The sequence below is a fragment of the Microchirus variegatus genome, assembly GCF_963457635.1.
Source record: "Microchirus variegatus genome assembly, chromosome: 15".
Lineage (NCBI taxonomy): Eukaryota > Metazoa > Chordata > Actinopteri > Pleuronectiformes > Soleidae > Microchirus > Microchirus variegatus.
This window is the reverse complement of record NC_139816.1, coordinates 21,954,493-22,015,440: the sequence shown is the minus strand read 5'-3', so window position 1 is coordinate 22,015,440 and position 60,948 is coordinate 21,954,493. Positions and strand designations below refer to the sequence as shown.

Sequence of the window (60,948 nt, the reverse complement as noted above, 5' to 3'; positions counted from 1 at the left end):
GAATATAGTCATCAATGGAAAAAAATATATATGTATTTCTTTTATTTTCACTTCTGCCTCAACTAAATTGAGGAGTTATTACAGAAAACCAATCACTGCAATAATATACAACCTAATAACTGAGAGTACACTAGTTACTGTTAGAGTGATGATTCAGGTGTTTTTGAAGTGTGTTATATGAGGCACTAACACACATTGAAGTCAGCCCATAAAAACTGACATCCCTTTAAATGATGTGGCAGTTCAGTGAATTCTTTAGTGAAAAACCATACATTCATTTGGGAACATGGTGAAGAATGTCCTTCCTGTGTTCACGTGCATCCAGGCTGATTCAGCATTGCACTCGTCTGCATCACCTGGTTTCTGCGACTGTTCAGGATGGACTGAATCCTGAGAGTCAGCTGAGGAGAAACACGAGAGACAAACATGTCAGGAGGGAGGCTATGTGTGCACATATTAGAGGTGTCAAAAAAATGGATTATTGTAAAAAAATTGTGATTCTTATCCTCAAAGATTCTGCGCCCTTACATTATAGTGGAAAACGAAGTCTTCAATTTTATGATTAGAAATGAGCCAAGGTATGCCGGTCATACCCTCACATAACTTTTTCACAGTTAGATGCTGAGATTCTGACTGGAAACAGTGTATTTAGTCGGCTGGTCTGTTGCCACATGTTTGTGTCACTTTAATTTAAGTGAACTTCCAAAATAACTATTTTGAACTTAATAATGGAGGCAGTAGTGGATCAACAACTCCTACTACTACTACTCCTACTTTGGTGTGAGAGAGTGAGTGGTTTACAAACTTCCGTCAGAATAGTCTGACAGTGAGATAAAGCAGTGAATATGTTTCTAATTCATTCAAGACTTAAGCAGGTATAGATTTTATTAGACAAGTCTTTTATTCAGTGGCTGAAATCAGTGGCTTTAACTTTCTCATCCTCGTGTCCCTGCCGGCAGCCAAAAAAAGTGATGTTTGTGTCAGTACCTCAATACAACTACACAGAATCTGTACTATCCATTTAAGGGTCTGACCTTGTTTTTGTTTTATATTTATGCTCCACATATAAGGTGGTTTTAAATTCCTAACTATCAGAATACTCATATACTCAAGCTTCAGTCATTTTCTGGTAAGAAACCCATATGGGAACAATTTGTTTTGTCTGCTAGATGGCGACATTGACCATAAAATACTGTGTTTTGTCAAGTTACTCAGGGATGATGTGTTTTGAGCAATTGAAATGCTGTTAAAGCAAGTTAAACTGGTCATCAACCCAGGATGTTTAAGTCCAACTTAATTTGTGTATTTTTGGTGATCATTTCAGATTAATAATCATATCCTGTTAATGTTATTCTAATTACTAGTATAACATAATAATGACTAGCTTTTACTTTTGAACGAACTAGTCCTAGCACATTTGAGCTAGCCCCGCCAAACTCAGTTCATATGTTCTAGACAAGTTAATGATTAAAAGCTAATGTACATCCATTAGCTCCGCCCACCCAGAAGTCGGCCATTTTTGAAAATTGATTCAGCTGCTGTGCTGCCTAAGTTGCCCGGAGCGAGGGCCCCTTTCATTACTGCGAGTCCAGGAGCGGTCCTAGTTAGTATTATTTTTCCTCGGCGTTGAGCTCATTTTTAGGGGGTTAACAGGGCATAGGGCCCTAACCCGTGCCTAGCCCCAGGGCTCCCAGAAGTCGGGTTAGGACCAGACAAAACATAAAATTTTTCATTTTTTCTTTTTTGTATAAGTCACACATAGCTGTTCTAATTTGATCCAAACTTGGTACAGTTGTTGCCCTCTTGATTCCAGACAAATTTCCAATGTATGTCCATTAGCTCCACCCACCCAGAAGTCGATCATTTTGGAAAAGCAAAATGACTAGTCTATTCATTTGAAATAACTCGTCCTAGCACGTTTGAGCTAGCCCCGCCAAACTTAGTATGCGTGTTCTAGACCTTTACATTGAAATTCTTTTACATGTTTAACGTGAACAGAACTACGTGATATTTCTCATCATCAAATATGATGAGTCAATTGATAATTGTTTATTTTAAATTATTTGGGTTTTTTATACTTTTTTTTGGTTTGATGTGGAACGGAGTCATTGAAGTTCTGCTGGAACTGCTGCGCTCTCTGAGCGGTCAGAGTTAGGCTTAAAATTAAAGAAGTATTAAATGACTTTTTTTATATATATACTTTTGTTAATTCAATATATTTTTAATCAATATAGATACATAATATTTAACTTATACTATTGATATGACGATCATCAATGCAAGAGTCAATGCAAGTTATCACGATATGACCATATCTTGTCTCATGTCACTATATAGACATCATATCCATATCCAGCCCGAGTCAAGTGTGGTTTTTTATATTGCTCATAGATCCCTGCTCAATAAAAACAAGTGACTTACCGATTGTTGGTTTGAGAGAACATCACGATAAAAGGCCTGTCTACGCTCCTGCTCCTTGATGTCCCACTGTCTCCAAATCTCAGCCCTGATCTTGATGTCGGCCTCCAACAGCTTTGGATACTGAAGCCGCTGCAATATAGTTAAACACACACTTTAACACACTTTTAAGGTTGGTTTTGTGACGCTTCTGCATCTCCAATTACTGTCAGATTACAGATGAACGTATTAAAGCACTTATATAGAATGAGATAGTAGGCAGCCATCATGAACAAACCTCTTTATATTGGTTGCACTGGGGAACCTTTTCAACTTTTCATTTATGTGCACCCATATTTTTCAGCATGTTTTGTTTGCCATTTCCTATTATACATTCATACCAATGTAAATGTTTGCAAACAAGAATAAGGTGAAATGTTTGAAGCGCAAACGTAGTGTGCACACACATGCACACCCAAACACACACACGCACACATTTTAAATGGTGACTTACTTTGCTGGTTAGATCAACACTGAACATCCTGACTGTTTTTGAAGTGGTTATATGGTGAATACAGGGTGACATACAAACATACAATAAACAAAATAATGGCAGACTTCATTAAATTATTACTAACTAACTTAGTATTAAACTACTACACTATATAATGAATAGGGTTCCATGGAATATAATAATAATGGGAATAAACTGGAGATTTTTAAAGTTGAAGGTTGGGAACATAAATATAGTTGGTAAAAAAAATATTGTAGCATAATATTGGCTAAAAAATCAGATTGGATGTAAATACAGCTGAGTATAATATGCTATTCCTCAGGGACTTAGCACACTTACTTACTGCAGGCTATTGAGGCCACACCACCTACATGTATTGTGTATTCCTCCATCACATGCACAATCATTTCTAGAATTCTGAACTACTAAAGCTACATTTCTGAGCAAACAATACAGATGCAGACAATTGAAGTCACACATTTGAGCCAAAGGGTAACAAAGTCCCTTGCACCTGTAGCATAAATCCCACCAACATCAGCTGCCTCTGACCATAACTGGTCAGTATTCTGGAACACACACTCAAAGGTTCGCAACAGGTTCACAAATGAGCAAGTGGAGAATTTAGTGGCCATCTGGGTGAAATTTTGAATTTTTGAAAGCTATTATTTGACATGTTTAATAGGACTTTTTTGGGAGGGGAAACTGCTTTAACTTCAGAAAGAATTGATTGTTTGATGAAAGAATTACGCGTTCATAAAGTTCTACTCACAAATAAATCGCTGTCATGTATTTAATTGTATCCTTTTACAACAATGTCTGTTTATGGCAAAACAAAGTGTTTATATTTATGTTGATGTGACTCAGATTCTTTGAATTATCCAAAATGTCCAGTTAATTCTCATTAATTCCCATAATTTCCATGGAAAGATCCTGATTATTAATGAATGCTACTATACTATAGTGTAGTGTGTGGGCTACTGTAGTAGCTATGTTGTTAGTCACCACCACCCTGCCCAAGCATGTGCACACGCACACAGAGCTTTTGTACATGTTTTACACACAGTCTTACAATCAGCTTAAATGTCACTCACCGTCTGCGCCATGTAGTCATCAATAGTGTGAGACCTCATCTTCTGCAGAGCCAAAAAAGCCTCAGATACATTTGCTCTGCACTTGTTCAGCAACTCCTGCAAAGATATTTTTATGTCATAAGTTGTATAAGCTGGGTTCGAGTTACATGGGAACCAATGGGAGCTGAGGGGGTGGGGGTCATTAAAATATAACTCAAAACGTATTATTTTAATCTCAAATAATGCAGTTTTCAGTGTAATGTACGGTGGCTCTGAGGTGCAAAACACAAACGCAAATCACAAAACACAAACCAAAGAACACAAACGCAAATCAAAAAACTACTGCAAAACAAAAAACATAAATGCAAAACAACAAACAAACACAAAAGCAGAAAACACAAAAAACATGAACTCAAAACGGAACAGGTACACACGTGGACACAAAGGTTGGTACCCTTCGGTTAATGAAAGAAAAACTCACAATGGTCACAGAAACTTCAATCTGACAAAAGTTATAATAAATAAAAAATCTATGAAATTTAACCAATGAAAGTCAGATATTGCTTTTCAACCATGCTTCAAAATAATTATTTAAAAAAAATCAACTCATGAAGCAGGCCTGGACAATGATGGCACCCTTAACTTAATATTTTGTTGCACAATCTTTTGAGGCAACCACAGCAATCAAAAGATTCCTGTAACTGTCAATGAGACTTCTGCACCTCTCAGCAGGTATTTTGACCCACTCCTCATGAGCAAACTGCTCAGGTTGTCTCAGGTTTGAATGGTGCCTTTTCCAGACATCATGTTTCAGCCCCTTCCAAAGATGCTCAATCGGATTTAGGTCAGGGCTCATTGAAGGCCACTTTAGAATAGTCCAATGTTTTCCTCTTAGCCATTCTTGGGTGATTGTATTTTGGGTCATTGTTCTGTTGCAAGACCCATGACCTGCGACTGAGACCAAGCCTTCTGACACTGGCCAGCACATTTCTCTCTAGGATCTCTTGATAGTCTTTCATTGTACCCTGCACAGATTCAAGATACCCTGTGCCAGATGCAGCAAAGCAGCCCCAGAACATAACAGAGCCTCCTCCATGTTTCACAGTTGGGACAGTGTTCTTTTCTTGATATGCTTCATTTTTCCATCTGTAAACAAAGAGCTGATGTGCCTTGTTAAAAAGTTAAATTTTTGTCTCATCTGTCCATAGGACATTCCCACAGAAGCTTTGTGGCTTGTCAATTTTTTATGATTTTTTTGTCCTCCTTGGTCTTCTCCCATTAAGTCCACTTCCAGGCCAAATCCAGGGAGGTTGACTACAGACCCATGGATCTTACATTTCTGAATAATATGTGCAACTGTAGTCACAGAAACATCAAGCTGCTTGGAGATGGTCTTATAGCCTTTACCTTTAAAATGCTTGTCTATAATTTTCTTTCTGATCTACTGAGACAACTCTTTCCTTCGCTTCCTCTGGTCCATGTTGAGTGTGGTACAGACCATGTCACCAAACAGCACAGTGACTACCTGTAGCCCTGTATATAGGCCCACTGACTGATTACAGACTGATTATAGACACCCCTTGAATTAACATCCCTTTGATCACATTATTATCAGTCTTTTCTAGGGGTACCATCATTTTTGTCCAGGCCTGTTTCATGAGGTTTTTTTTTTTAATAATTCTGTTGAAGCATGTTTGAAATGCTCTTTATTTGTTAAATACATTCTGAGAAGAAATGTATGTATGTAGAAATGTGAGAAGAAGTGGTTGTTCTTCATTGTACATTTATATCCAGTTAAGATGATTCTTAACCAAAATATTTACGAATTCTATTAGACATTGTAATAAAATAACTGTAATGGTCAATTATTTTATGAGTAGTGTGTAATATTCGAAAATTCGATGAAATAATTGTCTACATATTAAATTAAACTGTACACTAAAAATACATTTAAGCTAAACAGCATTTTATGGCATTGATTTATCATATTGGAAGGACATGTTACACAAGTTTATTTTATGTGATATTGCACTATTCATATATGATAGTACATATAAGCCAATAGCGTACAGCACTCATGACGGTTGGGCTGCAACCTTTAAATTTGTATATAATAACTACAATTTATAATATTTTATAACAATTTTAAGCTATACAGAACCATCAACATCTTAAAAAATGGTGACTGGCATGCCATAATACAATTAAGGTTTCAATTTTGTGTTGTTTGAATGGTATTTACTGTTGTACGTTTATTTGTATAACTAACTAAACTAAATACATTTTTAAAAAATTGTCTTGTCGTAATTTTACAATAATGGCTTCTATTTTTTATTGTTTGAATGGTAATTATCGTTGTGAGTTTATTTGTAAAACTAACTAAACAAATTAAAATAAAAAAAATACAAATCTGTCACGCCAGGGTGTTGGTCTCCGGGGCCAGCTGGGTACTATTGGCTCACCCAGCACATATGCCAAAAAAGTTTTTGACTTCCACGTTTATTTCCGGGTTATGTGACCCATAGAGCATGGGCAATAGTGTCACTACCATAATGCATCTTGGCTATGTGAACAAGCTGTCCGCGTTATCTACTTGCTGGGCGCGTACATGAACAGCGAAAGGCATGATGGGAGTACGCTAATGACGTGCGCTAGCGGATTTCATGAATACCGACGTCACGTCAACTTTCGGGTTAAAACCATGGATTTGTAAATAAATGCAAAACCAACGATAGTGAAGTGAATACAGTAAAGTATAATGACATAATTAAAGATTAAAATGAGCAATAAAAATGGTTTATTTAATTGACCATGGCGATTAGTTTATATGTGTTACAGGAATCATGTTGTTTTTGCCTGATTTCCTTTATATAATTGCATAATTATTATTAAGAACAATCACATGTTAAAAGTAGGTTTATAACTCCAGATTCTTTCACTCAACATGTTTATCTTCAACTATAATTCACGTATTCATCACATTTAACAGTAACTTTATAAACCGATAGTGACAATCTAATCAGTTTCAGGTTGGATATTCCACAGACATTAACTCCAGACCCAGTGGCACCCTCCTCCGCCTCTCCCCAGAGATATGTGCATGATCATGGCTTGTTCAAAGTCCAACCCATCGCAGTAAATACAAGTATGGTGGTTAGGGTGCATCAAAAAACACAACCCTTGAATTTCAAAAAAGTGTTCCAATATATGTAGAAACATCACATGCAAAATATTTTTCCAATACATGATGATTTAGGGGTGCCACCGTGCAGCTGTTTTTTTTTAAAAATAAAGTGGTAAACAGTGTTCAATGGTTGCCATGGAGATCTGAGGTAAACAAGACTGCAGCTCAAGAAAACTGATCTTTCTGTTTTTGTGTTGGGTATGTATTATTACATATTACTATCTTGTCTGTAGTTGTGTCTTTGTATACTTAAGTCATATTTATAGGTATTTGGTCCTCATTATATCTAGGTAACGTTAGCTTGCAACAGTATCTATGTCAGCTATGGTATTAAGCTTAACATCAGCAGTATTCTAGAGTGGACAATGTCAAATTCAGAGTATTGATGTCTCATGTTTATTAAGAGTAGCATTGTAGTTGTAACAGTAAATTAACATTTTAAATATACAATTTGAGGCTTATGCAAGCATGGTTCATAATAATTGAGTGATATTAAATCTATCTTGGCTTGTGATGTTTTTGCCAACTCAAGTGAAGTAAAAAGGTGATGTCCCTGCACTTTGCTGTGTAAGTCTCCACCAATACCAACACCACACTCTCTCCGAGCCTCTGACGTCCACGTCTCGTCTCTTCCCGGGTATTTGAACCATAACCAGAAAATATCCTGTGTTTATATTTGAGCAGGATTCAACGATCTCCCCCTCACAGAACAAAAAAGATTTAAAAATTACTAATTATCAAAAATGTTAATTACTAAATATTACTGAATGCTATTCTTCTAAAGTGTTAATGTAAACTGACTGTCATAATCTCCCGCTACTTCTTTCTTTTTTCCTTTTCACCTCTCATGTCTTTTTGTTTAGCTTTGATTTTAAATGTCTTGTTCCATTTTTGTGTTTTGTTTAATAAATACAAGTATGCACCAGCATATCTGTATTTATTGTATCTATATGCATCTGTATGTGCTGGCAAGTCTTTTGTGATTTGCTTTTGTGTTTTTGTGATTTGCCTTGGTGTTTTTGTGATTTGCGTTTGTGTTATTTGATTTGCGTTTGTGTTATTTGATTTGCGTTTGTGTTATTTGATTTGCGTTTGTGTTATTTGATTTGCGTTTGTGTTATTTGATTTGTGTTTGTGTTATTTGATTTGCGTTTGTGTTATTTGATTTGCGTTTGTGTTTTGCACCTCAGGGCCACCGTAGCGAAGAGCATCATGAACAAGCTGACAGAAACATGTTTTACAACAGAACACACAATGCTGCTCGTGAATGACAGTGATGGTGACTGTGAACCACTGCTGTGCACTCTAGAATTATACAGTGGTATGCAAAAGTTTTTGGCACCCCTGTAAATTTCATGATTTTCCTTTATAAATCATTGGTTACCAAACCAATTTAGAGTTTCAATAATTTGTGTCCAAAGGTATTGAAATCAATAAAATGATGGGGTGCCTACATTTATGCACATGCCTAATGTTGTTGAAATAATTTGTGTGCACTATCTGTAAATCATATAAACTTTATTTCACTTCTCAAATATCACTGTGTTTGTCTCCTATATGATATATTTAACTGGAATTTCTTATCCAAACAACCACTGATTTATGGGTTAGGGTTAAGGAAAATCATGAACATTTACAGGGGTGCCCAAACTTTTGCATACCACTGTACACACTGTGGTACTATTTTGTCTGTGTAAAGGTAAGAAGGTGGCTTTTACATTTAATTAGGCTATTGTTTCATATGATGTGTGCCGTCATAGCTTTTCATATTTATTTAAAAAGAAGAAATTATTTGTTGTTGCAATGTATCTGATATAATTGTGGGGTAGATCGATATAAAAATGTTGGAATGCATAATTTACAGATCTCTCTCTCTCTCTAATCTATATGTTTATGGGTGTGCGCTATCATACCGTCTCAATTCATATTTCAATTAAATAATTCTTGTTGCAGTCTTCATGATACAATTTAGCAAGTAGTTGGCTGTGTGTATGTGTTATTATATCACAGCCTTAATTTGACGTTAGTTATTAGAGACCCCCACAAAGTTCAGATTATAAATCAAACCCTGTGTATAAAATAGTAAAAACATCAGCAGAAGCAATCTGGTAAAAAAAAAAAAACCTTTAGAAAAATCTTTCATTTTTTACCATTAGTTGTTCATTGGTCTTCATATCCAATGAGTCCTGGCTGGAGTTGACCAGAAGGCTGGGTGCGTTTGACTGAGAAAAAAAAATATCTGCTGTAAAAAACATCTATTACGCCAGGATTATTCAAGACATGCTTGAGCATTACATAAATATGTTGCATGAGTGACAGTATGCTAATATATAAGACCAGCTTTAAGTCGCATCACTGAAAAAACAACAGAGCTGGTGGTGCCTGAACATTTTACACAATACTGTACATCTGGATAAAGGATGGAAAAGCCCTTCATGCTGCTGCTGCTGGTCATGATGACTCATGCTCTGAAGTGTGCTGCTTCTTTACCTCTGCTTCATATTCAGCCCAGGCTGCTTTGCGCTCTGCTTCACTGAGTTCCTCCTCTTGTTTATGGTCCAGCAGAGATTCATGCTCGTGGAATGACACAATCTGGTCATTACAGGTTTGTAAGAGCTGTGCTAAGACCTCGTCCTGACAACCAGACATAAAGACCTTTAGTCCAAACCTTTACACTTTGGTATAAGATTGAGAATGATAAGGATGGTTATGTCACCTTTGGCAAAACAGACGGGGCTCTCTTGATTTTTTTGGAGTTGGGGTCATTCAGCAGGTCCGGTTCAAATGTGTAAAGTTCGCTGAGTTCAAAGAGAGTGAAGTGCCTCTCAATCTGCTGCTGATCCACCACTCGGAAGGACAAGGACTGCTTGGTCACCTGACGATCATAGATCTTCTCTTCCATGGTGCCCTGGATATGAAAATGTATTATCAATAAGAACATTTATGAATAGGACTGAATGTATTATGGTTTCAGTAAAAAGTGAGTTTCCATAGCTATCAGGAAATATTAAGATACACAGGAATGTTTGGAAATGCTGTTTATCATCTAGATCAGGGGTCTCAAACTCAAATGACCTGGACATGAGCAGTCTGGTGAGGAGTGAGCACAAACATCTCAAAATAAAGAATAAAAAATCCACATATCACATATTTCAGGATATGGCCTGAAAATATCCAGATATTATTTATAAGCCATAAAAGCCAAACCTTCCAGAAATATTGATTTGATGTATATTGTGAGTTATTTATATAAAGATATCAAATAATATAAAAAATATTGTCCCACAATGTTCCATTGTGATATAACATCCGTGACAATATTTCCCATCATTTCTTTTAATACAGAGTGATATAGTTCACAAGAAAAACCTATTTATCGTATAAAATGAATGAATGAATATAAAAACAGACTTTTAAGAGGTGGGCAGCATTAAATTGATTGGGGGACACAAGTTTGAGACCTCTCGATCTTGTATGTATCTCTAATGCTCAACGATACATCTTTTCCGGTACAGACAAGTTAATTTCAATACCTTTTTAAGACTAAGACCTCAATATTTTAAGACTTTATCGTCACTTCAAGCTGTAATCAGCAACACATATTTAACTTCAAAACAGTTTTAGTTTGCAATTAAATATAAAGAGCACAACCATACAAAGGAACTCGGAATAATAAATTAAACCAAAGTATTTACGATTTTGGAGTTTATTTCATGTGATATCGGATATTATTTCATGCCAGGTGGAGAGCATTCACTGTCACAAGGTGCTACTAGTACACATGTTGTCCCTTACTAGTGCTACTAGTAGACATTTTGACTGTTAATAATAAACATGTTGCCCTCTACTATTAGTACTAGTAAGATCATAAATGTCTCACTAGTGCCACTACTAGACATTCTGGCCCACACTCGTAGTACTATTAAGGTCACAAATGCCGTACTAGTACTACTAGTGGCTTAACACTTTGACTCAAGTGTTTACGATTTTGGAGTTTATTTCATGCGATTTTGGATATTATTTGTGCCAGGAGGAGCGCTTTCACTGACGCAAGATGTGTGACGTCGTATGCACGTGCACGGCCCAAGCCGATCTTGCAGGGCGAGCATGCCTGCACATTGTTGTTTTTAACAAATGCTCATGAAATCTTGATGTTGAGTCTTTCTAACAGTGATATGAGACAACAAAACGCATTCTTAAGATGTCATAGACTTGTGCAGGTGTGGATTTTATTAGATGACTAGTAGTGGGTTCTTCCTCAAGTCCCCACCGACAGCCATATTTTCAGTGAGAGCAAGTCTCCATGTCTCAACCTAGGTTTGGCATGGGGAAAAGGTGCGAGCAGACTTGAGTCACAATGTGCCAGTATCTCATACAACCACAATCTCATCTCTTATTTTAATGAAGACCAGCAAACTTACCTGAGCCAAGAAGCGGTAGACAAACACTTGCTTCAGCTGACCAAAGCGGTACACCCTGTATATGCTCTGTATGTCATAGGATGGGTTCCACGAAGCGTCAAAGATGATGACCCTATTCGCAGCCACCAGGTTGATGCCAAGACAGCCAGCGCGTGTTGAGATGAGGAACAATCGTCCGCTGACATGAAAATAAACAAAATTAACATTACTATGAAGGTAAATTTGATGCAAAAGTCACAAGCACATTTAACTGCAGATTTTGCATGCGCACACTAAAGTCACAAATGTGTAACCGTAAATTTGAAGTGGCAAATTTTTTTTATACCTTGTTAACACAAAATAGGGGCTACGGGTTCACAAATCCTTGTTACGGGTACACAAATCCTATCCTGTGTATCACAACTTCCAACAGTCATGCACTCAACACTTTTGCTCTAATCGTTGCAGTGCAGTTGGTGCAAAACACATTTGCACATCCGTGTTTCATAATCTGAGAACATGCACAACATTTGTGCATTCGTTCACATTTGGGTTTACAAATGTATGAATGTTGTAAATGTTCTCAGATTATGAAACACAGATGTGCAAATGTGTTTTGCACCAACTGCACCGCAACGATTGGAGCAAAAGGGTTGAGCGCATGACTGTTGGAAGTTGTGATGCACAAGATAGGATTTGTAAACCTGTAACAAGGATTTGTGAACCACTAGCCCCTATTTTGTGTTATATTGTGTATAAAAAAAAAAATTTACAACTCCAGTTACACATTTGTGACTTTAGTGTGCGCGTGACTTTTGCACCAAATACCTTCATACATTACACAGTGACACTTTATTTTGATACTCCCTTGTAGTCGATATATCACAATATAAATCAAATCAATATATCTATCCATTTATCTTTCAATTTGCCTATGGTCAAATTCTGCTATAAAACTATTTGGGCTTAAAAATCGATCAATTTAATCAATATGTAATATTATATTTCAAGTGTTTCTAACCCAAACTGTACAAAAGTGTCTGTTGACTATAAATAGTATTTTTGCAGTGTTAATAAACATTATTTAACTAGTTCTCTGCATATTGTGTCAGCATTGTATTATATCCTTATCCTGCTCGAGGATGTTACCAACCCTGTGAAGTCCCGTGAGACAAACTATGTTTTGTAAACTGTGGGCTATACAAATAAAGATTGATTGATTGATTGATTGATTGTATTAGTTGACTATCTACCGATTGGTCTGTCACTTGAAAGTTAACAATATCATGTTAATATATGATCACAAGTATGTAAACATCAAATCATTAATTCGTTTACAATTTGTTGCTTATCTGTTTACAGTCACCTGACAATCAGCAGACTATTAGAAGGAAAAAGCATCTCAATTAATTGAAAAACTGTTGCGAACAGAAGATATAAAAAAGTGTCAACTGATTGATTATCTGTTGATTACTAGTAGAGAGTCAACAATGAACTATCTAAATAAATTGATGCCCATTACACTCAAAATCACTGTAAAAAAATGTAACAATCAAATCATCTGTACCGGACATTGGAAGCATTGTTGAACATATCTGCCCATTTCATACGACGTACAGCACCGACGGCGCCATCAAGACGATAGTAATCAACGTTTTTAATCCAGCTGCCTGTTAAAACAATTAGGCACAATACACAAAAGTAAATCAAAACCTAACAACATTTCCTTCACATAGTAAAACTGTATTTTGTCATAAACAACTAATACCTTTAAATGAAGCTGGGTCTCTGGCCTGCTGAGAAGCTTTAAGGAAATCCTCAATCAGGTCTAAGGAGATTAAGGACTGACTAAACACAAGCCTTGAAATATGAAAAAGAGTGGTTAATCATAATAATCAGTAAACATATCAGGTGTATGAAGTTGCTTCAGGTCAGAAAACAAAATATTACACTTTATCCCCCAGCGCTTCAGCCAATCTGAGAATCTCAAAGAGGAGCACCATCTTCCCTGAGTGCTGCAGGATTGTGGCGTCTTTCTCAGACAATATAGTCTTGTACCAGCGTATACCTGGACTTTGAGACCTTGAGCTGGTAGTTGCTATCGCTCCTACACCAAAAAACACAGAAAAGTTGCATATTAAAGAGAGAATTCATGTAACTTTGGAGTGTACACTGACTCCTGACCTATTTGGTGTGTCGAGAACCAGCGTGAGACATTTTTAGCCACTTAACAAAGGGCTCACCTAATAAAATCTATGCTCACTGAAACATATGATATCTTCAGAATATCTTTGCTGCTTCATCAGAATCAGGTGCCGAGTACTGCTTTGAGATGAAGAGATGAAGATGAATCTGCTACCAAGGTTGTTGTATTCAGTCAGGATACTAGATTCTCAGTTCACATCATGGGATAAGCTGAATTATCGGAATAGTACAAAAATTTACTCAAAAAATTTCATTTGAGTAAAAAATACATTGAGATCAGGGTGGAGATAAGCCAACTCCACCTACAACAGTGAGCTGATTGGGTCACAGAAAAACCTGCTACTTTAACGTCTGCAGTATTCTCATACAAAGCTTGACATGTAGTTGAAACAAACAGCCACAAACCAAGCAGGAAATAAAGAGCTGCTGGATGTCCATTGCTTTCTGTTGTCTCATGTTCGATGTAGTCATTCGTTGTCGTTTAATGACATCATGCTTATAGCTGCAACTATCGATTAATCTGTTGATTATTTTCTCGATAAATCTAATAATTGTTTGGTCCATAAAATGTTGATCAGTTTTTGTCAAACCTGGAAATGATGTTCTCAAATGTCTTGTTTTGTCCACAAACCAAAATGATTCAGTTTAAATGATTTCACCGATATATGGAGCAAAGAAATTAAGGAAATATTCACATTTTCAGACGCTGAAACAATCAGAAATCTTCTTTTAATTATGAAAAAAGCTTCAAACCGATTCATCGATTATCAAAATAGTTGACGATTAATTTAGTAATTAATTGATTATTATTATTAATCAAGTAAAGGTAGGTACTGTCCAGGGCTTTACCATTCTAAACCCTACTGTACCAAATCAATTTGTACCATGATGGAAACACAGTATTGGTGACACATGGAGCTAGGGTTTTACCATCTTCTGCAGGAGCATCTTTAGATGAATCATCAATAATCACTGTTCTGCTTGGACTGTTTCCTGCTGTTGCACTAAATCAGGGGAAAAAATGCAAATTAGAATATTTATGTTAAGTTGATGCATTTCTGACACCGGAACATAGTAGGCAGCCTTACCTCACAGCTACAGTGGCTTCTTCATTTGCCAGAGCTATTGCTTTTTGCTGGTTTTTCTCAAAATATCCCTGTTGTAAAAGTCCAAAGTGTTAACACTCAACATTTAACATAGGGGGTGAAAGTGGATGAGTTTAAATAACTGGGGTGAACCATCCAAAGCGATGGACAGTGCACAAGAGAAATAAAGAAGAAAGTGCACGCAGTGTGTGGAGTAGGTCAAGAGTGTCAAACTCTGGCCCGCGGGCCAAATACAATTACACTGCGGGACAAATTTGCAATACCAAATGATTAATAGGGCTGGCCCGCTGGTATGCAGGCCGCGAGTGCACGGACTATGACTGCGCACTCGCGGACACTGTATACATCCGTGTGCGTTCCATAACGTAACATAACAATCACGAAAATATCCCCACGTCTAGTGATGGCATTCTCCTTCCTTTCCTGCAGTTGTTTATATTTAACTCCAAGAGTTCTGACGCGCACAGGCGGACACAGACCACCTTAATACTTAAAATCCCAGAATACTCTGCTGGTGTTTTGGTGCATTCCACAAACAGTCTCTCCTCTGTTGACAGCAGTCATAGCGTCCCTATGCTACTACTGGCACATGCCAATCCTCCCAAAAATGATGAAAAGAAAGGCATAAAACAGGAACTTTCTGGACAGGTTGGAGGCTGAATATCCCCTAAGACAGACCCGTTTGTCTTGTATGTGGAGCCAATGTGGTTATAACCAAGGAGTACAACATCAGACTATACAAAACATCACAACAAGTACAAGGACCTGGACATTACTCAAAGACGCCAGAAAGTAGAAAAAATTTAAAGAAGTTTGGTTTCACAACAGACTATGTTCAAAAAAGCCACATCACAAAGTGAAGGTGCTATAAAGGCTAGTTTTATTGTGGCAGCAGAGATCGCAATATCAGCCCAACCCTTCAATGAGGAAGAGTTCTGGAATAAATATCAGTGTTGGCCCACAACTTTGTCCAAGTTTTACATTTTGCCCACTGTGAATTTGAGTTTGACACTCCTTGAATAGGTGGAGATTAGTGTCAGGGGTGAGGTGCAACAGAAGGAGAGCAGCAAAAGTGAAAGTGAGGGTCTACAAGACGGTAGCGAGACCTACTATGGTGTATAGCTGGGAGACAGTGGCACCATCTAAAAGACAGGAGGTAGCAGAGCTGAAGATGCTGAGATTTTTGTTGGGAGTGACCAGCATGGACAGGATTAAAAATGAGCAGATTCGAGGGAAAGCTAAGTAAGAGAGTCAAGGTTGAGATGGTTTGGTCATGTTCAGAGGAGGGATAGTGATTATATCGGACAAAGAATGTTGACAATGGAGCTGCCGGGCAGGGGGGGGAAAGAGGAAGACCACAGAGAAGGTTCATGAATGTTGTGGAGGACAGTTGGTGTAACAGAACACAAGGGAGAGATGATGGCAGATGATCTGTTGTGGCAACCCCTCAAGGAAGAAGCCAAAAGAAGAAAGAGAAGAAAAGGGAGAAGAAGGAGTCCAGACATGTTTGAGGTACCTTTTTTACTTTGCTTATGTAGTTAAGCTGAAGGCACCAGGGATGAGTCCAGATTCGACTGAGCGCCTGAAAGTCTTTGAACAGATTTGCTCCAACCTTCATCTTTGCTGTGTTAGTCATGGGACCCACACCTGGAATCACACACATATACACATGTATCAAATATATGGGGATACTATGAAATACAGATATACAGTAACTGTGCAGTCACACAACAACATATATATATATATATATATAGTTTCCTTTTGTTTACTCCCTTCTGTTATTATTATGATTCTCATTTACCTGTTTGACAATTATAGTATTTATTATCATTATTATTAATATTATTATACAAATATACATATATATATACATACATACATATATACATATACATATACATACACATACTTATATATACATATATATATTGATATTGATATATATATCTATATATATATATATATTATATAAATATTTTAAATAATTACGATTTTTGAGTTTATTTCATGCGATTTTGGATATTATTTCGCGCCAGGAGGAGTGCGTTTGCTGTCGCAAGATGCGTAATGTCACATGTGGGTGCACGGCCCGAGCCAAACTTTTTGCAGTCAAACTGTATGGACAAAATGTAATACCTAAACTTGATTAAGACCTTTTAATACTTTTTAAGACCCCGCTGACAAGCCGACACAGTTATGCACATTCACACACAAACGCAAATTGATACAGTTGTTGTAGGCTCGGTTACCCGTTCTTAATGTTGTTGGTAAAGATTACAGTAGTTGTTGTACTTGTTGTTGATTCAAATGAATGTACCGTCCGTCTCTCTCTCTCTCTCTCTCTCTCAATAAAAAAATAATAGAATTTAAAATTCAGATTCTTACCAGTGACATGGTCCAGGTAGTTGCGGTACAATTTATACTGAAGTGGAGAAACCCTCACTGCCAGCACATACTCATGTTTAGGAGGTAGAAACTGGGACAACTCCGAGTAATCTCTTCTCTGAGAAAAAGGATGAACACGTGAGTATGAAACCAGCCGGGTGCGTGTATGAATGTGTGTGACAGGGGTTTTGTCTTTTTTTTTTTTTTTTTTTTACCTGTACACATCCAGCCAACATGGCGTGAAGTACGTGTGCTCTCTTCTTCATGATCCGCACATCTTTTGGTGTGGAGTCGGCACACTGGCCGTTCTGAATGGGGTTGATGAAGCGGTTTCGGAATTCACCCAATGAGCCCAGGAGGTTCTTCTTGATGAAACTGACCATGCAGTGGTCTGTGAGGAGAGAAATACGAAGAGCTTGAAAGAAATGCGAAACACCATGATTTAATGATATTTGGTAAATATTGATTTTAGGTATGTGTGACTGCTGTTGCACCGTTTGATGTATGTCACTGGTTTTCTTGCATCGTTTTAGTTTCAGCATTGTTTTCATTTTGTTGTACTGTTTATACAAAGCATTCAGTCCAGTTCAGTTCAGTTCAGCAATGAGCAGAATTCTGCTGCTGTGTTTTTCACATCCACACAAATTCATCTACATTAGCTTGCAGTCCAATGTTGTATTAACAAACAAAATATAAATACAAATAGAAAATAATATTATTACTAAACTGTATATTTTTAAGCAAGGGCCAGATTTGATAATGTGAAGACTTCCGGGGCAATGGACATTCTTCAGACATTCTAACAGTAAAAGTTACATACAAATGCACAATTTTATAATGATTTTATTTTCATTGTCACAATTATCATGTATAATGATAATTATACATGATAATTGTATAATAATCCCGACTCCACCTAGACTAGTGGAGTCGACCCACAACCTTCAAGTTACCTACTATCACGCCGAGTGACGAGTGATTGACACACGCACAGAGATCATCCACATTTTCCGATACACATTTGGTTTATTACTCCAGTGAACTTTCAACATAAGGGAACAACAGGACATCATGAATGTTTCCCTCCATCATCAAAAAAACCCACTTGAGTCACTGTCTAATATAGCCTGACAGAGCACAGCTGATCCATGTCACACAATCAACAAACATATTAATTTAACACGTTAATACTCAGCCCTCAGCCCTAAGTATCATGAATTCTCTTAATTTATCATTTATCAATCTTAACTCAGATGCACCAAAGTCAAACTCATAATACATAATATTGATCTTTGTCCAATTTAATTATTACTATGGCTCCAACAATAGTGAAACAATCAATTATGAATAAGATGAAATTTAAAAGCCATATTAATTCAACCTTCCCATTATTTAGTTACTTGTTCTCATCATAAACACAATTTCTCAGTGTTTGAACAAGGGCACACAGTACAGACAGCACCATGTAATGGATGACCTAATTGTCTAATTCACTCACCATATTACAAATACTGTGGATGACTGGATAAATGTACAAAGTGACCGAGAGAAACTGTAAATACATAGAGCATACTTACACTCAACCAGGTTGTTTTGCATTGGTGTTCCAGTCAGCACCACTCTTCGGCGAGTGTTGATGGCATTCAAAGCTTTGGAGATTCTGGATGCATCATTGCGTAGGATGTGGCCCTCATCACAAATAACAATATCTGGGCCTGAAAAAAAAGACACAGGAGACTTTGTTTGCAAATGTGTCAATAAGCAAAGCAAAGCAATGCCATGGAACAGGAAATGTTTTGATAATAAGACATTATGAAGTTACTGTACCTGGGTCCACCAGTATCCTCTTTAACTCTGTCTTCCACTGCTCTCTCTCGATTTTATTTGCCAACGACATGATGCGGTATATCTCATACCCCATGACCATGACACCTCCATCTCTCTGCCATGTCTGCAGAGCATGAAGCCGTTCTGGAAAATACTTCTTTGTTGCCAGTTGAGTAACCTGTAATGTAAGCATTTTCAAATAAATAACCACATACAATACAGCTGACGCCCATGATTTAATCCTGCTGATTAATGACATTGTGTTTGTCAAAACCTTGACTTTGTCTTGTCCCATGTTTTCTTGCCATTTCTTGAACTCGTTGACCCAGTTGAGAATTGTGTTGAGAGGACACACCACCAGGGCTGTTCTGAATTTCAGGTTCTTTGACAGCAGCACCGTGTGGAGAAATGTTACCACCTATAAAAAATAAAAGCATATACAACTGAGAAAAATATATTAACAGTGACAGAACTGAGGTCCTTCTCATTGCTACAAAATCCACCCTCTGTAAGATAAATAACTTCTGAAGCCCAATTTATACTCCTGCGTAAAGTGCTCTACGTAGGTTACGGAGACCCCTCTACGTTGCCGGGTTACCTGACAAGTTCATCTATAAACTCCAACTGGTCCAAAATTCTGCTGCCCGAAGTATTTCTAGAACCCCCTCCTCTAGTCATATTACATGTCCTGCAACAACTCCATTGGCTTCCTATCAAATTCCGCATCAATTATAAAATCTTACTTCTCACCTTCAAGGCGATCCACACCCTCACCCCTCCATATCTTACTGAGGTCCTTCACACTAACATACCCAGCCGTACTCTTAGGTCCTTATCCTCCATCCAACTCATCCACCCCTGCTTGCTTGACATAAAACATTCCATTTCTTTCACCTCCTTCAAATCCCACCTCAATACTCACCTTTTCAGACAGGCATATACCCTTTAATCCTGGGACTGGAATGACCTTACTGTTGCATGTTACTGCTGTTTTAATATGATTCCTTATGTTTCACAGTTTTGACTTTACTGATTTTTATCTGGTCTTTTTGTATAATAACATAAAGTGCCCTGAGAGGAGCCTGTAAAAAATTTATAATTATTATTATTAAAGCACAATTAAAGATCAAGAAAGATTAGATACTACAGGCTTTTTGAAGTGTGGTTGTGTGTGGCATCGAAACAAAGTCGTGCTTATTGTGCTTTGCACTAACAATCATCCTGAGCCACAGTCACTTGCCTTCCCTAAAAACATTGCAGCCATTGGGAACACAAGGAAAAACAGATGTTAGCTCCTTACCTAAAATCTCAACTAATAAACTGGCGTAAGTCGTTGACATCTTAAAAATACACTTGCTGAGATTTGTGCCACTGTTGGGTTAACAATGTGTTAAAATGTGTTTGAAATCCTTCATTAAGATGAATCTCAATGACAGAAACTTAGCGGAGTATGTTGCAGTAGACAGCAAGTCTGAGTCCATGAGATCTAAAAACACAGATTTTTTTCTATGGACTTTGGTGGTAGAGAGTGAGCAGGTTACAAACTTCAGTCCTCTGTTTGAAATGGCTGTCTAACTGCAAAATAAAGCAGTAAGCATCCTTAGCATATAGTAAACTTAAGCGGGCACCACTCATGCCCTGACTTATGCCCAGGCTGACAGCCATGTTTTAATTGAGTGAGCATCACTGTCCCAAGCTGGTTCCCTGGTGCAGAGGGTCCAGTTAGTGCCGACTGTGTGACCATGTGTCAGTACTTCAGTAAAACTACACCCCTGAACTGGACAAGAAGAGGCAGTGTTATTTGTATAGCACATTTCATACCCAAAGACAACTAAATGTGCGTTATATAAATACAAAATAATTAACAATTTCAACAAGAGCCCAAGTACGGAAAAATAGATGTAGAGAAAGAAAACAAAAAGTCAAGACTAAAATGGAGCATAAAATATGACTTTATGTGGACACTGGTCTGATTATCTGGTAGGTGAAGTTTATACAGTGAGCAGAAGAGTATTAACACTTATAGGTGCACAAAAGCATTCAGTGGGTGGATATGTGCTTGCATTCACCTGCAGAGTTTTTCCCAGGCCCATGCAGTGAGCCAGTATACAGCCTGATCCTGGAGAAGAGTTGGCCTTCTTTACTGACTCACAACAACTGTCCCAGATAAACTGCACACCTGTCAATGAAAAACAGGAAGAGCACTGTGTGTATGTTTAGTCTGAATACAAGAAAAAGAAACTTAAAATCTAATGTACCTTATTAAAGTGATTAAGTGGACTGATCGGTGAACAACTCAGTTCATTATCTCAAAGAGCTCAAAATGCAGAACTGTGGCTGTTTAATGTACTATAGACAGTATGTAATAATACAAACATGCCTGTTTTGTGCATAATAGCAAAGTAACGCCCTACTCAGTGTAAGTGAAGTGAGAGCATAAACTAACCATCCACCTGATGAGGCTTCAGTCTTGTCAGGAGGTTTGTGTGCACCTGAACGAGAGGCTCCTTGGTCTCGTCATCCTGATCCAACACCAGCTTTGTGGTGACAGGACACGACACTTGTGACAGTTCTTCCCCTACATTGATGATCTAGAAAACAAAGCCAGCATGTTGTGTTCGCGTCTCCTTTTAATAAACTCATAAAAGGACACAACCTAATATGGTTACATTATAACCATATTAGCATATATATGGTTATATTATAATCATATTAGCAGTAAAGCACATGTTCAGAATTAGTGAGGTCCAGTGGATCTGCTGCACCAGCCATACCTCTCTCCTGATCTCTTGATCCTTGTTTCTGAGCCGTTCACATCTCTCCTCTTCTTCTCTCAGTGCTTCTTGGGTCTCAGGGAGGAGGTTATCATCTTCGATAATTTTGCGGATCTTTTTGCGTCCTTTTGGGGTGCCTTGGCTGTTAGTCTTATCACTTTCATCCTCCCGATCACTCTGCTCAGGATCAGAAAGATCACATAAGCAGCATTATCCTCAGCATAAAGAGCCAACTTTCCTTTCCTCACCCAAGGGGTTAAATTTGAAATATTATATGAGCACATAAATTAATTGAGTAAATAACGATTAGCGACTGTGACCTTTTCAGCGTCAGAATCAGACAACCAAATGCAGGGAACTTTTTCATTCTGTTCTGAACCAAGACATGACTCCTTCACTTTAGATGATAATCTGGAGAAAAAAAAAGAGAGAGAGTGAGAGAATTACATTTAGTAAAGTGTGACCATCTAAAAATAGTACAATATTTATTGATTTGTTTTTTAAGAATTCATTACAAGATGTACTTTTTTGTATTATGTATCACAGAATAACTCGTGTCCAGATTTGCTACAATTATCTTTGACCCATGCTCAGATTTTATGTTTCCATTCAGGATTTTTTTGTGGTCGTTTCAGGTACTGAGACATGGTCTGCACTGACGACACTGCGAACTGGCTTGAGACAGAACAGTGCTCATACTGAAAACATGGCTGTCACTGAAGAAGCCTCTTGGATCTAGTGAAACATCTTCCAACTAAACTTCAAGTCTAGTTGCTACTGACTAAATGTGTTTTAGTTATGTCCTGGGTGAAAGAAAAAAACGGACACAAGGAGAAACTGATTTGAGCCACAAGTAATAAAATCGACAATGGGAATACTCTACCAGTCCAGCTCGTAGGGACACAGGATCTACTGGTCTACTGCCTCTTGTGGTCACTTTGTGTCACTGAGGTAATTCTGAGTGAAGGATTTCAAAAACTAAAAAATATACAATATAACACATTTGAACTAAGATATGGAGGTAGCAGTAGATCAACAACTCCCGTGTGCTGCATTTTAAGATTGCTGATTTTCTCTAAGCTCTGGTGTGGGGAAGTGAGTCATGTTTCCAGCCTAATAATATCTTAAAACCACACTTTCAAATGTTAGGCTGGATTAGGCAAGTCAGTGTACAGCATGTGTTGGCACAATATAACAATATTTATATTATGTACCTGTTGGGCGTCTCTTCATTAGTCTCATCCTCTGACGGACTCAGCTCTTCACTCAGTCCAAGGTCTTCCGGACTCAATGCTATGATCTCACTTCCACTCTCACTGTTCGCTTGACATGAATCAAAATTCAGACATTAGAGCATGATAAAATTACCAATTTAGCTAGATCGGGTTAAAAAATTTGAGACATTCTTACAGCTCTTTTCTCTTTTCTTGCACTCCTGCTTTCCTACAGCGCTTTCTGTTATCCTCTCGTCACCTGATGTTGCCTGATCTAAGGTAAGTTTATGTTGGAGTAGATGGTGTCTGAAGTAAGGCTCAGTGGACGTGGTCGCAGACGATTCTGAGATCAAATCTTCCCCTGTGACATACACATATTCTATTACAATGTCTCCTTCATTAGAATCATCTGTCACAGCTATTTCAGTGATTGACTCATTGGAATACAATGGGAAAAAAAAAAAAAAAAAGGGATACAACACTTAAATTAGCTACTTTAAAGAAATACTTACCACTTTCATTGGCTCCATTTTCCTCAATGCTTTGTTTGATCTCTTTATCAACCTCTGACTCAGACTCTTCCTCCAGCGTTTCTTCATCTGAAGAGATATCATCACCCGAGGAGTAGTTGGCTTTGATTTGGGCCAAAAGCATTTTCTTAGCGATTCTTTTAAAGGCAGAAAAGAAGGAGAAGGTACCTGAAGTTCATTAAATGAAAAGCAACTTATCGATTTAAAAAAAAAAAAAACAAACACAATATTTAGACATCAGTTCTTACAAAAGTACTAGTTTGGAGCTAAGAGTACATGAAATGTTGGTCTTACAAAGAGATGTAGTCTAAATCTCATTAGATGTCTTCAGTATACATGTCATCTGATACACTAAATTGCTGGAAGACAGATTTCAAAATAACAGCACATAAAATATGAAACAAATGAGGCAGAGACCTTCTTTACGGGAAGAATTTATTACATGTATTCTTTGAAGGAAAGAAATATACAATGATATGCAAATAGTTTATTCTCCTTTGGGGGAATAGGGAGGGTTCTTTTTTTCTTCAAAGTTCTTCAACACAAGTCAATCGTGAAATTATTAATTCACGTCTAACGTAACATAGTTGCGGTGCTAAAGGCTGACTAAGCAGAAACACATTCCTCTACCAATTTATATTGGTATGGCACAATATGACTTTTTCGTGTCACACCCCAAGTATATACTGATACCGATATCAGTCAAATACAGTCATTTTATACCTTTTAAAATATGAAGCCGTTAACAACACATTTTTGCAGCCATTTCAACCTATTTCTAAGACATAATCTGTCTTGTAACAAACAAATATTCTTCTGCCACAAATGAAAAAATAAACAGCCAACAACACGACTCAGCTAAAATGCTGTTGCGGATTTTCTTTGAGATTTTTATTGTGTGCATAGTGAAGCATGCACATTGTAGGATTTCTGGATTGCATCTGATTTTATTTCTATCCAATCCAGTGATTTTGACCAGAATCTGACCACTTAACCTTAATCCCTTAAACACAACAAGTAACTGACACAAACTGTACATACATATTTGTTCAGACTGGGTGAAACCATTTTCCAAATAGTTTTTAAACACTGACAGCTCTATCTTACACTAAGCGCACAGCGCAGGTTCAACCAACACAGTCGTCATTTTCATACCCGTGGTGGGTAGTAAATGCACATGGTCTTGAAAAATAAGGTGTGGTCAGGCACATTTTGTGTGCATTATTATTGCGCTAGTGACTAGCAAAAACCTTGTCACGGGCCATTATACTCCACTGGAATAATGATGTACATAATCTGATTTAGTTCATGGTAAACATTTCATAACAACAACAACAACAAAAAACACTGTTTAACCCCTTCTCATCTGTAACACTGTAGTAATCAAATAACTGGTTCCAGTAGCGTATGCGGGTGCTGAGTCTGGCTCCAGGAGCATCACTCCTTTCTCAACATGCATTGAGAGCACAGGCTGGGCATTAAATCCAACATCCAATGATAGTTCACTGTAAAAGACATTACTGTAGTACAGTAAGGAGTAACGAAACACCAGAGAAGAGACGCAAAAATGTTTGCGGTGGGCAGTGAGCAGAGAAACACTAGAGAGAATTAAACTACCACACCTTTTTTTGATGAGTCGGTTAAAAACATGCTGTGTCCATTTCAAAGTAATTTCAGAATTTTTGAATTTGAACTTTTTCAACACTGTCAACTTTACATTTCTGCTGACCATTTTCTAATGCTATCACGGCAGCTATGGAAAAAACAAACAAACAACAACAACAAAAAACGCGTCAAGTCTGATAGAAGTTTACAATAATTCCAGCTTTAAGTGTTTGTTGTCTAACAGCACTGCAATCACTGCGGTACTATCAGAAAATCCGACCTGGAAGAAACATGAGAAACATTCATGTCATTAAAGGCACAGTGAGAATATGCTCGCTACGTGTATTACAATGGTTGTTTGTTTCACAGCCCACTCTCAATTCTCAGATATAGACTACACTCCAATAGCCTACACACAGGCACTGACCTGTAACATCTTTTAGTGCTCCAATTAATTATCTATGACTAACTTAAATCATTAATCGGTTCTTATATCTTTTACTATCGATATAAATCACAATATAAATCAAATTGATATTTCTATAAAGCTGCACACACATTTCTCAAGATCATCACCGATTACCTTTCATTTCAGATAGTAACTGGTTTATTTCTTTGGCTTTTAAATGTTAAATGAAGGATATTTATGCATTAGATACAATGAAATTGTAGACAAATATGGTCCAATTCTCCTATAACACAAATAATTAGGCTTAAGATTTAAGTGTTATTAAGTGACTAAAAAATATATAATTGGGTCGAATCCATGTATTTTTGAATCAATTTATATATCATTTAATATATAATGTTTAGTGTATTTCAGAAATGTATTGATGCATATGAATATGACGATTATCAATGCAACAGCCTTTAAAACCAGGAAAATATATTTTATCACAATATCCAAAACCCAAGACCATATTCTTGTCTCATGTCATGATATAAATATAATACCCATACATTGCCCAGCCCTAACTTTGGGTATCCTTTATTTAGAAATACACATGTGGTGAAAGATTCTGCTTGCACTATGGGTAGTGACGTACTATGACGTGTTGATATGTTTTTAATATTAACCAATGGACAATCATTTTTGCATTGTGACAGCCTTTGTTATCTATTGTTATTTTTGTTTTGCCATCTCTGTGAGCCTTATGATGTAATTTATTCAATTAGACACAGCACATTTTGTGGAGAAGGTTTCAGTATCAAGATAGATTAAGATACTGCCCAACACCAATGTGCAGTAAACCAAGTCCTGCTTGTCCTGTGTGACTTGTTGAAATGTGGCTGTAAGTTGGCCGTCTAGAGTCTGCTTTAGAAAATGGTCAGCACTTAATGTATACTCTGTGTATAGAAAGTGGGGTAAAATGTACAAAAAGACTAGCAGTTCTGATTAACACCAATCTAATCTGATTTTACAGTGGGTCATTTATGCATGCTAATGACAGTTGTTTTTTTTGTTTTGTTTTTTTTGTTTAACAGCTACATGTCACATGAACTCAATTTTATTTCAACCAAATGGTGCACTGTTCATCAAGGAATGCTTACTGATATTGCAAAATTTCAGCTGATAAAACAAAGTGTGTTCACACGACTAGCAGTTAAAACTCCAGAGATCACCCAGAGGAGCTTGATGTATGAATGCAAATGTGCAGAGTTTCTCCAGTGATTCCCCTACCAGCTCCCAAGAAATAACCTCCAGATAAAAAAATATAAATGCAACCATCACTGAATTATAGTAACCCCACCTTCCACAAATGGAACAAATATGTGTGTGCTATCTGCTAGGTTTTGATAAGGCCATCAGCCCCATGACTTTGATAGTCTTAATTGGTTCATGAAAATGGCATTAACGAATCATTCTGAAAATATCTTGCAAGGCATCAATTAACATATAATTTATCAATCAACAATAAGCAGGCATGTACATGTCTTGCACAAGATGTGCGCCAACAGCACTATTTTGCAGCCATAAAGACCATTTCTGCTAGTAGATAGTAAACAACACTGTAAATTAGGCAAAGTAATTCATGTATTTGTTAATAATGCCTAAACTCTCCCTTTTCCCCAGAGGAGAACACATTTAACAAAATTGTGACCTTTTTGCATGACACCCAATATTATTGGGTCCCCATTTGTAGGTTGCACAACTAGATTTTAATGAAGAGAAACTAGATCAAAGACCAGGCTAGAGAATGATGTCGTCATAATAATATGCATTACCATCATGGTGGCCACCACAACAAAGCACCATTTAAAAATAGTTTTGTCCATAATTTGCATGAAAAATTACACTCTGTGAAAATAAATAAATAAATAATAATATTAACACATGTTTATGGTGTTTTAGGGTGAGATCCAATTAGTTTTTAGGGTGTTTGTTCCGAAGTTGTAAAAGTTTCATATTCTTTTTGGACCGTGACTAGAATAGAATAGCTCAATGACAAATCCTAAGATTGGCAGCTGATCAGTTAGATTTTATAGTATTAAATCCCAAACAAAGCTCTTAACAATTCTTGTGTGAAGGAGGTATTACTGAATATACATGTGGCAAAAATAACAGAGGTTGTAATATGAAGCAAAGTTTAACTTTTGCAAGTAAACTGCATTTATAGGTATCAGATATCTCTTCATTGTTTGGACACACATTTCCATTTACTTGAATGAGGTGTGTCCAAACTTTTGACTGGTAGTCTATACTTAGAATATTGCTAGATTTACTTTTATCAATGAACCCAACTAATTGCAATTAGTTATCAAGCTTAAGAAGATTGGAGAAAAACATACTTCAGTTTTACGTTTGGTTTTGAAATTACATTGTGTTCAAATATTAAGGCATGTGTCAAGCTTCAAAATCAGAAACTGTGATGCTCAGAGGCAGAAAAAAGGTCTGTGTATTGTTACAGATACACTGATGTTCGACACTATAGGGGGCATATAATACATGTATATATACTCCTTAAAAAAACGTTATATCGGTCACTTATTTCTCCCCTTCAACAATACCAGTTGGTTTTGTATCTTTGGAAAGGGTTAATCACCTTTACAACGAGGTACAACTTCTATCGTGCATTCATTGAATAAGCAACACATCTAAATGTGTGGATAGAGCCCCCCAAAAATGTGCCAAAACCCCCTGCTATATTCTCCTGTTGGTATTCACTCTTGTTTTGTTTTGATTACTGTGGGAGAGTGCAATTATCCAATCCACCAAGTAACTCAAAACAACAATGAATACCAAGGGAATATTTAGAATTTCGGCACTGCCCACACCTTTAGCTGTGTTGCTTATTCCTCAGTAAACAAAGTTGTCAACAATTGTAGTACAGGTGTTACCTTGTTACCATTTGGATTACCTTGTGTTTCATTCTAAAATTTTATATACAAAAAAAAAATCAATGGTCGTTTCTGTCTATTCCCATTCAAGCACAATAAAATAACCTCTACAATGGTAGGCATGTTTGTTGATGCATGTGAGTTGGTGCTCGGCACTGCCCTCTAGAGTAAGTATTGCATCACATCCATACCAATGCAAAAGACGCATGGCGTATGTAAGGTAGTGATCGATATAACGTTTGACAGGTATGGAAGTATAAATGGGCCTTTAGACCTTTTTGTTTTCTGCTAAGATGGTGGAGTAAAACATTGCGATTACTACCACAGTTATGGTGCTTTTCCACTACACGGTATCAGCACGACTCGACTCAGCACAGCTCGACTCTACTGTATTTTTTAGCTTTTCTATTAGGTATAGTACCTGGTAATACGTGCTCTGGAAAGGTTCCAAGCGAGCTGAGCTGATACAAAAAAATGTGATGCCGACAGACTGCATTACTGACTGAGAGAAGACTTAAAAATCCTGAGACATAATCTCAAACATTTAGCAAGGACATTTCTAAAATATGAATAATTAACAGAGGGGTGTGGTGAATTTAGTGACAGCACTGCCGTCATGACATCTTCCGCCATATTTCAGTTCAGTGACTGTGTCAGACAGAGTTTGTGCTCCGGTCATGCAGGAAGTACTGAACTAATCGTTTTAATTAACTGATTCTAATGATTCAGTACACAGAAAGTAACTGCTTAACTAGTCAGTGTGTGTCGCATATAAAATGTCACCGCAGTTAGAAGGAGCTGTGTTATACAAATCCACCCACGTTGAGGAGGTACTATAGTAATGGAAAACAATACCAAATTGAGTAAAGTTGAGCCGTGCCAAGCCCAGTCGTGCTGGAGCTGTACAGTGAAAAAGCACCATTACTACTTCAGATAAGCCCTTAGCATGGGCGGTGCAACAGTGAAACTTTTACTGCACCACGTCCCATTTGTCATATACCAGTCTTGCAGTTTATGAAAAATTCATAAAATTAAAAATTAAATAAATACCAGTTTTCATTATGAAATGGTATACCGCCCAGCACTATTTTGGAATCAATAAAAAGTCGGTCAGCCTGTGTGTCATGGTTGCATCATGACATCACAACCTCCTCCCTAAACTGCTTAAAACACTTAATTAGCGATTTGCATTTCTAGCAAAAAAAGTTATTTCAATATTCAATGATATTATTGATCAAGTATTCCAAACAAAAATGAGCACTAGTCAAAGTAATGCAGGATTCCCAGCATGTTGAGCACATGAGATTATTTCAAAGTCTGTTCTAAATGTCTTCATGTCTGCACGAGCTAGTGTGTTGAATTCGAGTGACCTTGAGTGTCATGAAAGGCGCCTCCAAATAAAATGCAATATTATTATTATTATTATTATTATAATTATAAATAAGTGTCAGCTTCAAGATGCATTCATGAAATTGCTTAAATTGTGTCACTTTTGAAAACACACATGAACTCCAATGCCAAAATGCTTTCTGCTGCTGCCACCTTGTGATAATAGATGCACCACAATTAGTGTAGACATTGGAGAAGATATGTTAGTTTTGTGTCTTTTTAATATATTATGTCACAGTGACTGACCAACGTTTTGTAATGAGGTGAGTATTGAATAATCAAATACTCGTGCCCATCCCTACACTAAACATCATCATAATGGTGGGCAGACAGGTAAGACAGGTATTTCCTAGTACCATACTACTACTTAAATATTCTTGGTCATGTTTATTGTGTAATGTTGCAAGGGCAACGGACACTAGATTTTTTTTAAATTACCATGTTATTATTTATTTAACTCCACTGATGGCTTATTGAGGACATGCCGAGGCTTTTAATAAATAAGATTAAATATGGTTTTAAAAACAAAGCAAAGAGCTTCAATATGCCAGCAAGACAATGACAAAATATATATTAAATATTAAAATAAGTTACATTTTCATATTTACCAATAGCACATAGATATCTTGACAATGTGCAACCAAAATGAATCATAATATGGGCTTTGTGCTTCACAGTGTAGGTCTAGAATGCATACTTGTTGTGTCTAGGTTTTGCATAACTGTCAATGTTTGAAGTCGCGCAATTCTTCTACTGCTATGCTAGGTGACAAATTCTAAACCCAAGCTTTTTTAACCATACCTATTTTCGGGATCATCATCATCTTCGGCTGCCCACGAAGGCCCAGACTGCTCCTCATCTCCTGTGAAGACAAAAGGTGGCACAGAGAAACTGATTAACTAAACTTAATGTGTTTGAACACAAAAATATCATCCATTATGTAAAACCAACACAAAACGAAAATCTACATTGCATAGAGCTCAGGATGTCACATGAATCAGTTTCTATGAACCGTCATCATGGCAGCTTAAGATGCGGCAAAAATTAACAGGACAGAATAGACCTGTCAAAATTTTACTACGAACCAATATTTTTTCACAAATCAAAATGTTTATTGCACTAATGAACAAAAGATTAGAAACATTAAATTAAAGTGCCTTGACCTGCATAAAGGGCTTATTGTTATTATTATTGTAGTGGCTCAAGTGACATATGGCGTGTTTCCACTAGCTCGACTTATTTTCTTTCCCCATCAATGATAGTACCTGGTACTTTTTTTTTTAAAGTGCCTGCTACCTGTCATCAGACTGCTGTGCACTGATTGGTCAGAGTGCCGTCACAGGAAAAATCTAACCAAACAATGACGAAATGTAGATCAGTTACAAAGACTAAACAATACTGTAAATGTGGGTTCATTTTTTTTTTAGCAAGGAAATGTCTAAAACCTCATTATTTAACAGCGGAGTCTGGTGTTTTCAGCCCAATACCTGGACCTGACTGCAATAGAAAACTTGTCGGGTGACATCAAAAATGTTGTTTCTGAGGCAAGAAATGCAAAATGCACACTGTTGTGGTTGTAGGCATTGTAGCACAACAACATCTCCTCCTGCTAACCCGAAGCTGTTGCCGATTAATAGTAACCATCATAACTGCTGATTTGGGCGACACATCGACCGAACTCGAACCACCTCCGGCTTCTCCAAAAATGAGTGGAATTATTTAGCATTCCCCGTGAGTTATGTCAAAAATGTTTGCGTTGTCTGCAAGAAAACGGATCTGTGCTAAATGAGAGAGAAAAAAAAGATGGATAATTGAATCGAAGCGTGGCTTTAAGATCAAAAATCAAATCGAAGCAATGTCAGCTTGCTGTTTTAGTTTGATTTAGTTGTGCAACATCCACGTCTTCACTTTTCTGTTGGTATTTATCTTGATACAAAAATAAATAAGATTCACCTGAAGATTGGTGGAATGCTGCTGCTCCCAGTAAAGCCACATCATCAGTGATTGGCTTCATCTTCTGGTCACTTCCGTCGCTTCCAGAGTCATCGTCCTGTTCGTCTTCACTCAATGAGGATGATGATTCCATTACTTCCTGGCGATAATTAGGCTTTGCCTTCACGGCCCTTAGTCTTCCCTGCTTTCTGGCCAATCCTTCCTCTTCTCTTTTAATGAGGCGACACTTGCCTCTTGAACTCAGCTTGTTTATACTTTGCATATCCTTCTGCGAGTCTTGCTCATCATCATCATCTGTCCCACTTCCTCTTCTAGCTTTGACTCTTCTGTCACTAGAGTTGGCCTCATGGGAGCAGTCCAGCATCTTGCGTTTGCGACACATCTTCTTGGGTGAGATTGGAGTGTTCTTATTGAACCAGAAGAGACATTTCTTGGCAACCTTCCTCGATGCTTTTGCATCATCTTCATCACTCTGGGCTTCATCAGAGCTCTCAGTCATAGCTGCTCGCTCAAGCAGAGCTGGGGGAACTTCATCCGAGTCCGAGTCATCTCGTGCTGTGCTTAGACCTTGCTCTTCAGTGTTTTTTGCTTGTGCTGTGATGATGGTTACCTCTGGGTCAGAATCACTTTCACTGTCTGCTGGTGACAGAGATGGCTGGGCCTTGACATCACTTGGTCGACGCAAAGGTGTCGTTTTGACACGAGGAGACCTTCTATTGCCTTGTTCCTCTTCTAGGAGTCGAGATGCACTGGTGCTGTCATTGCTTATTTTCCGGTCAATTTTAGCACATGCAGCACCTGTCTCATTATGTTCTGGTTCATCTTTTCCTTTGCACTTTTCATCCATTGAGTTAATGGTGTCGCCCATCTCTGGGGCATTAGAGGAGGCTTCTGTCTCCACAGGTACAGGTGTAAGTTTGACTACTAGTTTTTTAGTCATGTTGACCTCAGTTTCAGAGGGCTTCTGGTCAGTCTTTTGTGTCGTCTGTGTGGAATCATGTGAAGTTGAATCTACATCCTCCCCAGGGCAGTCCTGCACACCATCTATGAAACACTTTGGGTCAGATTCATCATCTTCCACAAGTTCAGCTGCCAATTTCTGCAAGTCACTCAAACGTGTCTCATTAGAGATGTCTAACTCTGTGTCTGCTGCAGGTTGAGAGTCAAAGTCATCACTAAGATACTTTTCCCAACAGCTTAAAACATCCAAGTCCATGAATTCTTCCTTAAGGCCATCTTCAAACACAGCAAGTGATTTTCGCAAGCCTTTTACTACCGACAAGAAAGACTTTAGGTACAAATGGCGAACGTTAGGGGTTTGTTTGTTTGCTGTTGCTGTATGAATGAAACTGACAAACATGCGGTTTAACATGTTTGTTGAGTCCACTAAATGTTTGGCCTTTTTGGTCAATTCCTTCGGAACCTGCAGGGCACTGTAGTTGAACACCACATTACCATCAATTCCCATGTGATCCCATTTATCCAAAGCAATGTTTTGTGGTAAGTGAGGTAACATGTGATGGAGTTCCATTTTCTCTGGCTCTGCTTGGTTTCTTCTGCGCTGCTGCTGACACAGATGCTCCATATTCTCAAGGACATTGTCACAAGCCATCACTAGATTAAAAAGTGGCTCTGGGCTACACACATAGCAGTACCACTGGCTCTCCAAGATGCCCGACAGCTCCTTCCTTCCCAAATTTCTCAGAATACACTTCTTGCAGAAGGCATTACTGCAGAAGTCACAGCAGATCAAGTTGCCTCCTTCGGCACACCATCTGAATGAAGAAACAGACAACAGAACGGTTTGTCTCAGTCAAAATTAGAGGGGTCAATTTTCTTTTAATGTTGTTTCAGTTTAGATCAGAATAGCCCGTTTCATTTTAAGACCTGCACTCTCCAGTGCAGTAGAAAACATAGACTTCAGTTCCATCATTACAACTGAGCCAAGGTATGTCATACCTAAGCTATCCCTTTATCAGATCAAATATAACTGTCTCCATTCTGCTTTTTCTGTCTTTCTGTATAAATTTAAATACATGAAATGCGAGGCAAAACACATTTTTTAGTGCTTTTAACAGCATTTATCAAGTTTCTGATGACAAAAAAATATATTATTAAATGATTATGAAACAATTCTTAAAAAAAACAATACTTAATAATTAATTAATGGCATTAAAATACCTTTACAGGGATCAGATAAATACCGGATAGTGTTTCACCACATGTATTTACACCTGGTATTAACATGCACGCACATCAAGATCTGATTGCACCAAGTACCTCTGTTCCACTCAGTTCTCCTTCAGTTCAATCTGGTCACAGTGGTTTGGCAACTCGAATAACAATCCGTCCTCTGTGTCATTTACTTACAAGTGGTCAGGGACTATCTGATTGCAATCCAATCACAGAAAATGCATTTTAATGCCAGGTGTAAAGGGGGCCCCGTTTCATTTCTTTGATGGCTTGACTTTAAATATGTATGGGTATTGAATTGAAGGGATGATGTGGAATGGAGAATTTCGAAGTTATAGTGTCTTTTAAGTCAGGCTCTGTCCCATTGAAAAAAAAATGCAATGAGCATATCATAGAAAAGCAACAAACCCAGAGCAACTTACAGGATATTAACTAAATGAGTAAAGAAGAGTTGGGGACAGTCGTGTTCAATTAAAAACTACACAAACATTATTTTATAGCAGTATAGATACAGTCATCAGCCTATTTATATTTTACTGATGTTATCGCAGTGATATCAATGCATTTACACATTTGTGTGATGAAAAACAAATAAATAAGAGCAATCAACATCATGACAGTCCTGGTTGAAATGTTAAAAATCCTACCTGCACTGCTCATCCATTCCATCTCCATCCTTGCTGATGTCGTCACTCAGGTAATACTTGTAGCAAGACTAAAAAAAAAGCATTTAATGACAAGGTTTCAGAAACACTGACAATATGGCAAGTTAAAAAAAAATGAAACCACGAAAGACTTACACCGAACACCGAAACAACACGACTGAAACAGGATATTGTGAAGGCGCATGCAAAAACGGCAGCCAGCAAGCACCTGTCTATTCCCGCTTAAGCTAGGTTTATGGTCGCCGTAGTACGGTGGCCCTGAGGTGCAAAACAAAAATGCAAATCACAAAACACAAATGCAAATCAAAGAACACAAAACAAAAAACACAAACGCAAATCACCAAACACAAACTCAAATCACAAAGCAGAAAACACAAAAACCTTAACTCAAAACAAAAAAGGTAGGTATCCACGATCGACCGGGATCGTCGCTCATTGGACGGACGCACAGTCTGTGTTTTTAACAGGAAGGAAAGGCACCAGACACCTATTCACCCTGCTATCATGTATGTCTGCTATCCACCAAAAGGGGTTATTTTAAACATCCACAGGTGTATGCTTGGTGCATGTTATTTTGCGTAACATGTAGTACTTCCAGTTCAGGGTGACTGTTGAATATGGGGCTGTTTTCGGTCAAGGAGCTAATGAAAATGACGTTAACGGATGTCCGTCGCCACCAAAATGGATAAGAGGTTTAAGCTATATGCTTCCTCATCCATATGTGACAACAAGTCGCAAAAAGCCATGTACTGATGGAGGGGTTATCAAAGAGTGCATGATACGCAGTAGCTGAAACCTTACTTGAGGGGAAACAGAAAGAAGAGCTTTGTGAGAAAATAAAGCAAATACCTACGTCAGCATCATCAGCCACAAAGAAAAGTGAAATGTTAACTTATGATGTGCTAGCCAAGCTGGATGAAGCCCAGCCAATGTGTTGGCTTAGCTGTAGATGAGTCCACTGATGTGTGTGACAATGCTCAGCTGTTAATTTACGTAAGGTTCTTCAACAAAGACAAGAAAGTGTTCTGTGAAGATCTGTTAGGTGTAACTCGCCTTCAGACCAGTACAAGAAGAGAGGACGTCTACCTGGCCATTAAGGAGATGTTAAAGCGAGGAATAGAATCAAAACAAGTGGTTTCAATAACCACAGATGGACCCCCTGCCATGATAGGGAGAGAGAAAGGAGCATTGGCAAGAATGAGGACAACAAAAGCTCTGGAATGTGATAGGACAATCCTGAGCGCATCTCTTACCACTGTATAATTCATCAATCTGTCCTATGCTGCACCCTGTCACATGAGCATGCTGAAATGATGAACACAATGATGAAGATGGTACATTTTCTCAGAGCATCCTCTTCCCATCAGCATTGCATGTTCAGGGAATTCCTCTGAGAAGTTGATGCAAAAGCTGATGATCTTTTGCTGCACAAAAATGTGAGATGGCTTAGAAAAGGCAGGGTGTTGGAGCCCTTCTGGTCCATCAGAGGGGAAATGGCAGCTTTCTTAGGAGAGCTGAGAAGTCCGAAGGCAACAGAGTTTTCTCTCTTTTTAAAAGATAAATAAAAAGGACGGATAATGTGGCCTTATATTACTTCACACCTTAATTAACTTAATTTGAAGCTACAGAGCAAGGACAATTCAATTTGTGAATTGATGACAGCTGTTGAGGTGTTCAAGGAAGACCTGCAGGGAGACTGTGCACACTTCCCAGCAGTGCAGGAACAGATTCAGGGACAGAGAGATGCGTCTTCTTTAGTCGACTTTAACTTCCGCAAATATTTTGACAGCTTCGGACATCAACTGACCTTATTCATTCAGAACCAGGGATGCACCGATCCACTTTTTTCACTTACGATCCAATACCTGAATTTGGATATCTGCTTTAATATTATTAACAGCATTATTGTTGAATTTATATCAGGCTTTAATAAACTCCAAGTATGATATGTACGACTTTACAGTAACACATCTCGAAATTTTCAGCCATAAACCTAAATATGAGAACGCAGAATTCTGGCACACGAGACGGACGGACGGACAGACAGTGGATGTTCAGTCTCATGTTGTTGTTGTTGTTGAGGATTCTGATTGGCTTGTATGGCTTTTTCCTTCTTCCTACACTGCCGCCCACTGGCTTGGTGTAGTTATGATGGCTCTCGACAGCTTACTTATTAATATAAATGGAAACTTTTTTGAAAACGACGATGTGTGCACAAAGTTATTTTGGAAAACGGAGGGAAGATAATATCCGTTTTTAAAAATATCCATCTAGTGTAAATGTAGCCTTAATCATTGATTTAATTAATTGACATTTTCTTCCACCGGACATTTTGTCCAGTGACATTTTTTCAGATTCAGGTCAGGTGATTGACTTGGCCTTTGCATAACATTCCACTTATTTGCCTTGAAACTCGGCCAAAATCACATGACAACGGCTTTTTAAAACAGAGACAGTTGGGATTACGTCGGCTGCAGCAAGAAGTCACACAGCACTTCAAGTGGGCAAATGATGGGCCTCTCCAAATGCAACTGATTGATCTCCAAGCAGATGTGGTGCTGAAAGAGCAGTTTGGAAGAACTGACCCCGCCACTTTCTGGCTCCTAATGGTCTCTGAGACAGCATTCCCAGGTGTGAGGAAAGTAGCCCTGTATGTCTTGACCATGTTTGGCTCAACATACAGCTGTGAGGCAGCTTTCTCTGCAATTAACATAATTAAAACTAAATATTGTTCCAGGCTCACCAATGAGCACATTCACATGTGCATGAGAATGGCCCTGATACCACTCCAGCCCAGATTTAAAATCCTGGCAGGACAAGCAAGAGTTCAGTTCTCTCACTATTACAAACAACAGAATGTGGGGGAGTGGGATAGAGGGAAAGAAAGAGAAACTAGAACTGTTCAGCATTAAGATGTGTTGGGATCTGTGTAAAATTTGCTGAGACTGTTGAAACGAAAAAAAAGTGAAACTCAAGCCACTGTTATAATTTATTTCTCAAAACTAAAGTAATTATTTTAAGATTATTATTGTATTTATTGCCACCATTTTATTTTTATATGCAGCCTTTCCTTGCCTTTAACAGAGAAGAAAATAATACATATGTTCAGTGTTACAAATCGATATAATTATATAAAAGTGACAATAAATATTGTCAAAATGTTTTTAAATTGTGATCTGATAGTCAGTTGTTGATAACATGCAGACTACTGGGCTACTTCATTATCCCACAACTAAATAATAACGCAAGTTAGATATTGCGATGTTAAGGACCTTTGATGAGGAAATTTTCTCTAAGTGGACCTATTAGAATTTTAGTTGAATATTCCTGCTCTAAGGTTAAAAGGTGTCTGGTTTGGTGTAAATAATGACAATATTAATACTAGGGTCTACCAAGGACCAGAAATCTACAGGGGAGCACCAAAACAATTTTGACATGTGAGCAAAGATGGATTACTGAATGAGCCTACCAGGCCCAAGAGGTCAAGGTGCCCTGAAGCCCAAGTCACTACCTCAAATGTAGGTATTGCCCTTATGTAGCTGGCCATCTCAAAAATGCACCATAATATGTGACCCGCCACGGACAAAGGGGGCGCAAGTCGGCCCAGCGCAAAACGACTAAAACATGAAAAAAGGTTATTTTTTAAAAATGTGGGATTTTTTCGTTTTTTTTCAAAATTGCTCAACTTGAAGTTTGTAAGAAGCCACTACATGCTTCAAATCACAGTATTGTGGGTCTCAAAACCATAAACTTTGTATTTGAATTAAGGTTGTTTGATCGCTGTGAATCATTCCTAGTTTGGGTGTGTATGGAGTTAGATTTGTGTCTTTATTATTCAATCAAAAAAAAGTTTGCTTCAATTAAAAAAAATGTTTTCAATCAAAAAATCATTCACTTCAATAAAAAAAAAACTTTTTAATCAAAGAAAAAAATTGTTTGGATGCAAAAATATATTTGAGACTCAAAAAAATGCATTTGAACACTGTTTTTCTTTGATTGAAAATGTTTTCTTTGATTGAAGTGAAGGTTTTTTTGGTAAGAAGCAAGTTTTTGATTGAAGTAATGCTGTTTTGTGTTTGGGCCATATTATGGGTAGGACATTTGTGTCTTAATTATTAAATCGCAAAAAAAGTTGCTTCAAACAAAAAAAATATTTTCAATCAAAGAAAAAAAATTAAGTGTGGTTGTTTTTTATTGAAAATGTTTTTTTTTTCGATTTGAAGTGAAAAAAGTTTTGAAGTCGTTTTTTTTTTTGTTTGAAGTGAAAAAAGTTTTGAAGTCTTTTTTTTGATTGAATCATTTTGACACAAACGTTCCCCAGTGGGCGGGTGCTTCCCCATTGGTCAGACATGTTTGAGTGACAAGTGTCTACACCAATGATGTCTTTCTGACAAGCAAGTCATGGTCGTCAGCAAGTCAGGTTGCAGTGCAGTGGCAAAACAGTATTAAAATGATTTGTGTCGTGTTATTATCCCACTCTGTTTGATATTTCGATTAAACATAAAGCTTGGTGTTAGATATCTCACGCCGTCATAGTGCACGAACGGCTAGCTGATAACGTTAGCCCATGGCTCTGCACACTGAATGAATTGTTTATTTTACTTAAGTACAGAGGTTTGCTATGTTATAATAAGTAACGTAATTAGTGGTCAAACAACAGTCTCTCTCTCTCTCTCTCTCTCTCTCTCTCGCGAGAGAAGGCGCAGCGAGTACACATGTCCGCGGCCCAGGGAAGCGGCGAGGTCCGGGTGGGGGCGCTGTAAAGCAGACGGCCGGAGAGCTGACTGCCACCTTCACCCCGAACCTTTCCAAGCCGACCTAGAGCCGGTCGCGGCTCACCACCGGCGGAGGAAATGCGCCCCGCGGGGGCCAGCCGACAGCCAGTGGCGAAGAAGACCCCGCGAGGGAGCTCTCTCCGCACACTGGACCCTACCTTACAGGCAGGGCTGCGGGCAACAGTTGGTGTAGACACTTGTCACTCAAACATGTCTGACCAATGGGAAAGCACACGCCCACTGCGGAACGTTTGTGTCAAAATGATTCAAACAAAGAAAAAACGACTTCAAAACTTTTTTCACTTCAATAAAAAAAACATTTTCAATCAAAGAAAAAAAGTGTTCAAATTAAATTTTTTGAGTCTCAAATATTTTTTGCAATCAAACACTTTTTTTCTTTGATTGAAAATGATTTTTTTTATTGAAGTGATTTCTTTTAATTGAAAATATTTTTTTTTGTTTGAAGCAACTTCTTCTTTGATTGAGTTATAAAAACACAAATGCCCTACCCATAATATGGCCCAAACGCAAAACAGCATTACTTCAATCAAAAATTTGCTTCTAACCAAAAAAACCTTCACTTCGATCAAAGAAAACATTTTCAATCAAAGAAAAACAGTGTTCAAATGCATTTTTTTGAGTCTCAAATATATTTTTGCATTCAAACAATTTTTTTCTATGATTGAAAAGGTTTTTTTTGATTGAAGTGAATGTTTTTTTGATTGAAAACGTTTTTTTTGATTGAAGCAAACTTTTTTTTGATTGAATAATAAAGACACAAATCTAACTCCATAGGTGTGGCGATCTTTCCAGAGCTTTTGTTGTTTTTTCGGCCAATCAGCTGATGGTCACGGAGAATACACATGGCTAATTTATATGCACGTGAGGCAGCTGCTAGAGAGGGAGGGGGGAGAGAAAGTGTGTGGAACTTTCCAGCAGTTATTGAGCGTGTGCAGTGTGAAATCAAAGCGTGATTGTCATCAAAGCAGACGTCATCAAAGCTTGCTCTGAGCAAGAAAACCGGACAATAATTAAATTGTGGGTGAACTTCTTAACAAAGACAGAGACAGCACTTCTGCTGGTGAGTGGACTGTTAGCATTTTAAGCTAGCGATCTTTAAGCTAACGTGTTAGCAGACTTTATCGTCACAAAAACAACAAACAGATTGATTTTGCAGCGGCCGAAAGAGAGCAGGACAGACACAGTAGTTGTCTGAGATGATGACGTGATGCCAGCACTGCTCTATCTCCTTATGGTGAGTTTTCATTAACGTGGTTAATCTACGCAACGTTATTGTTCAGTAACATACAGGGACGTTTTTTCTTGTGCTTGAATCATATGTGAATGACACAGCTTTGCCTATAAAGTATTGACTGTGATGCTAATGATTTAGCAACGAGTTGAGTTATTAGTACATTATCAGCCCATTCAGTAACAGACTGATCCATCCACACTACACCACAGAGCCACTTCAATTTCATTAGTGTCTGTGGCGGCAAGGCAGTTTGATTTGATATTAGAAATATGTGTCTATCTTTGATCCTTCTCTCTTAAGTATATATAGTATATTTTGTTTTATGAAACAACAAAAACAGATGATGGAAATACAGTGGTATGCAAAAGTTTGGGCACCCCTGTAAATTTTCATGATTTTCCTTTATAAATCATTGGTTATTTGGATAAGACATATCAGATAAATATATCATATAGGAGACAAACACAGTGATATTTGAGAAGTGAAATAAAGTTTATATGATTTACATATGATTTGATATATTTAACTGAAATGTCTTTTTAAAACAACCAATGATTTATAAAGGAAAATCATAAAAAATGTAGGGTGCCCAAACTTTTGCATACCACTGTATGACTACACGAGTGCCCCCTTCCTATATTTTTTAAGTTATTTCATTTCAAATCTTAAGAGGATATTATGTCCAGTTTTTTAAATGTATAGTATATGTATTGTTCTGTGTAGCAGTGTAGCTCACAACAATAGTATCTGTGGTCATACAGAGAGGTGTGGTTTCACTGACAGCTTAGACCAGGAGGGGGTTGTTCTATGTAAATGTGATGATTCTGTCTCTTGGCTCCCAGATGGTGTAAATCTTTGAGGCTAAAATTCTCCCTAAAGCAGGAGTGCTTAAATTCAAAGGGCCATATCTTCTTCAAATATTATCAGATTTGCATGTGTTGGACATTGTTGGAAAGCTTAGAAATCACACTTTCAGGCAATAACGGCAAATAACTCAAAATGTCCCTTGGTAGACTTGTTACCAGTTTTGCCATGGCTAGACACATATTGTCACCCTGCTAAAATAATCGCCTAACTCATTTCTTTTCTCATGTTTTTCAGGAAACACAAAAAACTTCACCGCTTAAGTCACACACTTGATCTTAAAGGGGTAAAATCACATGATCTGATCAACCGAGGATTCAGGCGATTTTACCATAGGCCGGCGTCACGAGGAGATGATTTCGGAAAAAAAAAATGACTTGGGAGATTATTTTAAAGCTTCTGTAAACCCAAACCCACAAAAGTCTTCCAACTATGTAATTTAGGGACTTATGTACATAATATTTAACATGTATTGAGAATCGTCGCTTTGGAATAATTTTTCTTTCCACTACCGCCAGCACGGAGGCTTTTTTGTGCCACTGGGCCTGTTTTGTCAGAGCGGTTTGACGAGCCTTCCTGTGCTGCACACCGCCTCCGTTGGAAAATAAAAAAATGACACGTCTTCATCGGTGGTGATAACTTTGAACGCGCTGAACCAAGCATTTGTTTTTTACATTAATACGCTTTCAGAACTGGATAAGTATCTTTCTTGAAGTGGTTAAGTTGTAGCCCACATGCTGTGCAACTGACAATTCCCCACTGCGGGACTATAAAGGACTATCTTATAAAGGACTATCTTATCAATAAAGCGGGATTTATGGTTAAGATATAATTATGTTTGAAGACGACGAGGTCGGCGATAATGACAATGAGTTTGAAGGTTTTGAAAGTGAAGTTTTCAACCGCACACCAGGGGTGAAAGTGGATTTACCTACAGATGCCACACAGCTGTAAGCACTATCACCGTTAAATGTGAAGCAGACTGATAGTCATTACATGCGGTTCTTGTTCTTCACAGTCCATCAGGACTAAATCAAGGCACTGACACAAGTTGATATTAATTTTTTTTCGTTTTTTAATTGAAAATAGCTACTCATCTTGTATGCATCTTGTATCTAAATAAACTCAATTTCCCATGAAAGCCACAGGTGTAAGCTCTCAAATACTTTTTGAATTGTGCTCCTATCTGCTACAGAAGCTGAGAAATCAGTCATTTAGTAGGCATTGAACCTCAGGTTTTAGAGGTCCTTTCTGAAAACACCCATATGTTTGACAGGCATTTTTTCCAGGCGTTTCAGGCCTTAATGGGTTAATAGATACTAATGATGATAAAGACACACATCCTTCAGATTATTAACTTGGGCAGTCTTTGCTTTTACTTTTTTTCATTGATCCTTCACCAAACCTCATCTCCAGCCATTCTTTTAGACTAAATAAAAGTGAACACTCTTAAATGAAGCATTTGTTTTTTACATTAATAAGCAGACTCACCTTGCAAATGAGTACTTTCAGAACTGGATGTCGGTAGAAAGTATCTTTCTTGAAGTGGTTAACTTGTCGCCCACATGCTGTGCAACTGACAATTCCCATGTGCTCTTCTCCTTTAAGAAAACACAGGTATTGTCATTATCAACAAAATGGCTAGAACTACACAGAACTGATGTTTCTACTACACAGTCGTTTTGCTGTGACTTGAACGACAGACTTCACCGACAACACAGTGGTTCCTGGCATGGCCTGATGATTTCCTGCTTGCTTTGTACAAATTAGTTTGTGTCATAACAACCACTGTACAATTAGACTGATGTGTTCCTTTTTGTTTCCTTTGTTTAAAAAAAATTAACCATGTGGCCTGTGTCAAGTTGAACAAAAGTCTGCCAGAGAAAATAAGACAAGTCAATCCAGACTGACCTCTACGTCTTCTTGAGAACTCTTTTCGCAGCACTCCAGATTTTCGGGTGCGAAACTCGGGACCCCTGAAGTAATCTCTTCCATTATCAACAGGTTCAGGTCTGACCAGCACAGTGCCTGTGGAAAACAAACACAACAACATTCAGTAAAATTAGAAATGATCAAGATTAAGGTTACTTACACTCTAGGCAACAAAGAACTTCATTTAAAAAGATTGTTTGCCAAACACAATTGACAACAAGTCTGCAAATACTAAAGAACTACGCAACGATGATACATTTAAATAAAATTTAAAAAAACAATACAACAGAGAAAATAAACCATGACCATGTGACCACCAAAAGACTGAATTAACAATCAACTGCACACTGCTGGTAGAGCCACACTGTTGTTTATGTTCCTAGTTTCCCCAGGAATGTGTTGTTTCATTAGAAATAATTAGGGCTGTTAAAATTAAGATGAAAAAAACTATTAATTTGTGGAAATAACGCGTAATTTTTTTTTCTCACTTTCATTGCGCTACGGGTAGAAGTGCAGTTTATGAACAGGCAAGGCCGGCAACTGCTTGGGGCCCCGAGCCGATAGGGGGCACCCGACACTCGGAGTCTGAGGGCTGTTGCCTAAATGCATCATCAGTGAGCAGCCGCATCCCCGTCCCCCTTAAACAACAATGATTGATTTGCAATGACATCTCAGTAGGAAACCTCCCTAACGGGGCCCCACGTCTCCTCACGTTAACCTGTGTGAAGTTATCGTTCTGCAAGTTGTAAATGAAACTGAAGGAAAATGAAGAGCAGTTATCAATCAGGTCGTTAGAAGAGGAAGAAAAAAAAGAGGATGAAGAAAAAAGAAAGACACAGTTGTAAGTGGCGCTACTGGCGCAGATAATGATATAATCATAACATTAAGAGTAAATGACTGCTGTTACTGAACAGTTACTTTGTCTAACTAACAGGGACACAGACTTGAACAGCAGCTAACATTAGCGTCAGAATGCTAGCTGAAGCTAACGCTAACTAGTAGAAGCAGTGCTTCAAAGGTGCTGATGAGGAATTTCCTGCTGTAGGTTTAGTATCCCCAAGAAAGCTATTTAACTTCTATACTCTGTATTTTGTTTATAATGCGAGTTATTCGCAGTGCAATGTATATATTTTTTTTTAGTTTTTTTTTTTAAAGTTATTTACAGTATTTTATTTTTTCCATATATTTATTTGTCTTATAATGTGGGTTCTTTACAATGTAATGTTTATTTTTTACTAAGTTTGTATAGGTTTTTTAAAAAGTTATTTACAGTATTTTATTGTTCTTTACATTTATATTTTCACATACTTTATTTATCTCTCCGTTCCTACAACAAGAAAGTTGGCATATTTACAAATGATAATTAACTGTGATTAATCCACAGCTACCCTGTGATTAATCGGATTAAAAATGTTAATCTTTCGACAGCCCTAGTAATAATGAAAGATAATGACAACAATACACTTAGTTATAGGGCTGGGCGATATAGACCAAAACTCATATCTCGATATTTTCTGTTCGAATGGCGATATACATTATATATCATAACAATATTTTTCAACAAACTTTTTCAAACCTAATACAGAGGTGGTTTCAAATGCGATTCTGGTCGTTCACAGTTCCGTTTCAATTAGCAGTAAGAGCACTTATAACTTATTAAAATGTGATTGTTAAAATAAAATGCTGATAGAGATAATTTGAAAAATGCCGCAATTTGCGAGGCCATTAATTGGTCAACCCCCAATTATAGGCACCTCAATAAGCAGATCAAATCATCCCATTTCATGTCAACACAGCAGAGTGATTACTGTCAAGTGAAACTTGATGACATACCTTTGGGTAGTCTCGTGATATCAAGCGGACCATTTTCATTTAAAGGCAATTCCACGTCCTCACTTGCATTCGAGTCCCCAGAATGATCCAGTCCAGAGTGCTTTATGACGACAGAAGGTTTTCTGAAACAGTGAAATGGAATTATATTTAAGTTTCAGATATTGGGTAACATTTCTCACAGTTTGACATTTAATGATTTCTGGACAACTTAATTGTGTTGGACAATAGAGTTCAAGAGCTCATATTTTTCTTTCCTGGTAGAGATGCAACTGTGCCAAACAGTTTAAAGGATCTGCGCATTCGATAAAATAATGTATGTAATGCCAACATCAAAGTATGCACTTTCTATAACACACATAACATACGGTAACATACGGCCCAAGGACAGGATCCAGCCAACAAACCATTTTAATCCAGCCCACTATGTCCTCACGGGTTACCTCAAGTTGACTCTTGTACAGCTCACACAGATCAATGTGATATTAGCAGATGAAGTGACAGAATCAGTGCAAAAATGAGCTTCAGAAACCTGTTGAATGTTGCAGTTTGAACCAGTGGACAAGACTGTTCAAAGTCTGATATTAAGAGACATTCGTATGTCGTACGATGCTCAGGATCTTTGATATATAAAGTAAACACAGACCAAACTTTTCAGTTTTGCACCTTCAGATTAATAGTCGGGTCCATTAATATTGGGACATTGACACAAATATCTTCTTATTGGGTTAGTTAGTTGTGCTTTAACTGCACACGTTCAGCTTTAATTTGAGGGCATTCCATCCAAATCAAGTGAACGGTGTAGGAATTACAATACTTTGTGTGCCTCCCACTTTTTAGGGGACCAAAAGTAATTGGACAAACTAAACAATCATAAATCAAACTTTCATAGTTTAATACTTGGTTGCAAATCCTTTGCAGTCAATTACAGCCTGAAGTCTAGAAGGCATAGACATCACCAGATACTGGGTTTCATCCCTGGTGATGCTCTGTCAGGCCTCTACTGACACGGTCTTCAGTTCCTGCTTGTTCTTGGGGCATTTTCCCTTCAGTTTGGTCTTCAACAAGTGAAATGCATGCTCAATCGGATTCAGGTCAGGTGATTGACTTGGCCTTTGCATAACATTCCACTTATTTCCCTGGATCTCTTTGGTTGTTTTGCAGTATGCTTTGGGTCATTAGCTCCATCCAATGAGTTCTGAAGCATTTTGCTGAATATGAGCAGATAATATTACTGGAAACACTTCAGAATTCATCCTGCTGCTTTTGTCAGCAGTTACATCATCAATAAATACAAGGGAACCAGTTCCATTGGCAGCCATACATGTGCACGCCATGACACTACCACCATCATGCTTCACTGATGAGGTGGTATGTTTTGGATCATGAGCAGTTCCTTTCCTTCTCAACACTCTCTTCCCATCACTGTGGTACAAGTTGATCTTGGTCTCATCTGTCCAGAGGATGTTCTTACAGAATTGTATCCTGCTTAATTGAAGATGACATAATGAGGGGAATAGCCCACACTTGTCCATTAAATAGCTTTTCAGTCAATTGTCCCATTACTTTTGCTCCCCTAAAAAGTGGGAGGCACATATAGAATGTATTGTAATTCCTACACTGTTCACCTGACTTGGATGTAAATACCCTGAAATTAAAGCTGAAAGTGTGCAGTTAAAGCACATCTTGCGTTTCATTTTAAATCCATTGTAGTGGTGTATAGAGCCAAAAAGAAGAGAATTGTGTCCATGTCCGAATATTTATGGACCTGACTGAAATAATTACAGAAAAGGAAATGTATAAATTAGGTTAAATGTGTATTTTTTACAGCATTTTTAACATTTAAAATGTAACTGTTGCATTAAAAAAGGGGTGCAATGGTTAGTATTTCTTTTGTTTGTGGCCCATCAGAAAAATTACCCACCCCGGCTATATAAATACATTTTACAAAATACAGGGTTTCCCCCAGTGTATCATAAGCCTGGCAGGCTTATGATACACCCCAGCACACGAAAAACGAAAATGGAGACAGAGAGTGAAAAACGCAAAGGCGGTGAGGAAAAATTGAGGGAAGGGAAAAGAAAGGCTCCAGCAGCACAGGCTGCCAAAAGTAAAAAAAAATAAGTACACAGATGTTTGCTGCAGGGGCCGGCCTGACTGGAGCGAGCAGCACCGAGGCTGCAGCTTCAGAAACGGGTCCTTCACGTGAGTCAGACAGAGTCTGAAGAGAGTGAGACTCCCATGATCACTGCCCTTATGGTGCAGGAGGAGGCTGAAATAAGTGCTAAAGAAGACTGACCATGTGAAGGAGGCAGTGATACCATGTTGAGCAGGTATGTGCCTTCTAGAATGGTGTGTATAAACATCATTAAAATAAATGGTTCAGAACAGTTGCTTAACTGTCTATGAACTTTATTTGACATAATAAATAGCAAACTCTGGATGGTGTGGTGTGTTACAACTAAATCTAGTTGGAAAACAATAACCATATTCATATACTACCCTGATTTATTAATTAGTTGCTTTTATTAACCACTTAAGCCATATTTCATATTTTCATCAAAGGATGCCACACAGATCTACAAGCTTACAACTCACATATTGCAATGTGTTTTGAGCATGTAGATCTGCTATTTTCACATTTTGATCCTTTCTACCTATGACATTTCCCAAAATATAGAATATAAAGAGATATTATTTAGTATGGTGGTGTCATTAAGAGCTTGTGTGTTTGTATGTACATCAACAGGGCGAATTGGCACAATATCTGCGCGCGAATTGTAGTGGACCGGTCTGGACCAAAAAGTCCAGGGCCAAATTATTGTCCCAGTCCACCCCTGCATGCGCCCCAATGTAATCGATGCAGCGAACACTTGTCCAGGTGCCAATTGAAACCCAAGTCACACTATCAAGTGCGTCATTATTACGGTTACATTGTTCTTGTCAATAAATTGACAATAAATAAATGTATGCACCGATAATTTGGCAGCCGTTAACACAGTGAGTACACCGTGGAACAGCACCCATAACGCTGGAAAGTCTCTTTGCGCAAAGCAAAACTTGAAACTTTACTCATTGCTTGGCTTGTTTTAAGATTCACTGGCCGATTACTTAAAGGTGAAGTAAGTAGTTTATAGTGCCATCTGGAGGAGAGGCTGAAATTTACAACAAAGACCTGCTGCTCTGCTCACCCCCTCCCTTCCCTGAGCGCTACGGTATCCGCAGCTGGTCAAATGTCGTCCTCGTCGTCTTTCTCCGTGTCAGCAGATGAGGTCCGTGAGGAGAGGGAGAGGGCGAGCTACCGCGGCCGTAGCAGACGAAGCAGAGAGAGAGGAGGCGGGACTTCTGCTACAGGTAAAGAGACGCTTGATTTGTTCTCTCGCGTTTGTCCTTACAGGCTCCGGTAGAAACATGGCGTCTCGCTGCCAACAGTGGCTATGCGACCCGCGACCATGTTATTTTAAATGACTTTTTGAAACACTACGAAAATGAAACAAAGAATATTATACAGCGACTAGACAATGCAGGAGCACATAATATGTATAAAAAAGTGGATTTTGGGTAATATAAACCCATAAATACTACATATTTTCCCTTTAAGTGAAAACATTTATATTATTAATTTTAATTTCAATAGTGTGTCTTTTGTAAGACTCTATATTTGGTGTAAATAATAAAATGTAAAATGTAATGTGAAATTTCCTGTGAACTTTAATTTTTTTTTTTTTACAATAACGCTGTGGGCCGCCTGGGAGGTCCTACCACTTGGTGCTGTGCCACAGACAAGAGCCTCTTTTCCACCACAGGAACTTTTCAGATTACCAGGAACTTTAGAGGGACAGGGCTGTGTTTCATTTTGCAGCCGTTTCTAAGCAACTTTGTTGCCATATTAAGAGAACATTCAGATCCCCCCCCTTGCGAATCTTTATTAAAAAAAAAAAGTGACTAGCAACAAATCTAGCAACCTTTTCTGGTCTTATTAGAGACTTTTGGAGACAGTGGTGCAAAAGCACATACCGTTCTAAAGGTCTTTGCAATAATTATGAATTAAGACGCAAAGTCACAAATTATGAGGACGAGGGACGAAAATCACTTCACGGTGTGTCTGCAACCAGAGCAGGTTGATTGAATCCCAATTAAGCTCCTTTGCAACCCCCTCCACACGTCTTGTAATTGCTTCTTGTAAGTGACTCCTAACAAAAACTACATGGCAATAACAAGGCCACAATAACTAATAGGTATGTTTGTTTAGTTATTATGTTTGAGATATTATGTAATAAATAGGGTGGTCAAGTGATTAAAAACAAACTTCAATGGCATCTTTTCACATGGGTATAGGAAAGTGGCTGAAGAGACTGCTAGATTACCACATGATGATACTACATAGGGCTACACCATGTGTACAGACACACAGGGAAATGCATCAGATCTCAGATGTAAACTTATTCCACCAGTTTACCTTTTTAGTTTGTTGAGGCCACTAAACAGGCACTCCTCAGACCTCCAATAACTTTTTCCTTGACATTATCATACATGGAAGGCAACATCTTTGTTGTAAAATGCGACATGCTTGTCATTTCGTAGCATGGTTCCAGGACACTAATTAATGCTTAAATCCAAGGTTTTTCACCACTGAATAAGGTCTGATTCCAAAACACACCTATAGGGTTAGTTATCGCTTTAGCAGGAATGGTAATTTGTACATTATTATACTCATTTTCATTCAAAAAACATTTAAAGGTCACATAGAGTGGTCCTGTTGCACATATATGTGAGTTATGGAGGTCTACTTACATATATTAAGTTGTTTTTATGGTCAAAATCCTCCTAGTTGATGTAAACGAGCCGATTGAAATCTGTCCTTTTCGAAGCGCTTGTCAGTCGAGCTATTTTAGCCATAAATCTCGCCCGAGAAGACAGAGTGTGTTGTGATTGGCCAGCCAGCGTAGAGCCTTCCCACCTGTGTTGTGATTGGCCAGGTATCTGGAAGTGACGTAATCTATCACGTCAGCTCTCAGAAGCGCAGCTCCCTCTCTGGAGCGGTGGATGCACTGCTACTCATTATCAAAACATTGTTTTAACAGTGTTTAAAAATAGCTTCGTCACGACTCCGCGCCGCAGTCCCTTTATGACTTTAAACCGGAGTCAGACCCAGAGTCAGAAGACACTGTCGCTCGTGAAACACCTCCACAACGGACGTGATTCTTCTTCTGCGGTTCAATGTACGCAACCGGATGTGCCCGGACTACCGCCCGGAGCAGGACAATCGGTTGTTCAGGAGAACCGCTGCTTACGTAACGTTAACGGGATTTTCAGTGATCTCGTTGAGCCCCGAGATTACAATAAAACACAACGTTCTCAGCAATGGCTGAACTGTTTGTTTCGAACCGTCAGGGCTTCATAAACAAGGTAATGACGCAGATACACACCAAAAAAAACAGCGATAATAGGAACTTCCGGTCTAGTTCCGCTTTAAAAGGATTAATGTGTGATATTTGTACAGCTCTGTGAGAAACAAAGATGTTCCCTTCAGTCTGAAGAATAAGATGCATATAGATGAAGATAATAATTGATCTAAAATTATATTTTGACTCACATTTTGGCTTGAACAAATATTGCGCCTCCTGCAATTTGAAAGTTGCAGTAAGCTGTATTGCGGTTTCGATAAAATGTTGATTCATTATTCAAAACCTATTGAATTCTGAGGAAGTTTTGCTCCAAATGAGGATGGAAGAGTTGCCTCTGTTAACACAGGCAGAAAGAGGACCGGAAGAGGCTGGACAGACTGATTAAAAAAGCCAGCTCTGTCCTTGGATGTCCCCTTGACCCAGTGGAGGTGATGGAAAAGAGGAGAAGGGCTACCAAGCTACCATCTGTGATGGACAATCTCTCCCACCCTCTACAGAACACCATCACAGCACTGGGCAGCTCAACAATGAAAGTAATCATTAGTTGTAGCAAAACATGGTATATTTTATTTGCTTGCAGGGAAATACTAACTTACCTCCTTGAGTATCTGTTATCTGCTGCTGCCTGTAAAGAGATACAGTTCTATTAGTTTGACGAGTTATCAGTGGCCCTTTTCTTGTAGAAAAAAAAAATTCAAGAATGGTGTGTTATTCCAATGTACATGTTGTGTCTTCACCCTAATGCCTTTATATATTTTTTTAAAAAAGAGGTAAAAACTGAATATCATAACTGAAGTACATAAAACGGGCCATCAAGACAGCTAAACCTTGCCGAATAAACTTTTTAATTAAAACAAAAATGTTTGGAGCACTTAGCAGCATTAATCAGGTTTCCTCAGAACAAAATCAGCCAATGCAGAAGTAAGAAAACTTCATCAATTCATGAGTTCCAGCCCCACTAACAACAGCAGGAATGTTGTGTTACCTCTGCTGCAGTATGACCTTTTGACATCACCATTGAACAGCTGTGGTGTTTTTGACCTGTAAATAACAGATGAGTTAAAATGCTTGCAAAGCAGCTGATCATAAGGAGATTTTCCCCAATCACCCATTGATAGATTAATCTGAAGTTGTACCATCAGCATCCTCTGCGGTTGGTGTTCCATTGCTGTCTTCAATAGCGGAATGAGCCAAGTACTGGTGCAGCTTGTTGACCAACAGGTTCAGCTTGTTGGGAGGGGTGCTACAAACAAAAGAAAAAAAATAATGTTACAACTGCCTGGCTGGTTAGTCAACATGTCACTCTATTAAGAACAGGAAATCTTGTTTTTTTAGATGGACACAAAACTCATTCAAGATTTACATCTCAAAATCTACAGTCCCATGTCAAATACAGTAGTACACAATTGACTATATGCATGAGTGTTATACCTTCCACTAAAATATAACCCAACTCCTTAACTTCTAGTGAGTTGTTGTTAAGGGCAAATGTGGACTTTTTAAGGTAACATTAGGCCCAAATTGAAAAAGTTGGCCGACAGATTATCAGACATAGTCAGGTTGGCTTATTGCAAACTAGAAAGAGACCGTGTATATAGTTAATAGGGGTGGGGGGAAAAAACCTTCTTAAACGAAGTGTAAGGGCCTGTCCCAACCCTAGCTCTAGATTTGAGCTCTTGCCCTAGAGTTTGTGCGTTCCCTCCAGGGGGTAGGGTATTCCAATACTTTAGGGAGCATGGGGAAGTGCCTCTCATCCACTAAAAATGCCCCTCGCCACCAAGTCAGCTCTGGACCAGGATTGTGGGCAAGGAAGTATCCCATGATGCCTTGCACATTCAGCCAGCGGCGATTTTCTGGAATAATATGGCGGCTACCGGTGAAAACGGAATATATTTGCAAATACGCCTGTAAAAAAATCTGAAACGTGTTGGAATGTGTTAGTTAGATATATATGCAATGGACTGTTAAGTTATAGTCTGAAAATCGTTATTTGACGACTTTCGTAAATATGCCGAGTGCTTCGCAAGAGTCTGCCCATGACCGGGGCATGTGTCCCGGTGTATACATGCGGATGTTTCGTGATGGCAAACGTCTGTTTTTTAATGGAATATGTATCAAACGATAAATCACCACACTAACTCTTCAACGGTAGTGTATGTTTACAAAGACATAAGCAGCCCATTCGGAAGCAAATTTTATACCAAACAAGGGGGCTAGTATATGCTGGTCATCTTTTAAATTAGTGTTCATATAAACAGTATATCGGAACATACCATACTCGATTGGTGCCATCACGTATGCCTGTCACAATAACAAATTTTGCTGGACGATAAATTGTCTCAGAAATTATTGCGATAATCGATAATATTGTTGTTCTGAGATCATTTTCATGTAATACAATGATAATGGTATAATAATGCAGGTACACATTTTCAAAGAGAAATAAACTTTTATTTTTAAACAATATTTAACACTAGAACACAATAAATTAACAAACAAGCAAAAGCAATAAATAAAATGGGTTAGCTGCACTCTGCTGTGGTAGGCTACGCCAGGAGTCCCGCCTCCCCACACACCATGTGACTGACAAGTGACTGACATGAGGGTTCACTCATTGTTACTCTGGCTTTACACGGCAACGCTCCCGGGTGAAACCGACAAAATATTTGATCAGATGTGCCTTTCGTTTAGACGGCGACAGCCATTTTGGGGCTTAAAAACGCAAAAAAATGAACCCACCCTCCAGAGTGGAAATCTTAAAAACGCTCCGCTGTCAACCCTTTAGACGGGAACGCGACAGCGCTGCTCACGCTGACATGATGCTGAAGTTGGCACCACATTCGCCCCAGGTTCAGCGTCGTGTCAGCGCGAGCAGCGCTGTCGCGTTCCCGTCTAAAGGGTTGACAGCGGAGCGTTTTTAAGATTTCCACTCTGGAGGGTGGGTGATACCGATCCAGCAGTCATTTCAGCAATTACGCCGAGTCAATGTTTTGGTTTTCGACTGTGGGCGACTCAGTGCTACTAGAAAAAAGTAGAAGGAAGTTTCAGCGCATGCGCGCGCTCCTGGTGTTGTTGAATGGCAGTGCTTCACATCGCCACCTAGCCACCTGGCATGCATACTACATCAAATTTCACACACTTTAGGACCGGAGAGAGAGAGGGAGAGAGGGAGAGACGGGGAAAACAAAAAAGCATGCAAATGGCATTTATCGCGGCCAGAAAAATTATCGAGCTAATTTTAATTATCGTGCGATTAATTGATTTATTGAATATCGCGACAGGCCTACCATCACGTGTCCGATCCACGTAAACCATCGTGTTACTGCTGTATTTTTATTTCAAAAAAAGAATAACGAAGAGAATAGAAGCCACAGACGTGGAAGAGGATGAAAATGAGATGGATAGTGGACAATTAGGGGACGAGCAGACAGGCCTTTGCTAGTTATGGCCTCATTATTATTCAAAGGACAGAGCTTTAAGAGTTACACTTTCTTCTAAAGGATAAAATTTATTGTAAGACATAAACTGAAGATGGCAGTTATTTCAATTGATATTCCATACTATTTCAATCTCTGTGTACCAAAAACGAGCAAACGTTCCCGCAGATGCTAATAAACATTCTCCCTTTTTTGCCAAATAAATGAAAAGATTGTTGAAATCATCAATGTCTTCCCTCTTGCTGTATCAAAATCTCTACTATAGCTAAACTATAGCTTAAAGTTTCCTCAGACATGGTCCCAATAATGTGCTTTATGTGAAGTCAAATTCAGTTTGTGCATTATTACATGAGAACTATTATTTAAATACTCTAGCCTTATTGTGGATGATTAAGTTATATATACTGAAATATGTTTTTGGAGTGTTAAAGATTAAAAGAAAAAATAACAACAAGAACCGTACCGAACCGAAAACCGTGATACGAACCGAACCATAGATTTTGTGAACTGTGCCACCCCTACCGCAAACCCACTAATATTTTATTGTTATTATTCTTATTACTAATATTATTATTAATATTTAACTTTTTTTTTAATGTGGCTGAAGAAAGGCAGGATTTTCACCAGGAAAGCATAGGGGAGGACGAGTATTGTAGGAGTGTCAGGGGTTTCCCGAGATAAATTTCCCTATGGGAAGTACATGGTGAATGAGCAGGGGGGTTGGTGCTGGAGGGGGGCTCTGCCCTCGCGCTCGGTGCAGCAATTTTGAAAATGTTAAGTAAAAATTGGGCATTCTAAGGCTTTCTGAAGGATAATGGTGACTCATGAAGGGTAAGTAACTCATAATGGGCAAGTTACCACAGATGCAGAACATTACAGAACTGTATGTATCCGGGACATCCTTCTCGCCTCATTGCCATCCCCTGCTGGCAACTCCTAACCACTTAGGACACTTCTGGAGGTCTCTTAAATATCTGGGAGAGTAGGAGTGATTCTTAGACTTAAGAAAGTTGATAAATAGCTTTTATTCTTACGTTTGAGAGGAGGACAAAATTTCACAAATTCTCAGGACTTAAAGGTCCCCTATTGTGCAAAATCAACTTTTTAATCTTTTATTACTTATATTTGGGACTCAGTGGGCCATACCAGTCCCTAAAATGTGAAAAAACAAGACTCAGTCATGTTTTAGTGGTTCCACTTTGTGTAAGTATAGGCGATAAAACACACGATGTTTACACCTCCCAACTAAGTGACGACAGTGCTGACATTTCAAGCCCAATTTATACTTCTGCGTAAAGTGCTCTGCGTAGGCTACGTAGAGACTCTGCGTCGACGCAGAGACTGTCGAAGAGCCTCTGCGTAGTCTCCGTCTGCACGAAATATTTTTTAAGTGTCCGTCACTCCGTCAAGGGACTACGGAGACGGCAAGAGCTGCGATTGGTCCTCAGGACAGGCTGAGCTAAGCTGCTCCGTGCCGGCTCTCAGTGCGCTCCGGGCGTCCTGACAGAGGCGGAGCTGATCCCCGCCGATAACGCCGCTGCCGAACTATAAATACGTCATATCTTAACACACACAGCACATGTTTAGACTCTAAATGGCCAATTTCTCGCCTCAAATTATCTTAAAACTGCGTTCCGTGACACAGAAAAGTGAGAAACGGCCACTTTTTCAACAACAACAGTCTTTCTCTCTCTTTCTTTCTCGGACGCCATTGCTCACTGTAGCCAGAAGCACAACAACCTTGCGCAGCGACCCCTACTGATCGGGCGGGAAATTGCAGCGAGTGTCCGTCACCACGACGCAGAAGTATAAATGCTCGAGGCGTCTCCGTGGTGACGCAGACGGATAACGCATACGCAGTCGGAGAAGTATAATGTGGCCTTGACCGTGAATGTTGACACCCCGCCAGGCAGAGTACTTCACAGCTCCACCGTAGCTCCCCTTGTCCCTGTGAAATACGAGAGTGCATGCAAGGAGGAAGAGTGGCTGCACAGCGGAGCACAGTGTTTTACACAAACTTCTAGCCTCAGAGGATGTTTGTGTCGAGAGGATATATTTTATTTATGAAAAAAATGTTCACAAGCTTCACAAGCCCTTTGTTGTTGATCATGTGTGTAAATTCCTATGCTGGAGGGACACCTTGAACACACCAGTTACGTGCCTGCGGTTAGCGAGCGGCCAGGCACAAAACCGAGCGTTTTGAAAAAGGCTGTTTTGGTAGGGTTATTGAACTGCTATTGTGCTTCATCCTTATGATATTTTGACTAAAGCATGACACAGACATGTTCATTCGGGCACCAGGACCTAGTTTAACTTGGGTTAATAGGGTATAATATGGGACCTTTAAGTGTAAAATGGCACTCTAAGACGCTTGATAAATATGGCCCCAGATATCTTTAGTTAGATGCTCAAAGAGAGAGAATGTACTCTGGTGTGAAGTGAATGTCACGGGAGTTCATAATCTGCTGTTCGCTTATGTGCAAAGAGACTTTCCAGCTTTTCCGGCCGCGGAATGTTCGATGCATACCTAAATATAACATCTTTACCTTTTATTGGATTGAAAAAGGGGGGGAAACAACAGAAAAGCCCCACTACGCCGGTTGAAACAGCATAGGGGCCCCTTACACTCAACTGCGCTGGGGAGAACTCTGCATAAACTCTAGGCTTCAGGTGTCACCAACCATTTTGAGACAAAGAGCTACCTGAAGGCTACAGAATAATATGGAGGGCTACCATAATAAAATTTTATGCAATTTACCATTTAAATTCTGACTATTATTCATTCAATTGCATACACATTCATTCCAGTGCTTACTCCTAATGATTATCACAGTTTTTATAAACGACATCAATGATATTTTACTCAGTTATCATATGGATACAATACAAGTGAAGTGAGACTGTGGGCACCTTATTGGCTGACTGCGGGCTACCAGTTGCTCGCGGGCACCATGTTGGTGACCACTGCGTCTAGTCCGTTTGTTGTTTGTAACAAATTAATGCTAGTGACGTTGTGTTAAAAAGCGTTGTATACGTGGAGTACATTTCACAAGAGAATGGTCGTGTAGAGCAATAAAAGATAAATGATTTAAAACGCGTAAATCCCCTGTTTTAAATTCTAAATTTAATGTGTGCCTATATCTACCCAGATAGCAAAGGGAAACTGTGCCACATCAGGGCCACATATACCGTAACATCTGGCACGGATCAACCAAACCTGTAAACCAGCAACAGAACTGAGGGCCGTTTTTAACATCACACCACGTTTCGGTTCGGATGTGGCAGGTTTAAACTGCGTGTGCATTACAGCCAGATCAGAAAGCCTTCAAGCGCATTCAGTCCAAAGATGTTTGCTATCTGGGTAACTACATTGGAATCACCTTTATTTCGAGATTCAATGCCACGCCGCTAGCTGTTAGCCAACACAGTTACCTAGTTACTGCGCAAGATCGTCGTTTTATCACCTCATAGACATCTGCGTTTCCGCTCACAGTTTTTACCTGAACATCGCTGCAGACACGACGCCAAGCAGGCGAACCACTCAATTCCTTATCGGTTCATTTCACCGAAAATATTCCAAACACGATTATGGCGCTCAAAGTAAGATCTAAACAACCAGCAGTTTACAAGCTGCGAGCTTTCGCTGTGTTTTTCTTCTTCTTCGGCTAGCAAACAATACGTGATATGCGCATTAGCGCCACCCTCTGCTGCTCCTTCTTCTTCTTCTTCTCGTGCAATTCCGACAGTTTAGACGCTGTTTAGCGTATTACTGCCCTCCACAGGTCCGATGATGAACTAGATTTTTAAATAGGGGCCCTCTCTCAATACCCAAGTAATATGGAGGACCATACCTATGGAGGACGAGACCTGACATATCAATAAATAAATACAGGAATAAATAAATAAATACACAAATAAATGCATACATAAACAAATAAATGCAGAAATAAATACAGGAATAAATACATAAATGCACCAATAAATAAATAATTACACAAATAAATGCATACATAAATAAATAAATACACAAATAAATACATAAATACATATAGAAATGCATAAATAAATAAATGCTTTATATTTATTTCTACATTTATGTTCACCTACATTTATTTAATTCTGTTCACCTACATTTATTTATTTCTGTATTTCTGTGTCCATATGTTAATGAGGTAGGAGGTCCTAACCTCAGTCAGACAGCATGATTGGTCAAATCGGAGAGCCAGACAAAAGCAAACGATTCCCATCCCGAGTCGTGCTACCTGTAACGTTGCAAATAAGCTCCAGTCAGTGCAATGGCCTCGACCGGGAGGTTCAGCTTTTTTAAATAAAAGCAGCTATGATACACAGTAGGGATGGGGCTTGCAGACATTTTTAGAGTCGATTGTAGAGGTCCACTGGTCGTTACAGATGACTGGCCACACACTCATCCTACAAACCAGCCTTTGAGCACCACAGACAGCGGCCAAAGCTCCATAGTTACCTTACCGACCCACCCTCACCTGTTCCATTTGTACCACATGCACCATCATGTGAGAGCGCAGGGAGCCTGGACAGCAGGATCACCTTTTTCGTGCACAGCTTCTTTAACCCCCCCTCCCCTGACCTTGTCCCCTCACACACACACACACACACACACACACACACACACACACACACACACACACACGCACACACACACACACACACACATCAATGGGGTACAGGCGCAGTACAAACACGCATGCGGGGATTGGATTGGAACATAATGGCTACTTGTGAACTTTTTAAATGTTTTTAACTTAAAAAATATATACATTTATATATTACATATTTTATAAAATATAAAATAAAAAATGCTTGAGGGGCTTAACTGGGGCTACACACCTTGGGCTATAGCACCCCCTAGCCTATGGAGTTAGATTTGTGTCTTTATTAATCTAACTCCATACTAGCCCCGGTGTAGCGCCGTCCAAGGGGAGGCCACTGGCAGATCGGCGGTGAGCTGAGTCAAGTCATTCATTATTCGATCCAGACGAAACTGAACATAATCGTTGGTTGTTGCGTGGTTCTCTAAATCGTTCGCTAAAGATCGTAGATCATTAGCCACCGCTCGTACGAAAAATGCCATCACTAAACCAGAGATTGAGCAGTTGAGTGGGCGGGCTGCTTGCTAACTACATTCCTGTACAGAAATCAGCGCCACAAGGCAGAAGTAGTAGACCCGAATCGAGCACACTTCTGTAACCAATCATGCTGTCTGACTGAGGTTAGGACCTCCTACCTCATTAACATATGGACACAGAAATGTAGAAATAAATAAATGTAGGTGAACAGAAATAAATAAATAAATAAATGTAGGTGAACATAAATGTATAAATAAATATAAAACATTTATTTATTTATGCATTTCTATATTTATTTCTGTATTTATTTATTTCTGTATTTATTTATTTCTGTATTTATTTATTTCTGTATTTATTTGTGCATGTATTTGTCTATTTATTTATACATTTATTGGTGCATTTATTTATTTATTCCTGTATATATTTATTTATGCATTTATTTATGTATTTATTTATTGATATGTCAGGTCTCGTCCTCCATAAAGTATGCCAGTACCATGAATGTGTTCTATGAACTGGATAGAGCAGCGCCCCCACTGCCTTGAAAGGTCCTATATTATACCCTAAGTTTTAAGATTTAAGATTAAGAACCCTTTAAGTCCCGCAAGGGGAAATTCAATTCTGCAGTGAGTTAGTGAACACACACAGCACACAGTGAGGTGTAGAACATGTAACCCAGCGCAGTGAGCTGCCATGCCAGTGAGCAGCGCTCGGGGAGCAGTGAGGGGGTTAGGTGCCTTGCTCAACAGCACTTCAGCTGCTGACTGGTCGGGGATTGAACCGGCTACCTTCCGGTCTCAAGCTCGAACTCCTAACCACTAGGCCATGTCATGCTTTAGTCAAAATATCATAAGGATGAAGCACAATAGCAGTTCAATAACCTGCCAAAACAGCCTTTTTCAGAACGCTCGGTTTTGTGCCTGGTCATTTACATGTGAATGAGACCCAGATAAACACACAGTCACTGCTTCCAGGGGAGTGTCGATCTAACTTACTATCCACAGCCATACTGTCACCACTTATCACCTATTGTCATGCACCGTCGTCACAACCCCCGCTCTGTATACCCCATAGTAATGTCCGTTTACCTGTTGTTACTGCGTTTCACCGTAATGCATAGAGTGACCACAATTTTGGCTTCTCGTGATCACAAAAAAATCGAAGAAAAACGATTAATGCACCGCGCGGCGCGCCGTGTATGTAAATTCCCATGCTAGAAAAAGACCCTGTTGTTGGTGTGTGGATCAACAACACGAGGAGAGAACGTGGAAACACGACAGAAAGGCAGCCTTTGGTTGAGAATAGGGTTGCCACCCGTCCCGTAAAATACGGAATCGTCCTTTATTTGGCAATTAAATGTTTGTTCCGTATTTCCTTAAATATCCAATCCACATGTCTGTCCCACACACATCGACACTAAAGATAAAGATGAAAATAAAACACAGAGAATAATAAGGACAGCAAACTTGTCGTGGCGGGATCTACGCAGGATCCCGGCCGCCCCGGCTCCGGTCCTCTGTGCGCGTGCTGCTGTCACGGTTGCCTAGAAACAGACGCCACACATCGGTGCTGCTCACAGTTAACTAAAG

General features: G+C 38.6%; 1 protein-coding gene across 1 annotated transcript; it reads right to left on the bottom strand.

Annotated features, from left to right (window-relative positions):
- Nucleotides 1-243: 243 nt before the first annotated feature.
- LOC310937442 (transcriptional regulator ATRX-like) lies at nucleotides 244-57,832 on the bottom strand. The gene is made up of 35 exons (XM_083901718.1): nucleotides 57,755-57,832; nucleotides 51,954-52,060; nucleotides 51,803-51,858; nucleotides 51,414-51,436; nucleotides 45,413-45,534; nucleotides 43,559-43,675; nucleotides 43,139-43,248; nucleotides 34,736-34,803; nucleotides 31,896-33,670; nucleotides 30,744-30,804; nucleotides 23,592-23,746; nucleotides 23,276-23,440; nucleotides 23,080-23,188; nucleotides 22,186-22,276; nucleotides 21,866-22,042; nucleotides 21,538-21,682; nucleotides 21,161-21,270; nucleotides 19,366-19,509; nucleotides 19,092-19,269; nucleotides 18,842-18,979; nucleotides 17,480-17,655; nucleotides 17,265-17,382; nucleotides 16,393-16,523; nucleotides 14,859-14,926; nucleotides 14,701-14,774; nucleotides 13,516-13,672; nucleotides 13,334-13,425; nucleotides 13,133-13,235; nucleotides 11,587-11,764; nucleotides 9,882-10,073; nucleotides 9,656-9,799; nucleotides 9,316-9,387; nucleotides 4,003-4,098; nucleotides 2,422-2,550; nucleotides 244-401 (listed from the first exon to the last, which is right to left on the bottom strand). Exons 1-35 carry the CDS (start codon nucleotides 57,760-57,762, stop codon nucleotides 312-314), a joined length of 5,679 nt encoding a protein of 1,892 aa, XP_083757844.1. The 5' UTR covers nucleotides 57,763-57,832; the 3' UTR covers nucleotides 244-311.
- Between the last annotated feature and the right edge of the window lie 3,116 nt (nucleotides 57,833-60,948).

What these genes read in the sequence shown, in the direction of transcription:
- LOC310937442 (XM_083901718.1), bottom strand. An exon ending in TGAAAGTACTCATTTGCAAG is followed by an intron (nt 34,804 to 43,138) that starts GTGAGTCTGCTT and finishes CTTTTTTTTTAG; the next exon opens with TCTTGCTACAAGTATTACCT. An exon ending in CCCCGTCTGTTTTGCCAAAG is followed by an intron (nt 9,800 to 9,881) that starts GTGACATAACCA and finishes TCTGGTTGTCAG; the next exon opens with GACGAGGTCTTAGCACAGCT.